We start from the raw sequence: 72089 nt of genomic DNA on the forward strand, positions 1-72089 counted from the left end.
AGGGTGACTTGGATGAGACTAATATTTGAATTGGTACACAGAGTAGATTTTTCTCCCTAATTATAAGTAAACAGAAATTTACAGGAATTTGATAAGTGATCTATTATTTATTGAATCTAAGAAGACATAATTCTTAGCAGGTGAAATAATTGGGCTTCTTAGCATTTTCTACTTCCTAATAGGTCTGTCATCAAATAAAATATATAAAATTTTAGAATTCCTCAGTAGTCATTATTAAGAGTTCACAGACTCCATAAGAAGGTCCGCAGACCTTGATATTATCTTAGACAATACAAAATAATAAGGCTAAGTAAATTTTACACAATTATACTTTAATTTAGGAAATAAAATAAAAATTTAAATAACATAATGAATTCATAAGACTTTTACCAGAAGTGAAAGAGTTTTATTTATGTTTCAAATTATTCTGTTTCAAGTTATTCAAATTAATCACACTTCTTTCAGGAAATTAATGGTGCTGAAGTTTTCTGTGGATTGTGGTACATAAAATAATTTTCTTGAATAGTTATGTGACATCATATTTTCTAATAAAACTTTTTCATGTGAAATTGACAGACCTGTAAAGTAATAATGTAAATTATCAAAATACTCCAAAGTAGACATTCACTGGGATCAGAATTAAATTTATGTGTAAAGGAAACCACAAAATGACTTACATTTTACCATACATCTTGAAGTATTCATTAGAATACATTTTCATACCTTTAATATTTGTTCCACATTATAGACACAATCATTTTGAAAATTGCCACTTTGAGTAGTTTTTCATAATATGTATTTTATTAAATGTTAATATAATTGCCAAGTAAATGAACTAAACAAATTGTTCAGAGAAAAGAAGACATATTTGAGATTTTGTGGATACATTTCATTAAATTTTAAAGAAAGATGAAAATGTGCACATTTCTATGTTATTATAGGATTGAAAAATATGGATATGCATATCTTCTATTGCTAAAGGCTTTATTATGTATGCGCACTCCTATTTAGAAATGAAAATTATAGAATGAAATAAATTAAAAAAACTCATATCTCTTCCACACAGATTGTAAGAGGCATGGTTGGGAGCAAATAAAGTATATGTATACACACACAAACACATAAATTACTCTAAGAATCAGAAATTTTATTAATTATTTATTTTCTACCTAAGACTAGAAGAGCAATTGCCATTTTTTAAAATTTAACAATAAGTCAGTATTTAAATAGTCAGAGATGATACCCCGTAAAGATTATTCTCCTTTTTTTTTTCATGCACTTAAAACAAAATTATAACCAGAGTAAGCAACATTAATCTCTCTGGAAAGGCAATTCTCAGTATAGATTGAACAATATCATATGTTTAACATATGTATTCTGGGTATTCTAACGTAAATAATATTGATAAAATACTTTCAAGGAGGAAAGGGGAACATGAACAAGTTTAAGGGGATGTATAAAAATTATCTTTAAATAGTCTTATTGTTAAATGTGATGACTACTATGCATGTGTTCAATAAAATAAGATAAAAATATGCATTTTAATTAAGTACAAATTTCTAGAACTTTATAATACCTAAAACACGGAATAAAAGAGGCAATAGTGTCTAGGCATCTTTGTCTTGTTACAATCACGAAGGAAATTTTTCAACTTTTCACCATTTAAGATAATGTTATCTGTTAGTTTTCCATAAATGCCCTTCAGCAGGTTGGTTAAGTTCCCTTTTACTCCTAGTTTAATGGATTTTTTTTTATGAAAGAGTGTTAGATTTTGTAAAGTGCTTTTTCTGCATTAAGGTGCTTCATTTTCCCTCTGAATAATATTTAGGTAATATATTTTACTGAATTGTCTCTGTGCCTGGCACAGTGGCACACACCTGTAATCCCAGCAGCTCAGGAGACTGAGGCAAGAGGATTGCAAGTTCAAATCCAGCCTCAGAAATTTAGTGAGATCTTAAGCAACTTAGCAAGAATTTGACCCTGTGTCAAAAATTTAAAAATTTAAAAAAGCAGGTGGGGAGCTGGGGATGAGGCTCAGTGGTTAAATTCTCCTGGGTTCAATCCTGGACTTGGTGGTAAATGCCTATAATCCCAGAAGCTCAATAGGATTTTGAGTTCAAAGCCAGCCTCAGCAAAAGTGAGGATCTAAGCAACTCAGTGAGACCCTGCCTCTAGGAAAAAAAAAAAAAAAAAAAAAAAAAAAAAAAAAAAAAAAAAAAAAAACAACAAAAACAAAAACAAAAAACAAATACAAACTAGGGCTGGCAATGTGGCACAATGGTCAAATGCCCCTGAGTTTAATCCCTGGTACTCCCTCCCCCCCCAAAAAAAGAACAAAGAATGAAACAATGAAGGAAGAAGGAAAAAAAGAAATTTCCTCTGTTCAGTTAGCTTAATGGTGATCTAATGATTGAATAGAGTCCTTAAATGCCTAGAACCAATAAGTGCCTTCAACTTTTCCAAGGAGCTTGTTTGTACCTGTTGGAGCATGCCCTTAACACTCAGCCAGGCAGTTTTCAAGTCTGCCTTAGCCTTTGCTTCCTTTTTGTGCCATCTCAAGTTTCTCATATGTGAAAGTTTAGGGACTTCTCTGTCTTTCTAGAGTATACTCACAGTCCTCAATATTTTATAGTCCTCCATAAGTGTGTGGCCTTCTGGAGAGGATAATGTTAAAGCTTTTCAAAGCCCCCTTTTCCTCTTTAAGCCTTGTAACCTACTGATTCTTGCAAATTTACCCACATTTAAAAAAATCTTTAAATTGTTTTGATATATGCTCTTAGGGTAAATGGTATTTGCACTGGTGAGCTCAGAGCAAGGTCAACTAAAATAGCCTTGCAAAGTGAAGTTTTCCAAGGAAACACTGGTTAACTCAAGTGATGATGTTTTTTGGTTCCAGGACTTTTAAAGTTTTCTTCCTTTTTCTGTTTCATTCAATGATTGGCAGAATACTATTCTTACAACAATTATGGGCTGTTGGTCTTCAAGACTATTGTAGAGCTTGGTAGTTTGTCCATGGATTAGGACATATTAAGATAACAGCAGAGATCTTTGTTCTTATGTAGGTTATTAAGTTTTTTGTTTGTTTCGTTTTCTTGAGTAGTGCTCCTTGGGTAGCTGAAAATCTTTGATTAATCTCTAGATAGCTTATAAAGGGAATTTTTGACAATACTTGGTAGTGTTCTCTTTGCTTCTTTGGAGAAGTTTCAAAGATTTTTTAAAAATGTGCTAACATCAATAATACACAGTAATCCTAAATGAAGGATACAGTGCATAAATAAATCTTCTAAAGCTATGTTTACCTATCATCTGTCAAGTATTACTGTGCATTTGGATCTAATGACTGACTGAGATCATTTCACTTATGTTCTATGAGCTGTTTACTTGTCCATATATAATAAGTAAAAGTGAATGAATAGATAAATTAGTTTCATTAACAAAATAATCCTAAACAAATAAATGATGCAGATTATTCATAAATTTCATCTCATGACAAATAATAGATTCTGTTCAGATAATTTCATTGCATATATGATTTTTTCATTAATTTCCTGGAGTCAATTGAAAGTTTTAGAAATTCATTTTCTTTATTTTTTCCTTTGAAGGGTAAAAATTTTATTTTTGAGGAATTCATATGCACATTTTCAAAGAGAGTGACATAAGAAAGCAAAAATGTTATCCTCCCCTCATCCTAGAAATAAATAAGAAGGGCATAAACTTTCTTTTTAAATCATGACACTTGTAAGTTTAGCACCAGCATCCAAAATGAACAAAAAAGGAAAAGAAAAAAAAAAGCATTTACTATATATTTAAGATTTCTTTGGTTGGGGTTCTCCCCATGTGGTATTAATATTTTTTCTTTCAATTCATATTACCAAAACAGTAAAAACCAGGAAAAAAAATATAAACCTAGTGGTTGCTGAAACTGGGGAGGTTGCTCTCTCGTACTCTGTGCAGACATTCCCGGAATGGCAGCTTGCTGGAAAAATATGCTGACATTTTCATTTCGCAGTTGTTAGTTTCTCAAAGAATAACAGTAAACATTCTAATGTCCAAATCTTGGTTAGTCTTCCACTTTATTGCTTAGATGTTTCTTTGGTGTTGGTAAGGTCGTGGGTGTGCTTTTTGCTTTACTTTTGAATGGTCATTAATTCTTTAGGTCACCCTGCTGATGGTGAAGGTGCCTGGGGAGCTGGGTGTCACTCAGCACTGCTCTGCTCGGTGGCTGGAGCAGGATTCTCAGTTGGTGCTTCACCTGCCTTGGTCTCTTTGCCGTCTTGTGAAGGAGCATTTGGAGGACGGGGGCGACACCGATAGTTATAGCGACGCCGGTATCCACGGCGAGCAGATGGCTGGTTTGGACCATTGGCTGCTTGTTGATTCTCTTTATCTTCAGCCTCTCCAACAGCTGGGGCAGGTCGTGGGCGAGGAGGTCCCCTACAGCACCTTGGGCGATAAGTTGGATTTCTATGAACTGGTCCCGGAAGCTGTGCTCCCTCGGGGACTCCATCCTTCATCTCTCCAATCTCACCAGCCTGCATTCTGTTGGGACGGTCAAAGGTCTGTCCCACGTAGTAAGGCGGGAACCGCCGCTGCCAGTACTGAGGGTGATACTGGGGGCGGTGCAGCTGACTCCGGGCCCCAGAGAACTGCCCGTCAGTGGCAGGGGGGTCAAATCCTTCACTGCTGCCGCTCCCTTTCTCCTCCTCCTCCCCAGCGTAATTACGGGGAGGTCCACGGCGTCTGCCTTAGTAGCCACGTCTATAACGGCGGCGATCAGCAGCACATAGACTCCCTTCCACAGGAACTCCATCTGGGCCAGTCACATTGGCTGCTTCAGCACCCTTTTCTCCTTCAACCACATCAAACTCTACAGTTTCTCCATCTCCTACACTACGCAGATATTTCCGTGGGTTATTCTTCTTGATGGCAGTCTGATGTACAAATACATCTTCTTTGGTGTCATTTCGATTTATAAATCCATATCCATTTCTGACGTTGAACCATTTGACAGTGCCAAGGACTTTGGTGGCGAGAACTTTTTTCTCTGCGTCTTCGCTGCCAGCGGTGGCTGAAGGGGCGGGGGCCGCGGTGCCCGTGGCTGCCGGGGCCGCGTCCCCACCGGGGTTTCCTGCGACGAGGGGGGCGGGCGCGGGAGCCACGGCCTGGGGCGCACCGCTGTCCACAGGGCTCTTGGGCGCGAGGTCCTGGGGCGCCGCGGCGGCTGCCTCCGCTGGAGCCTGCGGGAGGGTGGTGGTGGTGGTGCTGGTGGCCTCGCCCGCCTCGCTCATGCCGCCTCCTCTGCTCTCACTCGGGCACCTCGGTGGCGATTGGTCGGCGGTTGGCGCGGCTAGTGGTCGCGACGGCCGGGCTCGCTCTCAGGGAGGCCGGTGCGGATCTCGCGGCGCAGGAGGCTGTGGCCGAGGGGACGTCTCGCAGCGGAGGCGGCTCGAGCTCTCCGGCTGCGCGCTCGCGCTTGGGCTCCTCGCTGGATCTTACTCTAGAAATTTATTTTCTAGAAGGTAACATAGTGGACATATGATCAATTTGTGAGTTCAATTCAATGGTTTAAAATTTAAAATGTTTGCAGAAATAATCAGAAACAACTTTGATATATTTCAGCACAATGGTGAAAATAGGTTCTTACTAAATTAATATATTTTGAATTGATTATGATACAGATATAACTTATTGCATCCAAATTATGATTCTCCACCTGTATAAAGTGAATTTGTTATGAAGATGTAAAATATATATTGTGTATATACAGACACAGAATGAGTGAATACCAGTTGTTTTGTGACAAAAGTACTATGAAAGATATGTGTGTATTCTTTTTTCTTTATTTGTATATTTATTTTCATAACTGTCATAATATTATACAGATTGAACATATTCAGACTGGCTCAGTGGTAGAGTACTTCCCTAGCATGTGTGAGGCGCTGAATTTAGTCTCAAAATACTGAAATAAAAATTGTACATATTAATGGAGTTCCAAAATAATGCTTTAGACTCACATTTAAATAAAGAAAATTTAAAATTCTAAACATTCTGTTTAGAACTAAAATAAAATGGTTGTCTCTTACTTATTATCTTATCATGCCACTGTACCACACAATATTCTTCCTATGACAAAAAAGTAGTAGCTAAAAATTAAATAAGAATCTTTATAAGTAAATAACTTCACTTCAATATTGTGTGACTTATTTTGGCTTCAATCTCAGCAGAAAAAAAATATTTTCTTCAATCAACAATTAAACAACTATTTATTTAAATACTATCTGTCAAGCATATTCTGGGAACAAGATGGTAAAAACAGACAAAAATTACTGTCCCTGCGGAGGTTGTATTCATTCTATAGAAATAAACAATTAGCACAGTAAGTAAATATTGTAGAATATCAAAAGTGAAACAGGGAAATTAGGAGTGTTAGCTTATGTATAATACCTTGGCAATTAAAATAGAGTAAAGCTTGAAAAAATAGAGTGAGAGTACCAGGAGCTATGAAAGAGTGGGTTGACTAATGACTAGAGAACAGAAGAAAGAATAAATAAGGTGTTTTCAAAGAAAATAAGGAGAAAAGTATAGCAGTCTTAGAGTGACCAAATGCAGTAAGAGATGAAGTTTGACATAGCATAATGAAGAAACCAGTTGTAAAGCCAATGCCAAAAAGCAGGCGAAAGACAGTGACAGTTTGAACCAAGATGGTGGAAATTGAGATATAAAAAGTGGATCAATTTGGTGTAAGTTTCCATTATTTATCTACATAAATATATCAATGATGTCAGAGTCTAGCAGTCAGAAGGGAGTACTAATTTTAGATATATCTTTGGAATTTAGGAGTATTTAAGTAGTATGTAAAATCATGAGAGTGGATGAGATCACCTAGGGCAGACAGAGAAAATTTAGAAGCTATAAAAGAAAATTTGAAAGGCAAATGAGACGAGGCCAGTGGTAGAGAAGAAAAACAAAGATCATGACTCTTGGCATCCAAGTAAAGAAAGCATTTCCAGAGAGGAGGGACTCTATGCATCAATTATTGTGAAGATCTATAGTACAACAGTATCACAGTGACCATCTGTCTCCTAAGTACACAAGTGAGGTATCTATAGTTACTCTTCTATTGAAAGATGTGACATGTACTAGCCCTTTGATAGCGATGTGTTTAAATAAAACTTTGTTAAAAATTTGTTAAGAGTTAAAAAAAACTTATTATTGTAAAAAAAAGATGATTATTTTCACCAGCATCATTATGAATGCATGTTAATTATCTTTTAAAATAGTTACTAATATGATGATCCAATAGATAGATAGATAGATAAGAAAGATAACATTTAGTACCTGATTTATTTTGGTATCTGTTGAATAAGTTGAATCCAAAAGTTTGAATCTCTGTAAAAGATAATAAACCATAGTAGATTCTGAGTTCTTCCAAGGGAAATAAACTGATGAAGAATATAAAATAATGTCACTACATTTACCTTTAAGCATTGCACAGTGAAGAACTATGCTAACAACTACTAAGAGAGAAAAAAATCTGTTCTGAAAAGGACTGCAAAATTATTTCCTTCTGGTCAAGAAAATTGCCAGTTATGCAGTTTGACACAGTTCATAAAGATTTGCAGCAGAATGGTTTGCTTTCTCTCCTTTTGTTTATGCCATTTGAATTGGCCTTTGAGAAAATCAGGATGTAGTGAATTGAAGACAGCTTTCCTTATCTCCAAGTTTTCCTTAAAAAAGACAGAGCTCAATTAACATTTTATAACACTGGAATGTCTTTTTACTCCATAGAATGTTTAGTGTGTCTACAATATGAGATAATAATCTACTGCATAGTACTTTTTGCTTTTTTGTTTGGGGGGGGGAAACAATTAAGAAAGGATTTTTTTGAAATTTTCACTTTGTGACATTATAAGGCATAAAGGATTATTAGCAAGAGAAGAACCATGATGAATTTAGATTTATAATTTTAACCCAGAAAATAATGTAGGAGCCCCCCTAAAACTGGTGTTAATTGTGACAGCTGAAAATTGTCATCTAAATTCAGTTCAGGCTGAGGTTGTAGCTCAATGGTAGAGCACTTGCCTCACATGTGAGGCAATGGGTTTAATTGTCAGAACCACATATAAATAAATTAATAAATAAAATAAATTTCCATCAACAATTCAAAAACTATTTAAAAATAAATAAATTTAAGTTTACAAGTAAACTAACTCCCTTCCTTCTCTCCCTTTCTTACCCCTTTCTTACCTCCTTCTTTCCTTCCATGTTTCTTTATTAAAAATAAGAGTGCAAATACAAAATCCTTCTTCCCTTTCTTACAAAGATAGTATATTTTATTCATTGTATACAATTTTTAACAAACAATGCATTGTGAATCTTTACACTCAGTACATAGATTGTTTCCTGACATTTACGTTATATTTTTAATTCAAATGTATTATAATAATTACAAAACTACACAAGTGAAAATATATAAGTGATTGCTTAATGATGACCAAGTTATATAACAAGCATCAGATCAAGAAACAGGAACTTTCAGCTTCTCATAGTCCTTCCCACCATTCCAGTGAAGATAATGCCCACAGTAGACTAAGTACTATTCTGACCTCTGCCACTGTCAATTAATCTTCCTCGTTTTCATCTCTGTACAGAAGAGATTATATATTTTCTGTATTCTTATTTTCTCAAAAAAATTTGGAGCATTCATCCATTTCATTTTTTGGTTCATGCACATCTATCACTGTTATTAATGTATGAATAGTTCATAACATATTGGTCCAAACTAATTTGGCTAATGTACAGTGTTTAGCTATTATGAAAAATGTCTTTAAAGTCCCTGCATGCTTGTTAGTGAATATAGACAAATACTTCTGTTGGCTATATAACTAGAGGTGATATGGCTAGATTATAGGGTATGTATATGCTTGATTGTAATAAATATTGCCAATTATTTATATTGATTTATATTCTCATTTATATTATATGAGAATTACAGTCACACCTTTATCTTCAACAACACTTGGTGTTATCTGTTTTGAAAAATATTTATTCTTTTGGATGAATAGTGGTGTAGCATTGTGAGTTAACTTTGTGACAAATAAGATTTCAATTATTTTTATAATCCACTTGTTCATTTCCTTTGTGAAGTGTCTACTTAAGTCCTTTGCCACTTTCTATAGAGCAGTTTTCTATTTCTTATTGACTTTTTGGAGTTAATTACATAGTCTGGATATAAGACTTTGGTTGGATATGTGTATTGTAAATTTTGGCTCTAAACCTTAAGAGTTATATTTCTGCTCTTTTAATGTTATCTCTTTTTTTGACACAATACCTTTATTTTATTAATTTTTATGCAGTGCAGAGGATCAAACCAGTGCCTCACATGTGCTAGGCGAGAGCTCTACCAATGAGCCACAATCCCAGCCCCACAGTCCCTTTTTTGATGGATTTTCTCTTTTTATTGGTTGCTCAAACATTACAATGATCTTGACATATCATATTTCATACATGTGATTCAAGTGGGTTATGAATTCTTATTTTTACCACATGAACAGGTTGCAGGATCACGTTGGTTATACATCCACATTTATACATCCTTCCATACTAGTGTCTATAGTATTCTGCTGCCTTTCCTATCCCCTTCTCTCTACCCCATCAACTGTAATTCATTTCTCTCTCTTTTTTTTCCTTTCCCCTAACATCCTCTTGTATGTAATTTTGTATAACAGTGAGGGTCTCCTTCCATTTCCATGCAATTCCTCTTCTCTCTCCCATTCCCTCCCACCTCTCATCCCTGCTTAATGGTAATCTTCTTCTCATGCTCTTCCTCTCTGCTCTGTTTTGAGTCACTCTCCTTATATCAAAGAAGACATTTTGCATTTGTTTTTTAGGGATTGGCTAACTTCACTTAGCATAATCTGCTCTAATGCCATCCATTTCCCTGAAAATGCTATGATTTTGTTATTTTTTAGTGCTGAGTAATATTACATTGTGTACAAATGCCACATTCTTTTTATCCATTCATCTATTGAGAGGCATCTAGGTTGGTTCCACAATCTAGCTATTGTGAATGGTGCTGCTATGAACAGTGATGTAGCTGTATCCCTATAGTATGCTCTTTTTAGGTCTTTGGGGAACAGTCCAAGAAATGGAATAGCTGCGTCAAATGGTGGTTCCATTCACAGCTTTCCAAGGAATCTCCATACTGCTTTCCAAATTGGCTGCATCAATTTTCAGTCCCACCAGCAATGTACAAGAGTACCCTTTTCCCCACATCCTCACCATCACTTGTTGTTGTTTGACTTCATAATGGCTGCCATTCTTACTGGAGTGAGATGGCATCTTAGAGTGGTTTTAATTTGCATTTCTCTGACTGCTAGAGATGGTGAGCATTTTTTCGTGTATTTGTTGATTAATTGTATATCCTTCTCTGAGAAGTGTCTGTTCAGGTCCTTGGCCCATTTGTTGATTGGGTTATTTGTTTTCTTATTGTTTAATTTTTTGAGTTCTTTGTATACTCTGTATATTAGGGCTCTATCTGAAGTGTGAGGAGTAAAAATTGTTCCTATGAAGTAGGCTCCCTATTTACCTCTCTTATTGTTTCTCTTGCTGAGAAAAAACTTTTTAGTTTAAGTAAGTCTCATTTGTTGATTCTTGATTTTAACTCTTGTGCTATAGGTGTCCTATTAAGTAATTTGGAGCCCGACCCCACAAGATGGAGGTTAGATCCAACTTTTTCTTCTATCAGATGCAGAGTTTCTGGTTTGATCCCTAGCTCCTTGATGCATTTTGAGTTAACTTTTGTACATGGCGAGAGAAAGGGATTCAGTTTCATTTTGTTGCATATAGATTTCCAGTTTTCCCAGCACCATTTGTTGAAGATGCTATACTTTCTCCATTGCATGCTTTTAGCACCTTTGCCTAATATAAGGTAGTTGTAATTTTGTGGATTGGTCTCTGTGTCCTCTATTCTGTACCATTGGTCCACCCGCCTGTTTTGGTACCAGTACCATGCTGTTTTTGTTACTATTGCTCTGTAATATAGTTTGAAATCTGATATCCCTATGGCGCCTAATTCACACTTCCTGCTTAGAATTGCTTTTGCTATTCTGGGTCTTTTATTTTTCCATATGAATTTCATGATTGCTTTATCTATTGCTACAAGAAATGCCATTGGGATTTTGATTGGCATTGCATTAAACCTATAGAGAACTTTGGGTAATATCGCCATTTTGATCATGTTAGTTCTGCCTATTCATGAACAGGGTATATTTTTCCATCTTCTAAGATCTTCTTCAATTTCTCTTTAGGGTTCTGTAGTTTTCATTGAATAAGTCTTTCACCTCTTTTGTTAGGTTGATTCCCAAGTATTTTATTTTTTTGAGGATATTGTGAATGGGGTGTTTTTCCTCATTTTCATTTCAGAAGTTTTGTCGCTGATATACAGAAATGTCTTTGATTTATGCGTGTTGATTTTATATCCTGCCACTTTGCTGAATTCATTTATTAGTTCTGGTAGTTTCTTTGTAGACCCTTTTGGGTCTTCTAGGTATAGAATCATGTCGTCCACAAATAGTGATAATTTAAGTTCTTCTTTTCCTATTTTTATGGATTAAATTTTTACATTAAATTACAGAATTCTAGAACTTTCCAATCAGTTCTAGAATTATTATATACCACTATGATCTCCACCAAACTAGTCAACTCAAGTAACCTCAGGGTAAAGATACATATACCACTATTTTAAGAGTGTATAGGAACAAATAGTAAAACCTAAAATCATATATGATTATGTCTTATTTAAATGGGACTTTCTTAAACTGAAAAGTTTTTTCTCAGCAAGAGAAACAATAAGAGAGGTAAATAGGGGGCCTACATCATGGGAACAAATTTTTACTCCTCACACTTCAGATAGAGCCCTAATATACAGAGTATACAAAGAACTCAAAAAATTAGACAATAAGATAACAAATAACCCAATCAACAAATGGGCCAAAGACCTGAACAGACACTTCTCAGAGGAGGACATACAATCAATCAACAAGTACTTGAAAAAATGCTCACCATCTCTAACAGTCAGAGAAATGCAAATCAAAACCACCCTAAGATACCATCTCACTCCAGTAAGAATGGCAGCCATTATGAAGTCAAACAACAATAAGTGATGGTGAGGATGTGGGGAAAAGGGTACTCTTGTACATTGCTGGTGGGACTGTAAATTGATGCAATCAATTTGGAAAACAGTATGGAGATTCCTGGGAAAGCTGAGAATGAAACCACCATTTGAGCCAGCTATTGCCATTCTTGGACTATTCCCTGAAGACCTTAAAAGAGCTTGCTACAGGGATACTGCCACATCGATGTTCATAGCAGCACAATTTACAATAGCTAGATTGTGGAACCAACCCAGATGCCCTTCAATAGATGAATGGATAAAAAAAATGTGGCATTTATACACAATGGAGTATTACACAGCACTAAAAATGACAAAATCATGGAATTTTCAGGGAAATTCATGGCATTAGAGCAGATTATGCTAGCCAATCCGTAAATTAAATGCCAAATGTCTTCTTTGATATGATGAGAGCGACTAAGAACCGAGCAGGGAGGAAGAGCAAGAGGAAAAGATTAACATTAAACAGAGACATGAGGTGGGAGGGAAAGGGAGAGAAAAGGGAAATTGCATGGAAATGGAAGGAGACCCTCATTGTTATACAAAATTACATATAAGAGGTTGTAAGGGGAATGGGAAAAAAACAAGGAGAGAAATAGAGAAATGAATTGCAGTTGATGGGGTAGAGAGAGAAGATGGGAGGGTAGGGGAGGGGGAATAGTAGAGGATAAGAAAGGCAGAAGAATACAACAGTTACTAATATGGCATTATGTAAAAATGTGGATGTCTAACTGATGTGATTCTGCAATCTGTGTTTGGGGTAAAAATGGGAGTTCATAATCCACTTGAATCTAATGTATGAAATATGATATGTGAAAAGCTTTGTAATGTTTTGAACAACCAATAAAAAATAAAAATTAAAATTAAAAAAAGAGAACATAGTCCTTTTTTTTTAGCTCAGCAGTTGGAGCTCTATAAAAAGCAAGTTAAAATATTTGCAAATACCTTCCCTTATTCAATAATAGCAAGGGATGGACATTTCTAATCATTAAAATATAACAAGAAAAAAATCAGAGAGATACAGGAGTGAGGGAGGGAGGGTGCTAGGAAAAGAGTGTGTACTGTGTGTGGAATTTCTTCCACCTGATGTGAACAGGTTTTGCATTTACTGACTGACTTTCTGTTGATATGAAAAAGGACCCTGCAAAGTCACATGGGCTAGCCATGCTGGGAGACCCTGAGCCATGAACCATGTCTGTACACCCCAGGAGCTTGGAGGAGGCAGACCAGCAATGCTGAGAGGTTCCAGGAACACCCAGGCCCCTTTTCTGCGTTTTATGTGCTGATTATGGCAAAGGTCTTGCATAGGTGCAGGAGTAAAAGATTTTGCAAGGCCATCTTTGATTTTTTGTTTCAAACTGACTCAACTTAGAAAAACCATAGAACTAAGTGTTAAACAAATGCAGAACACATACATTTTCTCTGTGACAATGGTCATTTAAAAATATGTGAAAACACAAAGGCCAAAAAGTTGGGTGGGAATGAAGCAAAATCTCAGCACCTAAGAGCTGTGATTTGCTTTTTTTTTTTTTTTTTTTTTTTAGTTCTCGGTATTGAACTCAGGCCTTACACATGCTAGGCAAGCTACATCCACAGAAATAAGAAAAACGCTAGATGTCTGGATTCTGGATTGGCAACAGCAGAGGACACTGGGGCACTTGCTGGTGTACCAACCTCCTATTTTTACAGGAGGCAGCCCACACCACATAGGAGCCTGCACAGGGGGGATGCACCAGCTGTTCTACTTACACATCCTGATAGATGTCCACAAGGTGCATCAGCATTTTGAAAATGTTCCCAACATGCTAGGGAAGGAAAGAGAAAAAGAAATATGAAAGGCTCAACCAGGAAACAGCTGCCGAGCCAAGAAGGGAGAAGGGCACAGAGACTCATCCTATTCTCCCTGTACAAAAGCCTCAAGGGCTTAAGGGCCAATTTTCATTTTACACCAGTTAAATGCATGCTGTAAATTTAAACCATTTTCTTTCTCTTTTTTCCTTTTTTATTTTTTGGTTGGGGTTCTTTTCTTTTTTGAAACTGGGGATTAAACTCAGGGCTTTGCTTATGCAAGTTAAGTGCTCTGCCACTGAGCTACATCCTAGCCCTTACACTATTTTCTTTTTTTAAAAAAATTAATAATTAATTAATTAATTATAATTAGGTATATATGACAACAGAATGCATTTTGATTCATTGTATACAATTGCAGCACAACTTTTCATTTCTCTGGTTATACCTGATGTAGCATTGCACCATGTGCAGTCATACATGTACCTAAAGTAATGATGTCTATCTCATTCCACCATCTTTCCTACCCCCAGACCTCCTCCCCTCCCCCCTTTTGCCCAATCAAAATTCTTCCATTTTTCTTATGCCCCCCCACATTATAAATAAAGATTGCTTTGGCTATTCTGGGTCTCTTATTTTTCCAAACGAATTTCATGATTGCTTTTTTTATTTCTATGAGGAATGACTTAGGGATTTTAATGAGCATCTACTAATCAGAGAGAACATTCAGCCTTTGGTTTTGGGGGATTAGCTTACTTTGCTTATCATTATATACTCCAACTCCATCCATTTACCTGCAAAGCCATATTTTTACTCTTTTTTAATGCTGAGTAATATTCCATTGTATATATATATATATATACCATAGTTTATTTATACATTTATTTATTGAAGGCCATCTAACTTGAGCTATTGTGAACTGAGCTGCTATAAACATTGATGTGGCTGTGTCACTATAGAATGCTGATTTTAAGTCATTTGGATTCAGACTGAGAAGGGGGATACTTGGGTCAAATGGTGGTTCCATTCCAAGTTTCCTAAGAAATCCATACTGCTTTCCAGATTGGTTACACCAATTTGTAGTACCACCAGCAATGTATGAGTGCACCTTTCCCCCACATTCTCGCCAACACTTATTGTTGTTTGTATTCTTGATAACTGCCATTCTGACTGAAGTGAGATGAAATCTTAGTTTTGATTTGCATTTCTCTACTTACTGTAGATGTTGAACATTTTTTTCATATATTTGTTGATTCAGTGTAGATCTCCTGAGGAGTGTCTGTTCAGCTCTTAAGCCCATTTATTGATTGGGCTGTTAGTTTTTTTGGTGTTTTTTTGAGTTCTTTATAGATCCTGGAAATTAGTGCTCTATCTGACATGTATGTGGCAAAAATTTGCTCCCAAAATGTAGGCTCTCTCTTCATCTCATTGTTTCTTTTGCTGAGAAGAAGCTTTTTAGTTTGAATCCATCCCATTTATTAATTCTTGATTTTATTTCTTGTACTTTAGGAGTCTTGTTAAGGAAGTAAGGGCCTAATTTGACATGATAAAGATTTGGGCCTACTTTTTCCTCTATTAGGTGCAGGGTCTTTGGTCTAATTCCTAGGTCCTTGTTCCACTTTAAGTTGAATTTTGTGCGTGGTGAGAGATAGTAGGGTTTAGTTTCATTTTGCTGCAAATGGATTTCCAGTTTTCTTAGCACCATTTATTGAAGAGGCTATCTTTTCTCCAATGTATGTTTTTGGTACTTGTGTAGTATGAGATAACTGTATTTACATGGATTTGTCTCTGTTTCTTGTATTCTGTACCATTGGTATATATGTCTATTTCAGTGCCAATATCATGCTGTTTTTATTACTTTGTCTTTGTAATATAGTTTAAGGTCTGGTATTGTAATGCATTCTGCTTCACTCTTCTTACTAAAGATTGCTTTGGCTATTCTGGGTCTCTTATTTTTCCAAACGAATTTCATGATTGCTTTTTTTATTTCTATGAGGAATGACTTAGGGATTTTAATTGGAATTGCACTGAATCTGTATAGCACTTTTGACAATATTAATTCTGCCTATCCAGGAACATGAAGATCTTTCCATCTTCTAAGGAAGGTCTTCTTCAATTATTTTCTTTAGAGTTCTGTAATTTTCATTGTAGAGATCTTTTACCTCTTTTGTTAAATTGACTCCCAAGTCCTTATACCATTTTCTTTACCTCAAAAAGCATAATAAGGAAAGATAGCAACTATGAAATGTGTGACGTTCATAGCACCATCTAACAGTCATAAATAACAAACAGCTACTGTTCTTGTAAGCTCTATTTACTAAACCAGAATCAACTCTGGGAAGTCAAACTTCAATCCTAAGAAATAATGACTTCTTATTTCAGCAATTCCCTTATTATTTCTTAGCATTTTCCCCAACCTGCCCTTCAAGACAGAAGACCCACAAGCATTCAATGTTCAGCTTGTAACTTGCTTTTGCTAAGCAAGAACCTGACACCCAACCCCCAACCAAAACCTCCAAGAGATCTTCTGAGATCTTCTGAAGCTGTTGCAGCCTGTAGTGAGTCTCTAGAAAACAGTCCAGGATTGGAGCAGGCATGAGACTCAAGTACTCAGTGGAGTTTTCTGTATAGGGAACCAGGCTTACCAGAGGCAGCAAACTCAACCAGGATCAAAAGAAATACTCATCCACACACAGCAACTTCTTCCTGCTCTCCATGAAGTTAAGAAACTGGCTCTGAATGAAGAGATCAAGACAGAGACTAGGGCAGCAGTGAGAGCACTGAGCAGACTCAAGACAAGGAAAAGCAAGGTCCAGAATGCTCAGATTTTAATGGTGATAGCAATACATTGTGAAAACAGACACACAGAGCAAATCAAATGAAAACTGAACAAAATAGCCAAGTGTATGGCACACCTGTTATCCCAGCAACTCAGGAGGATGATGAAGAAGGAATGCAAGTTCAAAGCTACCCTCAGCAATTTAGTGAGGCCCTGTCTCAAAATTTAAAAAATTAAAAAGGGGCTAGAGATGTGACTCAGTGGTTGAGCACCCCTGGTTTCAATCCCTGGCATCAAATAAATATTTTTTTTTACAATTTTTAAACCATTTATTTTTGTGTGTGAGGTGTTATTGGTATTAACAAGTCTTTATAAGCTTAAGATTCTAACTAAAGTTTTTATTTGAAAGCCTTTGGGGCTCAGTTGTATGTCATGTAGCGAGGAGTAGCACTGAATTTGGCATAAGACTTAATGACTTATTTACAGCTTCCAAGAAATCCTTCTCAGTAGCAATTTTTTGCCATGCTCGGATTGCAAACATACCAGCTTTTGTGCAGACACTTCTAATCTCAGCACCAGTGATATTTGGACATTGTCGTGCTAACAATTCAAATCTGATATCTCTTTCAACACTAATTGAAGGAGAATGAATCTTAAAGATGTGAGTCTGAACCTCTGAATCAGGTAAACTAAATTCAATCCTGTATCCAATATCCCTGGCCTCATCAGTGTTGGGTCTAGAGTATAAGATCTGTTGGTGGCCATAAGCACTTTAATGTTGCCTCAAGGATCAAAAACATGCAGCTGATTAATCAGTTTCAACATTGTTCTCTGTACTTCATTGTCACCTCCAGCACCAACATCAAACCGAGCCCCCAACGGCATCGATTTCATCAAAGAAGATAAGGCAGGCTTTTTTTTTTGTGCTGGCCATTTCAAAAAGCTCATGAACCATTCGAGCCCCCTCTGCAACATATTTCTGTACAAGTTCAGATCCAGTAACTCGAATGAAGCAAGCAACAGTCCTATTAGCAACTGCCTTGGAACAGAGTGTCTTGCCTATGCCTGGGGGACCAAACAGCAGCACACTCTTGGGAGGCTCAATGCCAAGGTTAACAAACCTCTCTGTTCCTTACTACCACCAACATCACTGTAAGTGACATCAGGTTTTTTCTCCATTTGCATCATGGTAACTGTTGTGTCAATTTTAGGAAGCAGTGGAATGTGGATTTGATACTTATTTCTGTCCACACCAACTCTCATTCCTTCTTCAATGTGAGTAGGTGCCACCTGATTGCTGAGGTCTACCATGAACTTGGCAAACTGTTTCATATTGATAATGAATTTTGGGTCATCTGAATCAGCATTAATTATCTTTGAACACCTTGCAACCTGTAAAGGCTGTTCGCTCTGGAGAGTTTGCTTATCTGCAGCCAAGTTCCAGAGTGCTGGTGGGGCCAGGCCAGTGTCAGATTCTTTAATACTAGTGAGCTCATTAATTTTCTTGAGAAGTTGTTGAATGTCATCCTCAACCTGCTTAATCTTCCATGAGTAAGTAGTCTGACTGTAAGTTTTCAGCAAGGCAATATCCCCCCTTATCTAGAGCTCAGATGGCTTGTCATCCTTCTCATCCTCTTTGATTTCCCACTGATCAGCACTGAGGTAATTCAGCATTTTTAGAAAATGCAAGTGTCTTCCTTACTTTCTCAGTGATTACACAGCATCTCTAAAATAAATTTTTACAAAAATCATTTCTATTAGGCTTTCATGTCAAAATATTCCAAAACTAGAGAAGAGATGAGAACAACTGAGCTCACTGCCTTTATCCGTAATGATAGCAGCTGGCTCCCAGTGGACAGGGAGGGTAAGGGTACAGGAAACTCCACACATGACAGTTATCTGTGTGTGGAAATGAGTGCAAAGTTGTTTTCACATTTAATTCAGATTTATTTTAATTTTTTACTTAAATTTGATTTTAAAAATCTTTTTTTTGTGTGTGATGTTGGGGAGGCAACCTAGGGCCTCACCCATTCTAGGCACACCTCTGCCACCAAGTGCAGCCCAGCCCCCTACAATTTTTTTGTGTAGGTTTTGCTTTCTATGTCTTCTTTGAACAATCTTTCCTCACTCCAAGATGATCTTATTTAGAAGCATGCTGTTAACAGATCCAGGCATGTAAGGATTTTCCAGAGAGCCACCTGCTAAGCGTGGTTTTTAACCTGTGCCCTTGGACTGCAGCACCTTCAGGTTACTGAGAGTGGTCCAGTTCAGAATGCAGCCGTCTTGCTACATGTGCCCATGGACACACCTGAGAAGGGTGTGTGTCCTGCCATATGGGGTGCTGAATTTCCTGGGTGACACCTGGGACTGGCTGGTCTGTAGCTTTCTCCACAACATCTGTACCATATTCATTCTCCTGCCTTTTGTTCCATCAGTCACTGAAGAGGAGGCATAGAGCTCCACAGAGCTATGGATCTGCCCACTCCTCCTATCAGGATTTTGGTTTGGGGGTGGATTTTATTCTCCATCCTGGGGTTTAGTCCTACTTGGTACCTTTGTTCTCTATTCCTCTGTGACTCCTACTTTGACTTTTTTTTTCCTTTTTGTTGTGCTGGGGATGGAACCTATGGTCCCAGCCAAGCTAGACAAGTGCTCTGTAGCTATGCCCCAACCCCAGCCCTGGCCCTTTTGTGGCTTTTGCATATTGCTTAGTATTCCAGTTCATCATTTATTTAGCTTAGATTTTTGCATCTCTGGGTCCCCTTTCTCCTTCTGTAGTACAGTTCTCAATGGGGACAGGGGTATTTAAGCCCCCCTTCTACCCAAAGGGGCCTTGCAATACCCAGAGACACATATGCCTTTAAAAACTGGGGTGGAAGCAAGACCAGCAGCACCTTCCAGGTGGGGGCCTGGCACACTGCTCAACATCCTACAGTGCACAGGATGACCTCCACTATACAGAATGGCCTTATCCCCAAAATACAACAGTGCTAACTTCAGGAAATTATGCCAGAATTACATTAGACATAATTATTATTACAATGATTTTTTTTTGTATTGGGGAGTGAACCTAGGTGCACTCAACCACTGAGTTTAAAAGTTATTTTAACTGGTTTAAAAGTTATTTTTTTTAATGGTAGTAAACTCAACCTGAATTTTACCATTTCAACAATTTTCCAGAATATACAATATGTCAATGACATCACATTGTCACACAACCAAATTTTAGGACTCTTTTCATCTTGCAAAACTGAAACTCTGTCCTATTAAAGACTAACTCCCCTTCCCCCAACCCTGGCAAGCCACACTACTCTTTTTCTGAGTGTGAAGATGCTAGGGACCTCTTGGGTGGAGTCACATGGTAATTGCCATTTTGAGGTCTGCTTTGGTTCATTAGCTCAACGTCCTTAGCATGCATCTGCAGCATGTGACTGAGCCTACCTCCATGGCAAGGCTTAGCACCCTATACAAATGCCATCTCTCCCTCCTCCATTAACCTTTCCACAGTCCCCTGGATTCAGTGAGTCTTTTTCTCCAACTGCCTTCAAGACTATCTTTCTTTGGTGCCCAGAAGTCATGATTGTGCTGGATGTGAGTGACCTGCCCCTCTCCTTCCTGGAGTCTGCAGGATCTATGGCGTGCTGCTCTCCATGCTGGAAAACTCAAGCATGATCCTTCTTTTTTCCTTTGGCCTCTTTCTCCTCTTTACTCACCTTGTTTTCACTCACAGGCCTCAGAAGCTCTGTTCTGCTCTTTTCCCCTCTGCAACTTCTCTATGTGAGCATGACATTTCTATTTCCTAGTTCTCCAGTTTTTGGCCCCTTCCCCCTGCTGTCTCCAGGAGGTTACTGAGCCATAACTAAGAGTCTCCATATCCACTTCAGGTGTCATCTTCCCACTCAGTTCTTTTCTTAATACCCCTTGATTTCCACTGTTCTTCTGAAATCCCCCATCTGTTGGTAACATTGTCCACTTTTTCTGAAGGTCCTCTACAATATTCCTCAAAGTTGTTCTTTTAAAAAATTGCTTTTTAGTTGTAGTTGGATACAATACCTTTATTTAATTTATTTATTTTTATGTTGTGCTGAGGATGAAATCCAGGGCCTCGCATGTGCACGTGAACGTGCTAGATAACTCTAATGCTGAGCCAAAACCCTAACCCCCTCACAATTGTTCTTAACACCCTTTCTGAATCCCCCCATTTAGGCCATTTATAGGTTTTACCCCCTATTTTCTCCCTGGCCATACATCAGCTTCTTCTCAGTACAGGGGTTATGATGGAGAGGAGCCAGGGCTTTGCTGTAGCTTTAGTGAGACTCAGGTCGTAGAAACTTTCCATCCTTTGATGGTAGGGCCACAGTACCCCTAGCAGAAGCCAGAATATGAGTGTCCACAGTAACTGGCTCCCATCTCCTGCTTCACCCTTCAGCAAGCTCTGTGCATTCAAATCTCAAAAACAGTGAATTTTCCAGTTCTTAGTCTCTCTCTCCACTGAATGGCCTGTGTCTTGTCCACACTGCAGGTCCCAGTGAACTCATGGTAATTTTCTCTGTACTCTTGCCTACCAACACAACCACACCCCAGGAGGACTGAGCCTCCCACACTCGGGACAGTGCACCATTCTCACAATCAGTGAGCAGAGAGTGTGGAAGTCTTCTGCTTCCTCCAGCCAGTTCTCTGGCCTGAGCGTTATGGTCAGCAAAAGAAAGATCTTGCTTTGAGCCCTACAAAAAACTCACTCACCACTCCCCACTTCAGCTAAAAGGCAAAGTCAGAAGCCATGAACTAGAATTTGCAGTACTCAGAGTTGTTTCCTGGTACACACAGAGGTGCTAAGTGTTTGTCACATAAGTGAGTGAACACACATTAACACAGTTATAAGAGAATGAATGCCCAGTGCAGTGGCCAAGCCTGCAATTCCCATTGATCCAGAGACAGGAGGATCACAAGTTCAGGCCAGGCCAGACAACTTAGCAAGACTCGTGTCAAAAATTAAAAATTTAAGAAACGACTGAGGATTTAGCTCAGTGGCAAAATGATAAAGAATCATTATTCCAAGATGTGCTTATATAAATGCAGCTTTACAACTTACTCATTTAGGCATTTTTCCTGAAACTGAGAGAAGGGAATTCCCTTGAGGGCATCCCAGATGTTCTCAGGCTGGCTCACAAAATTCTTTCTAGGAGGAACCAGATGCATACAGTAGTGCAGGACAGAGATGATGCCCAGCCAGTCAACAACCCTTACAGCCATACACCTTTGGCACAAGTTGACCAAGTACTCTTGGAAGGGAACGAAGACCTACTGTGAGCTGTGGTTGGCTGCGTCCAACCTACCCTGCAGTCTGATGTCCTAGGAGAGAAGGGAAATCCACTTATACCCTGCAGAAGTAACATATGGCACACCTGGACCAAATCCCAGACCAGGAGTCACAGGGTGGCAAGTGGGACAAGTTCCCTGAAACTGAACTTGGATGGGTCCCAGTGCAACAAGACATTACATATTCCTACAGACTCCCACTGGAGTCATATCCACCTACATTACACAGCTGAGGGATTGAGGCCCTCAGTTTCCAGCAAAGGAATTCACACAGGGCCTAGGATTTGAACCAGACAATCTGGCGAAGGTGGAACTAAACACAAAGAAAACTTAAAAAAAAAAAAAACTGGGATTGAACCCAGTGACACTCTACCACTAAGCTACATACTCAATCTTTTTTATTTTGAGATATAGCCTCCCTAAGTTTCCAAGATTGTCCTTGAACTGTGATCCTCCTGCCTCAACATCCTGAGTCTCTGGTATTATACGCATGTGCCACCATGCTCAGCTGCAAAGCCACTTTTTAAAAGGAACAACACTTGGTGTATATCCCACAGGCACAGAAATAAATGCTTCTTTCTTTTCTCAAACCCATGTACAGCTGTTTGTAGATTTCCTTATCACCATCCTTCTTTCACAGAGGGCACGGAAACTGCCTGGGTGTTTAAAACTTAGGAAACCCACAGCTGCTAAGAGCTCAGGAAAGGCCACCTGATGTTACCCAAGCTCAACCCAAACAGAAGCAGAAGAGACCCTGATCCTCCAATCACAGCAGCTCAGAAGAGGTCTCCCCTACCACATTAAAGGCCATGGATAACCCAGCAGGGGCAGTGTGCTTCAAGAGCTACCAGCACAGGTGAGACAACAGGGATAGCATTCCTGTGGGTTCTGCAGCTTTCCTAGGTGATACCTGCGGCAGGCCTTGGCACCAATGCTAAGGCATGTTGAGCTTGAAGAGGAAGGTCCTCCCAGGAGAACATATATTTTATATTATTCATTTATTTTTCCAGATGTGGTTCCACTAAGTTATCCAGGCTAGCCTTAAGCTCTTGGGTAAAAGCAACCTTCCTGCCTCAGCCCTTTCTGTAGACACTGGCTGTCCTGGCCTGCCTGGGCACCCAGCCCTCTCCTGAGCTCTCCCCAGGGCCTAGGATTTAAAAATGTGTTTTCTGGGATGACCTGAAGCACCTGGGCTCCAGATGTTCTCCTGCCTCATCCTCTTGAGTGGCTGTATGTGCACCATGATACCTGGCAGTACATGTAATTTTCATAAATTTAGTGTACTCTGAGGACTTCAGCTTTGAGGCAAAACTGGACTTCATCATATATTTCCACATGCAAAGATGGAGTTTCTGCTCTGACAAGTGCCACAGAGGGAGGGGCTGGAGTGGAGTCAGGAGAAGCTCCAGAGGATGCTATGCCCAAATCAGCATATGAACCCTGGCTAACTGTCACCTGGCGGGGATAGGGTAGAACTAGGGTGGCAGGGCCAACCAATGTGACAGCAGTGTGCACAGCACCTGCATTGAGCCTCGGGAGTCCAGCACCTCGGGAGTCTTACTGCTACTTTTTTTGTCTCTCTATACATAGGGCTTTTTTTGGTATCAGGGATTGAACCCAGGGGTGCTTTACTACTGAGCCATGTCCCCAACCCCTTTTACTTTTTTATGTTAAGAAGGAGGGGCTGGAGATGTGGCTCAAGCGGTAGCGTGCTCGCCTGGCATGCGTGCGGCCCGGGTTCGATCCTCAGCACCACATACCAACAAAGATGTTGTGTCTGCTGAGAACTAAAGATAAATATTAAAAATTCTCTCTCTCTCTCTCTCTCTCTCTCTCTCTCTCTCTCTCTCTCTCCTCTCTCACTCTCTCTTTGAAAAAAAAAAGAAGAAAGATCTCCCTAAACAGTTTAGGGCCTCTTAAATTGCTGAGACTGGCCTCAAACTTGCAGTCTTCCTGCTTCATTCTCTGGAGTTGATAGGATAACAAGCAATTGTGCTCAGCTGTCTTTGTCCACCTTATATGTCTTTCTTTCTCTCTTTCTTTCTTTCTTTCTTTCTTTCTTTCTTTCTTTCTTTCTTTCTTTCTTTCTTCCTTTCTCTCTCTTTTTCTTTCTTTCTTTCTCTCTTTCTTTCTTTCTTTGACAGTGCTGGTGATGGAACCCAGGGCCTTTTGCATACTAGGCAAGTGCTCTACCCCTGAGCTATATCCCCAACTCTTTCATTCATTTTTACATTTTGAATTAGATTTTGCTAAGTTGCCCAGGCTGCCCTCAAACTTTTGATCCTCCCGCTTCAGCCTCCTAAATTACCTGGAGTTCAGCCATGCATCATGGTGCTTGGCTAACCACTTTTGTTTTCTAATTATTTACAGTTAACATTACTGGATTTTCTAGGTCTATAATTGTGTCTTTGGCAGCTGGCCCTCAGAGAAGACTTGAATTCAGCCCTTGCCCTGTACTGGGCACCTGCTAATAGCTCATGTCTGCCGAGTAATCTACACCATCCTATTTGGGGTGGGTGTTGCTGTTCCCAGTATGTACTCTGAAGTCATTTACCAGAACAGAACTCAGTTGTTAGTGAGAGATGTAGTTTTGGTATAAATATTTAACCTGGGTTTGATCATGTTTAAAGCTTTACCAGGCTTGCTAAACTGCATGACTAAGCAGAGACTTGGTTTTAAGCTCATCATTTTGGGTTGTCTGGGATTATTCTCTGCAGGGGTGTGCCCTGCCCATGGTAGCTGATGGAGTGAGTTCTGATCACCTCAGTTTACCAGAGTCCTCTTGTTTTTTTTTTCCTTTCATTATCTGACTGAACTCCCCTGTTGCTGTTTATTTTTTAGACAGAGTCTCTAAGTTGCTAAGGCTGACCTCCAACCTGTGGTTCTCCTGCCTCAGCCTCACATGTGCCACTGTGTCTGGCTGCTCCCCTGTGTTTCTGTCTTCTGGGATGGTGACTTGGGCTGGTGGGTTTTGAGATCTTAAGTGTGGCATTTTTCTTGCTATCACCCATAGACTGGCATCAATATGATGGCATAATTTGCATGAAACCTCCTGGAACACTGGAGAAATTCTAGAACCTCTTTACTAATAAGATGAAGAAGAAAGTGGTGAAGGGGAAGATGATAGCAGCTGAAATCATGCTGGGCTGAATATTCAGCGCCCTCCAGACCTGGAACTCCATCAGCCTCCAAAACTTCTTTACCTAGTTCCAGCAGCTTTATTCTGTTGTCCGAGTGCCTATGATTTACAAAGGCTAAGAAGAGCCCTGGAACAGCCTGGGCCTCAGAGACTAAGAAGTATCAGGCTTCCCCTAATCACCAGCAGTTCAGGTGTTAGTGGGCAGGGTCCCCTGACCTACTAGAGGTAAGGAGACCCTGTGACTACTGGGGCAGGTGCAGAGGAGGCAGGGGATCTTTCCATCCCTTCTTTTTTTGTACTACCTCTTGAAAATTCCCACCCACCCACCATGTTCCTCCTCCTGATTGCACCCCTGAGCCCACTCACAGCACTGATCTTGAGTTCTTTCCAGGGCTAGGCAGAGTTGAATAAAATGGATGGAGCCCATCATTGCCCCTTCAGCCACACTGTGTCTTGGAGGTAGAGCTGGTGTTCTCTCTTTGAGCTTTCATGAGCATCCAGGGACTCCTGGACCCACCTCACTGCAGGATTTGGGACTGAGCATCAATGTGTCTCTGCTGCCCCAGAACCTCAACATGCCTGGAAGGAGGGAAGGTGAGGGAGATGGGACCCTCCCCTGAGCTCCCCTGCATAGGGCCTTGATCGCCTACCCAAGGGTTCTTTAGCCTCCAAGGAATTCAGTCTGTAGCTCATGCCTCTTCTTTACCCCCTGATTTAGGTGAAGAAACACCTATGGGAGTGTTTGAAAAAGCAGATGGGATTATTTTTGGAAAGAAGTGGAAATGCCCTGATTGAAAGCTGCCCTGTGAGAAGCAGACTGAGAAGAGATCTTGTCCTCCTTTTCCTGGTGGAAGATGCCAGACTCTGCTTGTTGGAAGGACTCATCTCACTGTGCTCCATCCTCTGCCCCACTTACTGCTTCTAAGATGCTCTACACAGCAACCTCTGCCATATTCTGGGCACATCTGAGAGGTATTCTAGGGTTTTTTGTTTGTATGTTTGAAACCTGTACCTGGCAGTGTTCCTTGGAAGCAGGGGGACTTACTGGCAGCTCATTTGCTGACTGAGCCTTATGTTTCATTTCTTTCCCAGTTCTGTTAACTGGATTATCTGGCCCAGATATAGCATCAAATCCCTGAAGGGAATAAAGACCCCAGACTCATGGGGTCTGAGCCACAGAGACAAATGGAAGGCCTGCTCTGCCCCAAAGGCTTAAGATCAGCATTGGCCTTAATGCTGAGTGTGGGATCAACAGTCCCTTCCTATCCTTTCAGGGAGCAAGCCCCAGCTGCCTTCTTAGACAGGGAAGCAATGTCTCACCCACACAATACACCAAAGGTGCTAAGGCCAATCCCGTGCCAACCGCCACCATTCCCTGATACCCCAGAGGCTGGGACCCCCATGTGCTGCCTGGCCCTCTGTACTTCTTTCTGAGACTCAGAGTCTTCTTTGGACTGAGGCAGCGGAAGCCCCTAGGCAGAATCTTCAAGCTTAGGGTGGGTTTCACAGGTAGAGTTTGATAACCCAGACACCTCCTAGGAGGCCTCTGTCCCCAAAGGGTGTGGAGATGTGGAGATCCTTTTCTTTCAAGTAGTCCTGGGGTGTTTGGCCTTCTCTGAGCCACATCTCCCGTGGCTTCACCCCTGCACTGGCCAGCTGAACCAGTCTGCTGGACTTGGCCTTGGGCCACAGCTGTGTCCTGGGACCAAGTACATGAAGGCAAATTCTGACTCTGGGAAATGGAAGGTGATGGAGCCAAGAAACCCAGCTCTGAGAAAGCAGCAGTGTCCTGATTCTTTCTCCTTTTGCTCTAAACAGGAGAGATATCAATCTTACTTCTTAGGTTTACTACAGCCTTCCCCACATTTCCCTCCCAATTTCCCCCCAATTTCTTGAGTTCAGAAAACTTAGCTCTACTGCACCACTTACATCTGTCACCCCTGCAACTTATTTATCAGGGGTGGAATTGAATTAAGAAACCAAGAATGGCAGGTGAGGGAGCCAAGGAGCAAGAAGCCAGACAGAGAGCCTTGTGTGGAGTGGCTGGGAATGTCACTGCGAGTTCACTTTTGGATACAACAACATTCACGGGCTATCCATGTGACACTCTGCAGCATATGTGTCACAAGGAAGAAAACCGGCATACAGGCAAGAAGGTGAATAAAGAGTGCACAGGATTAGAGAGGCTGCTCCTGTGCCCTGGAAGGCTCAGGCAGCTCCCAGGCAAAGCTTCCACCTTGAAAACCAGGAATGCAGGCTTTGAGGAGTAGGCCACTGGGACACTGGCCCCAAGGGCTGTGATGCTCCAGAGGAGATGTCAATGAGCCACTGAAGGCAACTGGTTTATAAATCCTGAGCCCTGGCTGTATGTGGTGAGGCCCTGATACCTAGAAAAGCTGGGGGTAGATACATACCTGCCCCAGGGTCCCCACTCCTGGGGTTAAACTGTCAGGAAAAGGGAAGAACTTGAGTACACCTGTACCTGGGGTATGCCTTATGAGTAGAACCCAGGGGTGGCCTGAGGATGTCAAAGGGCAGATTTTCACAAGAAATAAAAGCTGGGAGTCAGCGTGGGCAGGTAGGATGTGCAGCACAGAACAGAAAGCTGGCACCCCCAAATTACTTGCCACAAAGACCAAAACCTAAGTGGGTGCAGCCACCTCACAAGTGGCTCAGTTCCCAGCTCCACCCTCTCAGTGGAGGTATGAGGGAGACTGGCTGGCAGGGGCTGGCAGGAGGCTCTGCAGGCAGAAACACAGACTGCCTGCTCTTCGTCTGCTGTGAATATGTCCAAGACCTTGCACAGAGCAGCCCCCTGCATTCTCCTCTTGCTGGGAAGGCACTGGGCAGTGACCTGCTCACCAGGTACATCCTCTGTGGCATCTACAGAAGGTCCTTAGGCCACTCCCTGTTGAGACATGACTCCTTCAGACAGCACAGGGTCACCCACAAACCCTGGAGCCCCGCCTCATCCAGCCCCAGTCAGGGAAACCTCATGGAGCAGGGTAACCAGCAACCCAGAGCTCAAGATGGCTGAGGCCAACAAGCAGGAGTGTGCAGGTGGGCAGGGCAGAAGTGTCTCCCAGGAGGGCAAATCAGGTCCTGGTCCCCTGGAGCCTCTACCTGAACACCTGGGCCCCTGCTTCCAATAAATGCAGCTGCAGAAGCACCAAAGGGAGCAGTTCAGTCCAGACACCCAAGGTTCAGCCAGGCACAGCCGCCAGAGCCTCCAGAGGCCAGGTGTGCCTCCACCAGGCAGCCTCAGGCAGTGTCTGTCAAATTACGCCAGCAAACTCTGAGGAAGGAAAGCCACTGTAGGCCTAGGGCCACTTGGAACCTCCCTCCCCACCAGCTCAGGCCCCGGCTAGGTCTTTTCCCTTACTGCCAGAAGCACAAAACCCTGAGCCTCTGGAAGAACGCAGAGCCAGAAAGCAGGAACCCACAATTCAGCATCCAGTGGCCACTGAAGAAAGGGCCAGGAGGAGGCTGGCCACCTCCCCATGGCCCTGTGAACCACAGCACTCTCTTGGGCCAGTGGAAGGATGTGTTCAGCTCTGCTAGGAAGGGCAGTATGTCCCCAAGGAAGGCAAATCAAGTCCTGGTCCCCTGAAGCCTCCACCTGAACACCTGAACACCTGGGCCCCTGCTTCCAACAAATGCAGCTACAGAGGTACCAAAGGGAGCAGGTCAGTACAGGCACCCAGAGCAGCTGCAATTACAATTGGGCACCACCACACCTGGGATGCCTAAGCTTTTCTCCAAAGAAGATGAACAAGTGTCCAAAAAGCCTGTGAAAGGTATCAGCATGCATAGGTGATTCAGGGCAATGCAAAACCTCTTGACATACCACCTAACACACACTAGGATGGCTGTTATAAAAAGTGTAAAATCACAAGTGTTGGCGAGTGGCCACAAGCAACTCAAACATGGTGAGTGGTTTGTGGCTCCATCCTGGCTTCTGAGGTCCAGGCCACCCCCTGGGAACATCAAGTCTTAGCTCAGAGACTTTCTCCCAGACAGCAACACCAGCTCAGGTGAAGTGTGATGAAGGCTTACTGTGGGACTAAGAAGCTGTTGCCCAGAGACACCTATGGTGTTCACTTGTGCACTTTGCTCCGAGTTTCTTTCAGGTGCAGCTTCTGCACCTTCAAAAACATGTTTTAAATAAATCTCCTGTGACAATACCACACACAGTGTGAAAATCATACAAAAATGGACATTTTGGAGTGACTCTGCTAGTGTTTTGAGGTGTTGGGGCTAGAACTCAGGGACTCACACATACTGGCAAATGCTCCACACCTAGGCACAACTCTGCCCCAAACAAACATTTGAAACTTAACAACTCAGAGGCCTTTAGGCCACTCACAATGTCATCAGTCACCACCTTTTCTAGGCTCCCACTTCATCACCCCAAAAGCAATGCTGTCTCTGCCTCACAGTCACCCCACAATTCTGAGCTACTGATCACTCTCTCCAGATGAGCTTGTTTTAATGTTTCCTATAACAGGCATCACACAGTTGGTGCCTTTTACCTCGAATTCCTTCTCTTAGCACTGCATGTCTGAGGTCCACCCTCCTTGCAGTTTGGACATGTACACTTCCTTCTTTATTGTGGCTGACTGATATTCCATGAGTGTACATAGCCTAACTAGTTCATTTTTGTTTATCCACCAAGGGATACCTGGGTTGCTCTGCCACTGGATTGCTGTGGCTCTGCTGCTCCAAATGTGCAGACAGGCATTTGTTTGAACACCCATTCTTATTTCTCTTAGGCACATACTTACTGGAACTGCTGGGTCATATGGCCATTCTGAATTTAACTTTCTGATAAGCTGCCACACTGCTTTTCACAGTGGCTGCAGGACTTCATATTCCCTCCAGCATGAAACCACAGCTCCAAATTCTTCACCTCACCAACACTTGTGACACTTTTTATCACAACAATCCTAGTGTGTGTTAGGTGGTGTGTCAAGAGGTTTTGCATTGCCCTCAATCACTAATGCGTGCTGATACCTTTCACAGGCTTGTTGGACACTTGTTCATCTTCTTTGGAGAAAAGCTTAGGCAACCCAGGTGTGGTAGTGCACAACTGTAATTGCAGCTGTTCTGGAGGCTGAAGCAAGAGGATCACAAGTTGAAGGTCAGCTTGGGTGACTTAGTGAGACCATCTCAAAATAAAATAATAAGGCCTGGAATGCTGCTCAGAGGCAGTGTTGAAGTAGCATGTGGGAAGCCCTAGGTCCAATCCCCAGTATGAAGAAGGAAGGAAGGGGAAGGAAGGCTGCTTCAGGCAAATCTTTTGTTCAGAATTAAGTTGGACTTTTTGTTGTTGAGTCATGAGTTCTTTATATATCATGGATACTAAACTTAAGTTGGACTTTTGTTGTTGAGTCATGAGTTCTTTATATATCATGGATACTAAACTTATCTGTTACATGACTTGCAAATACTTCTCCATTCCATTGGCTGCCTTTTCAGTTTTTCTTGTCCTCTAAATGAAAAAAGTCTTCATTTTGATGAAGTTCATTTTTTTTCTAATTTTCCTTTTTTTCTAGTGCTTTTGGTGACCAAATACCAACCCTATGACATTACCTCTAATTGAGTTTTATTTGTGTAAAGTCATCAGTAATGTCTCCACCTTCATTTCTATAGTTTCTTTATATATATATATATATATATATATATATATATATATATACATTTATTTATTTATATATTTATTTATTTATTTTTATGTGGTGCTGAGGATGGAACCCATGTGCTAGGCAAGGGCTCCACCACTGAGCTACAACCCCAGTCCTGCACCTTTTCTCACTGATGTTTTACAATTGCACACACTGATGGTGGATGGTGTTTGTTGTTACATATTGATACATGGAATACACAATGTAATAATATCATTTGGCCAGTATTTCTCCCCAGAAGTTCCTCTCCCCCCTCATCACCTCCCCCACCTCCTTTTCTTCCACTGATCTCCCTTCAATTGTCATGAGGTCCACCCCCATCTTCCTTTCAGCTTTTCCTCTCTAGCTTCCATATAAGAGATAGAACAGGACCCTAAATCTGTTGAGTTCTTTTCATATTACATCTTTTCTTTTTTAATTAGTCTAAAAGTTTATGGATTTTGTTGGTTTTTTCAAAGAATCAACTTTTTGGTTCATTGGTTTTTCTCTATTGCTTTTCTATTCTCTCCTTTGTTTATTTCTATTCTACTATTAATATTTTCTTCCTTTTTTGCCTTTGGGTTTAGTTGCCTCACCTTTTCCTAGTTTCTTAAAAAGTGAAGTTGGGATCACACACAGGACTCATCTTCCCTGTCCTTTCTTTATGCTTTTTTTTTTTTTTTGAGACAGGTTCTCACTAAGCTGCTGAGGCTGATCTTGAACTTTGGATCCTCCTGCCTTGGACTCCTGGTCACTGGGATTACAGGCATGCACCATTGTGCACAGCTATGTTTTCTTGGCTATTGCTCATTTTTTTTCTTACACAAAGATTCTTCAACTTACTCTATGAAGGTTTAAAAAGACCCTCATCCTGCTGAGCACTGCAGCATTTTTAATCACCATGCCCTGAATGTCTCAGTGGTGATTCTCACTTGAAGATTCACCAAAGCCTTCAGTATCCCCCAAGGTCCAGGTTTGGGTAGCCTTCCCTGCTGACTCCAAGGGAAGGACACAACTGTATACCACACATACACACCTTATTCCCCACCACAGGCCCTGCATCCTGACACACATGCACAAATCAACATTCACTTCACGCACACCATATACACCAGCAAACACATATGTACACCCACACACCCACCCCAGGCACCACGCATAGCACCCACACACATTCATGCATGGACCAGAGTGCTCCAGCATGTTATGTCACATTCTGGACCACAGAGCACACCTTGAAAAGAACCTCACAAACCAGCCCCAGTGCAGGCACAGAAAGCCAAGATCCCCTCCATGCCAAGGAGGAAGCCTGGGAGCAAGTGCTGCACTCTGGGTTTCTGTGAGCTAGAGCTGAGCTAGGGAGCACCCTCAGTGCTCCTGAACACCTGCAGGGAGATCCCTCCCAGAAGCCTGGGGGCTCCAACGAGGTCCTTACCAAGCAACAATTCCTGGTGTCTAATGCTTCCCAGAGGTCAATGGGGCCTCACCTCTGGGGAAGAGCATTTGTCATATGTACCCACATATGTGCCTTGCAGCACAGCAGAGGAGCACCCAGCCCCGCACCTCAATAAGGAGACCCAGAGAGAACAGGACCCACACCTGGCCCAGCCATATCTCCTGAAACACACACATATGTGGTCTAGGGCTGGGAAAGTAAAGTGGATACCCAGGGCCTGGAGCCCGTAGACTTCTGTTGAGATGGGCCAGACACTGGGGGCAGCCAGACCACTGCCAATGTAGTGGTACTTCTTGGGCTAACTAGACTGCTATGCAGTAAGTTTTCAGGGGGAAAGTCAGAGGGTGAGGCACCATGGCGGCAGTGAGGGTGACTCAGCCAGCCCAGCTTAGCCACCCGGGAAACACAGAGCAGGGGCAGCAACAGGTTGAGGGGGCATGGCTCACTCACTCTTTGGATGGTCCAGGACTCATCTTCAGACCTGGGCTCAGCTGCATTTTCCTGTCAATCACTGGAGCCTGGTGAGAAGCACAGGTCTCTGTCTTCCTTCAGCACTTGCCAGCATTCCCTCTCTTCCTCCAGAGATGGGGTCACCCAGGAGTTATTGTTCTCAGAATCTATACAGGCAGATAAAGGACAGGTCAAATAAGGAAAAAGCGGGGAGCACAAGAAGGCCACACTGGTATGACCACTGCAGAGGTTAGCCCTGACCTCCCTCAAGGCCTTGGTATGGTTTCTGCTACCAGCCAGGCAGGATGTGACCAGGGAATCAGCCCCAGCTTCAAAGGGACAGAAAATCAGAAAGAAAGAGATAGGCTTCTAGGTGCATGTGCCTGTAATCCAAGCAATAAAGGAGGCTGAGGCAGGAGGATTCCAAGTATGAGGCCAGACTCAGCCACTTAGTGAGGTCCTGTCTCAAAAAAATTTAAAGTGGTGGGGATATATCTTAATAATAGAGCACCTCTGGGTTCAATCACCAGTATCAAGTAAGAAAGAAAGAGAAAGGGGTGGTGCAGGAGATGAGAAGAGGAGAGGAAAAGAAAAGAAAGGGGCAGGGCAGGGGAAATGTCCACAGGACCCCAAACTCTGCAGCTCTAATCTGCCTTTTTTTTCCCTACCAGAAGAGTCCTTCTTCTTCCTCAGGGGCAGGAAGCCCCAATTGAGGCACCTCCCAGTGGAGGCCTGCCTCCCTTGACATAATACTACCACATCTGTGGACCCATTCTGGTCTACGGAGAACCTTGTGTGGCCAGATATGTCACCCACATAGCATGCACATAGTCACTCAAGATTGCACACCTTCACCCTTCAAAAAATCTATATTGTCAAATCTGGGTCTCAATGACACAGTGCCATTTCAAGCCTGGTTTTCTACCTAGAACCATCTCTGAGCTGACTGCTCAAGACCCAGGGCTGCTGGGCTCTAGATGTTTTCTCCCTTAACCCCTGATCTCTTCCCTTTCCCAGCCTTTTACTACTGCATCTCCTCCCTGCAAGGCAGGGGCCATCTAGACCTGGGACCCAGAGTGCTGGAGGAAGAAGACCCTCAAGCACATGTGCTGAAGGAGGCCCACATGCAGGACTCAGACCCTATACCAAGACCACTTGCAGGACTTAGACCCGATACCAAGTCCCTGTGGAGAACTCAGACCCTATACCAAGGCCTCTAACTGCCCACACAACACATAGCCAAAAAGTTGGAAAATTTTCTGCCACACACTCTAGTCCCAGACCACTTCCTTTTACACAGCATTTAACAATAAACCCAAGATTTTTATGGGCCTCCCTCCCACTATGCCAGCTGAGCCAGATGGATGGGCAGCTCTAGGAAACCTAATCCAGTCAGAAATGATATCTCCCCTGGCCCCAGAGATAGACTGAGGGAGGGCTTTAGGGCTCGTACTGGAGCTGCACACACACACCTGCTCCTGAGGGGCCCATGATGGAAGGCTGGTTGTTGGACTCTGACCTACTGTTCTACTTCTAGCCTAAGAATAATGCTGCCATATGCAGAAGGGCAGGGCTGCCAGGACCAGAGAAAGGAGCAAGAGCTCTAGGCACACCAAAACCCTCAAGCCAGGTCCTGTCTTCCTGTGTTCTCCAACACAAAAAACCCCCAGGGACTGTAAATCTCAACAGGCAGTCCAAAAAAAAAATACAAGTGGCCAGCTGATTTCCCCAAAGACACCTGGCTTTCCTGATGATGGAGATCATAACTGGAACCATAAGGTCACTTCTGCCCATCCCCCGATACCACCAGTTATCAGTGACGAGCCCTGCTCCCACACATGTAGAAGTTTGCACATTAGAGAAGCACATGGAGGCAAGCATATAAAGCAGGGTTTATTTAAAAAGGACTTAGACTTCTCCCAGGAGGAAGAAGGGAACCCTAGCTGGTATCCTGATATCCCAAAAAGCAAGGCGTTCTGCTTTTTTTTTTTTTAATATGTCCTAGGCTTCCTTTGTTTTTCTGCTCTCTTTCTCTTATACCTTTCTTTTCTGTTTATGTGACTAGGCCCAGGAATAGACCCAGGAATGCTCAGTGGGATGGTCTAAAGGTGGGAAACAGGTGGACTGAAAGGGAAAGGGCAGGATGGAGAAGCCCAGGACACATTATTAACAACCTTGTAGCTCCCTATAGAGAGAGGCAGTTTCTGGGACAGGTTACTTTAGAAACAGATTGCATCAGGGGCAGGTTATTCTTAAAGATGGGAAAAGGACTTTGAAAGAATTAACATTTCAATCCTTCAGGGACAGTCTTCAATTTCCTGGACTCACTCAAGTTGGCCTCCTTGATCTGATTGAAGTGGCAATCCCTTTCTCCAGAGAAAAGACTTTAACTGGGCTTCTCCAGAAATCTTCATCATGCAGGCTTTTAGAACTGTCAGCAAAAGAGCTTCTGGAAAAGAGTTCAATATAGATAAACTTCCTGTATTTGTGTCACCCTGTTTTACTTGGCCACAAGCCAAGAAGATACCGGCAGTCCAGATGCTGGGCACCCCTTACTAGTTTTTCACAAACATATCCAGTATGGTAGTTTGTAGAAATGTGCAAACAAGGCCTCTGGCCTTGAGCTGGGCTTCACAGAGATGTCTACATTTCTAAGATAAGAGAAATTACCAATTGGGCTCCATGGTAACAGCTGGCAGTAGGAGGAAAGAAAGGGGAGAAAAAAGCTCTCCCCTTCTCAGGTGCTGTCCTTGACAGGTTAACTTGCCCAAAACAGTGAAAGAAAAAGCTGCTTTTATGAGAACTTCTGCAGACTGTGAACTTCTGAGCCCCTTCCCTTTTATGCTGGGTATAAAACTCTGAAACTACCTGAACTCAGGGTTCAGAGGATTAATTTATTACAGCAAAAGCTGTGCCCTCTGAACCTGGCTATAGCCAAATAAAACTTTTCTTGATATCTTCTGTGCCTTGCCTCGTCTGTCCCTACAACATGACCTGACTCAATTTACCTGTCTATACTGACTGCCTGTCTAATTCTGGCTTCACCACTGGACTATTAACAAGATGGGGAGGGGGAGGATGGGAGAGGAGATGAAACAGGAGGATCACAGGTTCAAAGTCAGCCTCAGCAACTTAGTGAGGCCCTGTCTCAAAATAAAATATAAAAACGGCTGGGGATTTGGTTCAGTAGTTAAGCGCCCTGGTTCAATCTTTGGGACCAAGAAAGAAATGTGTGGAAGCTCACACCAGCACACTGACACTAGACAAGTGCTCTGTCTCACCAGTGGAATGCTCCACTTTAAAAGATCAAATGTAGCCAGGCATCATGAGGACACCTGTAATAATAGAGGTTGAGGTTTGGGGGGGGGGCTGAGGGAGGAGGAGAGCAAGTTCAAAGCCAGCTTCCACAAGGGCAGGCTATTCAGTCCAGATGCTATGTCTAAATAAAATACAGAATATGGCTGAGGATGTGCCTCAGTGGTGGAGTACTGGAGTTCAATCTCCAATACCAATAAATAAATAAATATATGAGAGAGATATCAAATGCCAAACATATGTTATAATAATAATTCATTAAAATTCAAAAGGAAACACACCAGGGCACAGTATAGGCTCCAAGCAGCACACTCTCATCCTCCCAAGAGCCCTGATGCTCCTGCAACTCTGAACTTACTTCCTCCATTGTTGAAATATACACCCTCCACGCAAACACAGAATAAAAAGGAAACACGCTGCCTGGATCTCAGTGGCTCCTCCAGGAGTCCTGCCTGACTTGATTTACCTGTCTATACTCACTGCCTGTCTAATTCTGGCTCCACCACTGGGCTATGAACAAGATGGGGAGGGGGAGGGGGAGAGAGGAGGATCACAGGTTCAAAGTCAGTCTCAGCAACTTATTGAGGCCCTGTCTCAAAATAAAATATTAAAATTGAGTCAGGCAGGAGTCTTGTCTGGGTCCCTAGGGACCTGGGGCAGAAAGGGTGGCCCACAGCTCTCAAAGCCCTCACTCCACCTCACCCCTGCCTGTTCAGAGAGCCAAGTTCTCCACCTATGTCTTCATCCACAGGACCTCCAGGCCTAGGTACTTGGCAGCGAACCCCATGGCCTCTTTGGACCCAGAAATTCTCGGGATTCCTACTCCAGTTCTGCATCTGTGGAACCACCTGGAGACTCTCCAAGTGGCTAAGAGGAGAGGATTCATTCAGCTGAGGAGCCAAGTCCCTCAGTTTCCTGTTTCAGTTTCTATTCCTGTAAAAAGAGTGTGAGGCAACCAGGGCTGGCACCCCTGCTGGGCTCTGGCTCAGGTGAGTGACAAGCCATCCTGCCCTCTCTCCCTACCTGCAGGGATAAGTACCCCCTGGAAGATAGCCCCTGGTGGTGTAATGGATGACAAACTCAGGCCTGGATATAAAGTAAACTATAAGAACACTGTGATTAGAAGTAGTGCCTAGAAAAGGGAGAGTTCCTGCCCTTTTCTTGTCAACCATCTTGGGGAAACCAGATTTACATAATAGACCCCTACATTTTGCCTTTTGGATTGTAAATAACTACCCTCAGGAATCTAACTACTCCTGTTTGAAGTGTAAATTCTCCTGTGCAGGCTCAGCACCAAGGCTAGAGATTTGCCCTTTGTTGCTTCTAGTCTGATTCCTGAGAAAAATCAGCAGCATTTGGTAATAAAGGCCACATGTCCCTGTTCTCAGGCAGATCCCTTTTCATTCCAGTTCTGTTGGCAAGTGGTTCTGGGCCCATCCCAACCTCTTGCCAAAAATGAAAAAATGGGCAGAGGGCAGTGGCCTTTCAGGGAGGCCCCAAAGTAGGGTGAAGGTGGATTGCCACTTCCCAAAGTGTTGGGGACTAAATGAAGCCTCTCAGGATGCTGTGTCTGTCCCACCTGCTCTTTACTGGCGACTGTCAGGGACTACTTTGTCCCCTGTCTTGTCCATAATTAATTTTAATGCTGGCTCTACAGCAAGCCTGTGAAGACAGGCTGGCACTGCTCATCACTCAGACCAGTACCCCTTTTCTCCCTCAAACCAGGACCAGCAAGACCTCAACTACACTTCAACCTGCACTTGTCTCTTTTTGTCTCTAGCTGTGAAGCTGTCAGCACACTACTTAACCTCTCTGTACTTCACTCTCAGCATCCATCTGACAGGGATTTATGGTAATGTCATGTTTAGCACAATTCTGGGCACATCACTGTTTAGCAGCTTGGCTTTTTTAAATCGCTGGGACTGCAAACCCTCCCCTCCCAAGTTGCTAGCTGGTAGATGTTTTTCCTGGTTCTCAGGGGTGGGGAGCCCTGGCAAGTGGCTCAACCATTCCACAACTTCATATTCACAGAGCAAGGAGTCTACAGCCACTCAGGATGGACAAGTCCCAGATGCTCAGGGCATCTTTGGGCTAGGGGAGAGCAGAGCATTGTGCTCCATGGGCTCTAGGGAAGCAGGACAGGAGCAGGGGAGGCACTTGCTCTATTCTAGCCATCAGCAGGGAAGGCTGATCTGACAGCTTGTCCCCTCCTGTCTTTCCACTAACAGCCTGGGCAAGCTGTGGGGACCCGTCCCAGGGCATTGCAAACCTACAGAGCCCTTCCCCTCCAGAAGCCTCAGACACCTCCCTAGATATTTTCTGGAATGTCCAGGGCTCTTCAGCTCAGCCAGAGGCTTCTCATCCCCAAGGGGGAGTAAACTCAGTTCTCTCAAAGAAAAGAGATGGGAAACTTGAAGCAGGACAAGTGACTCCAGCCAAGAACCTCACAAAACTGCTTGAGGAAAGTGGCCCCTGGGAAGAGTTCTGTGGGAGGAGGGGCCAGGCCCCCCTGAGGCTGCAAGCTGGCCCTGCTCCCATCTGCCTGGAAGGCACAGATGTCCACATTGCCCACTAGACCCTATTGCCCCTTGGGATTTGCCTGGTCCTGAGGCTGCAGGAGGCAGCCTCTCTTCACACTGGTTACAGAAATTGGAGGCCATCTCAAAGGAGATGTATCTCTGGCTGGTGGATCTTCCAGTCCAGTGTCCCTTCCCCTGCAGGTCTGAAAGGAAAAGCAAGAGTTCCCAAGGTAGCAGCTCCTACTGTGCCTCCTGTCATGAGACCACAGCCCCATTTCTATTTTATTTTCTGAGAAAGTGAGATTGTTGTAGCCAGGAGGTTCCCTGGTCAATGGAAACCCAGAAGCAATATGTCTCCTGTGGCTGCTCAAGGCCACTGCCCCATCTCAAGTTTCACTCTTCCCAAGACACCCTCTGTCTCTCCTATCACCCAGGAGGCTAAGACTGAAGCTCAGACCGTAGGCAAGGCCAGCTTCCCACACAACCACTGAGAACTTGGGGGAGGCGGGCAGGGGATTCAGGCAGACCTGCAGCCAGGGCAGAACCTTGGCCTAATACAGGTGACCCACTGGCAGTGCCACTTCCCCCCTGGGTGCCTTAGTATCTCACCCTGCTCCCTGAGAGACAGGGAAGACAGCTGCCCCATAGGTAGTCCTAAGCACAGATGAGAGTTAGGTGAGTCTTACAGGGACAGCTTTATAGCATTAGAGAGGTACTAGTGGCCTTGGTCACCTCTGACTGAGCAGTGCCTCCTGAAGAGGTCAGCCTGTGCTGGGTGGCCCAAGACTGGGGGTCAGGGTTCCCAGTAACTGGGGGCACTGCCATCTATGGAAGCCCACTTCTCTCCTTAACCAGGTAGCATCCACCTAGGGAAAGGGTCACGGCCTCTCCAGGCCATGATCAAGATGGCAGGCCTTGGCTCTGGCCTAACCCATGAATCAGAGGGCACACCTACCCATCCACCGCCCTTTTCTGCTGGTCCTGCATCAAAATGCTGCAGAAGCAGTGGACAAAGCTGTGACCTCTCACTAGCTGGAGGTACCAGATGCATTCAGACTTCTCCTGCTGAAGCCCCTGCCCATCTCTCAAGATCTGCACTGGAGGGCCAGCTCTTCCAGATTGGTTCACCTGCCACAGCCCAGCCCCAGTTCCATTGTACCCCTTTTCCTCCAAACAGCCCCTGAACCAAATACCACCAAAGTCTGACAGTTCCTCAGTCAAACACCTTCAATGATTTCTTCCCTGCTCCCCCAAGCTCCTTACCACTATAGAGGAGCTAAATGTGGTGGCTTCCTTCCACCCTTCTGGTTTCTTTAGCTGAGTTATGAATTAAATTGACATCAGACAGACTAACAGGAGGAAAATTATGCACCTTTGATTATATACCTACACATAAAATATGAAGAAGGGTCAATTGGCCTTTACACAACACCAGAGCTACAGGAAAGGACAGAGCTTGGGGACTCCTGGAGGTGGACACAGTTAAAAGAAGGCTAGGGTGGAACCATGAGATGAATGGAGGTTGTGTCATTATGCAGTTTTCCAGGAAATTGAAGCTATCTGGGAGCAGCCCTTTTTACTAATGCAGATTTCCTTCTCTGACGGCAATTTCTTTTACAGAAAGATAGCTTTCAGAGCTACTCCTGGTCTCCGGATTTCTAAGAATAACCAGAGATATGCCTAAGTGTACTGGGAGGGGGAGCGGGGAGGTATGTCTATCTCCCAGGTCACATTTTGGGGTGGTGTGTCTTGGCTGGTCACCATCTGAGATTGTCTAATGGAGTGCTCCACTAGCCTACAGATAAGAACTTCCAGAGTAGGGCTCGGGACACCTCTCCAAAGCACTCTATTGTTTTAAGTCTGCACCAAGGGCCAAAAGACAGAGGCAGGAGGATCACAAGTTCAAAGAGCCTCATAACTTAGTGAGGCCCAAAGCAACTAAACAAGATCCTGTCTCAAAATAAAAAGTACTGGGGACTGAGGACGTGGCTCAGTAGTAGAGCAACTCTAGGTTCAATTCCTTGTAATAAAAAATAATAATTATTATTCAAAAGATAATTATACCACTCATACATATGTGCATGCACATAAGGTGTATGCCCCTGCACATGACCCCTGACACTCCTAGTTCCTCTTTCCTTCTCTGCTCCAACAGACAGACTTTATCCCACATGTAAGGGGAATTTTTTTGGTGGTACCAGGAATTGATCCCAGGGGCACTGAGCCACTGAGCCACATCCCAGCCCTTTGTATTAATTTTTTGAAATTTTGAGACAAAGTCTGGCTAAGTTTCTGAGGCTGACCTCAAACTTGGATCCTCCTGCCTGGACCTCCCAAGTTTCTGGACAGCAGACCCAGTGTGAATTTTGTAGGCCCAGAACATCTCAGTTTGGACCAGTCATCCTGGAGGATGCTGGTGGTTGAGGCCAGGGACAGCACAGTGGTGGAGTGTTCAAATCCAGGTGATTTCCAAGCAAATGTTTGTGCATGCCTGCATTTTTCCCTTGGACTTCAAGAGAGTGAACTTCTGGGGTGGTAAGTGGAAGGCTGCCAGGGCTGCTCCTGAGGCCAGGGTTCCCAGCTTATCCTCTGACAGGGTGAACTCATCTTTCTGATTGAGGACAACACATTTAATTGGACACATTTTACTTAAGCCAAAACTCTCACATCATTCTTTCTGTTCTCATTCCCCATAGACCTGGCCCCACATTGACCTTGGATTCTGTCCTGGCCAACCAGTGAGTAAATGCAAAATGACCCCATTTTATTCAACAGTGTTGACAAGATACACCAAGGTATCATCATATCCTTTTAGGATGACTGGTGCTGGTGGGGGTGGCCTAATGTAGCGAGATGGGAATCAATGTGTATTTAATCTTCTAGCCATATTGATTTGACTGTAAACATCAGAGTGGCCTCATGGATGAATGAAATCAGTATTTTATCTTCAAGGAGTGACATCGCACTAGTTTTATTTTCTAGGTTATGTCACATGGATTCATAATTCATAACATTCTGCACAACCTCTTTTGATTTTGATTTATGTCTATATATGACTACTAATCATGTACACAACACCATTCATTTTTATCAGGAAATAAACCATTTGACAATTCTCAGAGACACTGGTTGTTCTTGGGCTGTTTACTAACTGACTCATGCATGAGTTCATCTATTGTCACTTGTTGGTGAAAAAAAGCAGAGCTTTTCTAGTCATACCACCTGACCCTCATCCACAGGCCCCATGAGCACCACTGCTACAAATACTATGTGGTCCTAAGACCCTGATGCTCACCAGAGACAACCCAACTCTCCACACCTGCCTATTATGGTTGAGTTATGTGCCCCCAAAATCATATATGGTCTCAACCATCAATTCTTCAGACTTTATTTGGCATTCGACCTTTAAATAAGTAATTACAGTAAAATGAGGTCCTTATGTTTGACTATAATCCATTCTGACTGGTGATTTTTAAAAAGAAGAGAGTAGTCTGGATAAAGGAGTAGAGTGACAAAAAATACAGCTATACACAGAAGTGTTAGTCTTTAAGGAAACAGGAGAGATAAAGATCTTGGCAGAATAAATTAAGGGAATGCATAATCACCCAGCACCATTGAAGATATTTGTTAAGGTTTGGATCCAGAATGTCCCCCAAAAGCTCATACTCTTACAGCTTGACCCTCAATTCAGTAGTGTTCAGAGGAGGGGCTTTTAGGAATGATTCAATCATGAGGACTCGGACTGCCTGAGTGGATTAATCTACTGATGGCTTCAACATATGAATGGATTACTGGTAGGTGATGGAAATTGTAGCAAGTGGGGTCTAGTTAAAGGAAGTGGGTCCTTGGGGACAGACCCTTGGGGAACATATCTTGTTACTAGCTCATTCCTGTCCCTCTCTCTGCTTCCCAAATGCCAGGAGGTGAGTAACATTCCTCTACCAAACCTGTCTGCCATGATGTTCAGCTTCAACTTAGGCAAAAAGGAATGGAGATGGTCAACCACAGAATGAAACACCATAATCATGAGGCAAAATAAATATTTCCTTAAGAGTTTTTCTCAGATATTGTGTCACAGTGATAAAAAGCTTAAATAATACAAAAGGGAATACTATACCCAGAAGAGGAGGGAAGATAAAATCATCAGCAAATGTGGAAAAGTAAATCCCACTACAGGAGTAGCATTCAAAGGAGAAATGGTAAAGAATCATACATTATCAATATAGTAAACTATCAAATTTCTAAGATGAGTAAGACAGGAAGAAAAAAAAAACATGGAATATTCAAAATCACCAGAAGAAAAAACAGCAAATGATAGGAACAAGTACACATTTTAAGAATCATCCTGAATGTAAATATTTTAAATTTTCCATATAAAAGATACAGATTGGCTGAATGAATTAAAAAATAAGACCTAACAATATGTTGCCTACAAGAAATTTACCTCTTGTGCAAAGATATACACAGATAGTGAAAGAATGAAAAATGGTGTTACAAGTAAAGAGAATTGAAAAGTAGCTACTTTTATAATTGATAAAACAGACTTTAAAATAAAATCAAAAGAGAAAAGGAGGTCACTATATATTGATCAAGAGAATAATTAATCCAAATATATAATTATTATAAATGTATAAACAATAAGTCCTGGAGCATCCATTTTTAAAAAACAAACAAACATGATTAGAGATAAATGGAAAGATATGTCACAATAAATACATCCACACCCCCCCAAAAAATCAACAAAGAAACAGATTTAAAACATACTATAGATTGAAGGGACTTAACAAACATCCAAAAACATACTACAGTCAACAGTTGCAAAATACACATTATTTTCTTCATCCCAAAAAATGTTTTCCAAAACAGACCATATATTAGACCATGGGGAAATTCCTACCAAAGTTTTTAAATAAAATAATTTCTTTTATTTTACCTGATTACAATGAAAAGAACTAGAAATAATTGCAAAAATTACACAAACACATGTAGACTGAGCAACACTGTTAAGTGAACAGTTGATTATAGAAGAAGTCAGAAGAGAAATCTTAAACTCCTCGAATCAAATGAAATGAAACCACAACATACCAGAACAGGGAAAGCAGTGCTAATAGGCAAATTTGTAGCAATGAGTGCCTAAATCATAAAAATGTAACTCAAATAAATAATATGTGTCTTACAAAAACACAAAGAAACGAAATCCAATTTCCATGGAAGAAAAGAAAGAGTAAAGATTGCAGAAGAAATAAATGAATTGAAAACTAAAAGAATAACACGAAGCTTCAATAAAAAAAGGAGTTGGTTTTTGAAATAATAACATTTCAAAGAATCCCTTAGTTAAACTATCAAAGAGAAAGAGAATGGCCAAAGAAGTAAAATTATACTGAAAAACAGTCTTAACAATAGTGAAATTCAAAAGATCATTAAGGAAAATTTTGAAAAACTCTATGCCCAATAAATTAGAAAATCCAGAAGAAATGGAAAAATTTTGTATAAATATAATTTACCAAATTCAACAAAGGGGATAAAAAATACCTAACTAGATTGATGGCAAGTAATGAAATTGAAACCATAATACTTTTTTTCTGATTAAAAGGAGGAAAAAGAAATAAGGATCCTAAGACCAGATGGAATCATTGCTGAATTTTACAAAACTTTTAAAGTACTAACACCAATGCTGCTAAAACTAATTCATAAAAAAGGGAAAACAAGTTTTCAAACTCATTCTTTGAAGCCAGTATTAACCTGCTAATAAAACCTGCAAAGGTTGCAAGAGAAAAATAGATCTTAAAACAGACTTTAAAACAAAATCAGGGCTGGAAATGTGGTTCAAGTGGTAGTGTGCTCACCTAGTATGCATGAGGTACTGGTTTCTATTCTCAGCAACACATAAAAATAAAATAAAGATATTGTGTCCAGCTAAAACTAAAAAACTAAATATTAAAAAAACAAAAAAACAAAATCAAAAGAAAAAAGTAGGTCACTATATATTGATCAAGGGAATAATTCAACAAAAAGATATAATTATAATAAATGCATAAGCAATAAATCTTGGAGCACCAATTTTTAAAACCAAACATGATTAGGGATAAACTGAAAGGCCAATATCTCTGATAAACATAGATATAAAAATCTTTAATAAAATTCTCTTGGATTTAATTTAATAACACATTAAAAAGATAATATGCCATCATTGAATTTCTTTCATTCCAAGGATGAAAGAATGGTTCAACAAACACAAGTCAATAAGTGCAATAAATCACATAAATAAAGTCAAAAATAAAAATCACACGATTATCTCAATTGATGCAAATAATCTTTTGAAAAAATTCAGCATTTTCCTTATGATGAAAACCCTGAATAAACTTCATACAGTAGGATCATGTCTAAACACAGTGAATGCTATACATCATACTAAACTGAGAAGAGCTAAAAGCACTTTCTATAAGATCAGAAACAAGATGAAGATGCCCACTGTTACAATCCTTATTCAACATAATATCAGAAGTTTTAGCCACAGAAATTAGGCAACAGAAAGTGAATGGTTTACAAACATTAAAGCAAGAAGTCACATTATCCTCATTTGATAATGCTCTGTTTGTGTAACAAGATAATTAAAAAAAATCCATCAAAAGACTTTTAGAACTGATAAATAAATTCATTGAAGTAGGATTCAATGTCAGTATGCAAAAATCAGTTGCTTTTGTATACACCAATAAAGAATTCTCTGAGAAAATACTCAGGAAAGTAATCTTATTACAGATATGAAGAAGGAAGAGGGGAAAGAGAGAAAAAGAAGAAAAAGAAGAAAAAATACCTAAAAGTAAATCTAACTTAGAATGTGAAAAGATTCTACAATGCAAATTACAAAATATTGAAGAAAGATAATGAAGAACACATTAGAAGTTGGAAACATCGACTATGTTCATGAATCCTGAAAATTAGTATTGTTAAAATGTCCATAATACCCAAAGCAATCTACAATTCACTGCAAGTCCCCCAAAAATCAATGAGATTTTTCAAAGAACTAGAAAAACATCCTAAAATTTATATGTAAGCAAGATCCAGAATAGCTAAAGCAATTTTGAGCAAAAATAGCAATGCAAGAAGCACCACAATACCTTATTTCAAATTAGACCTGAGAGCCATAGTAACAAAAACAGTATAGTAGTGGCATAAAAGAGGCAGGTCCTCAGAAATAAATACAGGTTGTGACTGGTTATCAAAAAATGTGCCAAAATATTGGAGAAAGAACATCCTTCTTCAACAAGCTGGATATTCCCCTGTAGAAGATTAAAATTAGATCCCTAGATATCATGTGGTACAAAAATAAACTCAGTATTAAAGACCTTAATGTAAGGCAGGATCCTTTCAAACTATAGAGAGAACATAGGGGAAACACTTCAAAATCATGACAAAAGCAATTATTTCCAAATAAGGACTCCAACAGCTCACGAAATCAGAATGAGAATAAACAAACAGGATTACATTGAATTAAAAAGCTTCTGCAAAGCTAAGACTACTACAATCAGCAGAGTGAAGAGGAAACAGAATGTCAGCTATCAGTCTGACAGACATACAGGAAAAACACAACACAAACATAACTACTAAAAAGCAAGTCATATAATAAAAATGATCCAATGACTTGAATACACTTCTTCAAAAAAGAAATGCAAATTGTCCATAAATATGCAAATAAATCTACGAGGAGATTACATCTTACCAAGTTGGGTGAGACGTGATTCCAGATGGAAAATTTATTTTATATATATATATATATATATATATATATATATATATATATAAATATCACTGGTGAGGATGTGGAGTAAATAGAACCATATACAATGTTGATAAGAATGTAAATAAGTATGTCATCTATAGAAAACAGTATAGATGGACCTCAGAAAATTAAAATAGAACTACCACATGACCCAGCTATACCACTGCTTGGCATTTATTAAAAGGAAATAAATTCAGCAATTAAAAAAGACACCTGAAAGACCATGTTTACTGTGACACTATTCACAATAGGTAAGATATGGATTCAATTGGGGCTGGGGTTGTGGCTCAGTGGTAGAGTGCTTGCCTAGCACATGTGAGGAGCTAGGTTCGAACCTCGGCACCACATAAAATATAAATAAATAAAATAAAGTTATTGTGTTCAACTACAACAAAATATATTTTAAAAAAAGAAATGGACTCAGTTGAGGTGCCCATCAACCAATGCATGAATAAAGCAAATATAGTATATATACATGATGGGGTATTATTCAGTCAAAGAAAAATGAATTCTGCCATTTTCAAGAAAACAGATCTTGTTAAATGAAATTATTCATCTACAATAAGGAAAGTATTGCATGTTTTCTCTCATATGTGGAAACTAAAATCTAAAAAGATATCCAGATAGAAAGACCATTAGGGACCAGGAAGCAGATAGCAGGGAGAAAGAAGGGTTAGCAAGGGTAGAAAGAATGTAAATTAATGATACATGCATGTATGGAAATGACAATGAAACCCATTAGTTTATTCAATTAACATATGATTATTTTTATATGTACACAGACACACAAAAAATAAGAGATTACGACAAAGACACACAAGAGGGAGGATGATGTGAATACACAGGAAGAAGATGGCATAGGCAATCCAAGGGGAGAATTCTCAGAAGAAAACATCCTAATGACATCTGGATCTCAGCTTTACCACCTCGAGAATTGTGAATAAAATAAATTTCTATTGTTCAAGCGACTGCACTTTGTTATGGCAGCCCAAGCTAACTAGTACACATCCCTTTCTGCAGAGAGAAAGAGAAGGTGGACTCTGCCTTCCCCCATGGCAACCCTTGGCCCTATGACGTGGAAGATGGGGCCTTGCATGAGTTTGTAACAGTGTCCAGCAGCACCTGGCACCATTCTCATTATTTGAATTCTTTTGGTGACATATAACAGGTCTAATGGTTTGAAAACTGAATTCCAGAATGGGTACAGATAAGCCAGTTCCAGATTGAAGAAAATGAAGATGGGTGGAAAACTTAAAGAGATGCCAAAAAGTAGTAGTCAAGATAATGAATGTACAATTTTTCAAAAATCCAAATTAACACAAAACTCCATGATGAAATCCATAAACGTCAAAAATTTTAAAAAGAGCAGGATCCACTAGACGATATCAAAAACTTAACCACAAAAATATCACAGACTGCAGCCAATAAGAATAGATTCCCTGTCCATAGGACTGGAGTTGACCCAGAGGGCTTCAGCTGACAGGAGAAAAGGGAGGTGTAGTTAGTGTCAGAGAAGATGTAGGGACAGGCTGGCAGCAGGGGGCCATTCAGGACTCTTCATCAACCAGTATGGAAGTATTTCAATATTGTAATAATCCACATAGCCACCATGGTTTGAGCCATGGAACACCAGCCTATGAGTAAACGTGGAATTAGTCACTCCAAGAGCACTTTGACACTGACTGTAAGCATTTCTGACATAGTAAATCACCACTTGAATGAAAGAGTCAAAGTCAAATGAATTTTTTGTAAATTTCTAATCCATGTAGGTCATACATTCAGATTATTGCTGTTATCAATATTAATTAAATTACAGAGAATGTTGTAAACTGGCTTTTGGTGATAACTTTCCCTAAAACTCAATGAAAATTAGTACAAGGAATTCTGTATCAGTATAGTATTTTTGCCATATGTTCTTCATTCTTTTCCTTTTTTTTGTAGGGGTACTAATTTGCTCTTCATATATTTAAAACTGTACAATAGCTAATATTTAAATGCAATCTTTAAAAAAGTGATTAAAAAGTTATTTTAAAGTCACTTGATAATTTTTGAAACACCTAGGAATTTGAAAATGTGCACTTGAAAGTGAAACTCCCAGTGTAGTTTTTAATGTCTTCCTCAAAAACAAGAAAGAAAAAAAGTGCTTCAGTTTGGGCTCTCACAAAGGGCCTTGCTCCTTGATGGCTCTATTCCCCTGAAATAAATGTTGAAGGGTTAATGGAGCCTCGGAGGGCACACACCCACTTGCACATCTGCTGAAGGTCAGAGTCACACCAGGTCAAACTTACTAAATGAATATCAATCTCATTATAGGGTCAAAACGTGTAACTCCAGTTACAATCACTCTTCAACAAGCATGTCTGCTGGCAGTACACATTCAAGAGGATTGAAACAATATGAAAACTGAATGATCCAAGGTATAGGCACACTGATGAGGGAAGCAGTTTTCTAGATATACAGGGCTTTAAAACTCTGTGCCAAGCTTATAATTTTTTCCTACTGGAAACCAAAAACACCCCAAAATGCAGCTAGGAGCACTGTTCACAGCAGCAATCTGAAGCATCTATAATAAGAATTTTCCATGTTTGAACTATTTGTTATTAAATTTCCATTCTTACAATTGACACCTGAGATGCAAAACAATTTCTTCTAGTGCTCTACAAGTACTTTGTTTTGGCTATTAGCAATATTAAGCAAAACAATGTGTGTGTGTGTGTGTGGGGGGTGTTACCATGTTCTATTCAATGCAACTTATTGCTCACAATTTCTTGGGTCAGGTTCTCACTCTAGTATAGTAAGTGCACCAGATGGAAAGGAAATCTGCACATCAACTGTTCCACTGGCATAAGAACCATGTCAGGATTTATGTTATCTCTACTGGAAAGTAGGCTCACACTAACCATGGGAAAATGTTCAGTATAATATGCACAGGACATACTTAGTGCTTGCACAAGTTTTCAAGTTCTATGGCTATGAGCAAAGGCAAATGCCTTCCTATATTTACCAAAGGATTTCAACTACTATCATAATTTTTTTATCAATAATTCTGCCTTTTGGGTAATGGCTCAGTGGTAGAGCACTTGCCTAGGACAGGTGAGGTCCTGGGTTTGATCCTCACCACCATTCAAACAAATAAATGAAATAAACGGTAAATTCCCTTACCCACAAAAAAATAAACCCTCCCCCCAAAACCCTGTTTGTGTTCCATCTCCATGTCCTCAGGGCCAGGTTAACTTTTTAATTCTAAGAAGAAAACTAGGAGAGGTGAGCATCCATTTTGTTCATAGTGACAGCCCAGAAGGGCACACTTCCCCATGACATGGTCCAGACATGGGCCCCAAACATGCCCTGCTAGAGAGCGGTGTAGGTAAAATCAAATCCCTAGTTGTTCCTCCTAGTCCCTGCTGAGCATGGTATTACTCTTGCAAGGAATTCTTCTCCTGTTACCTCAATGCTTAGGTGGGGGCTGAAGGTCCCACTGGGATTCTGGTGGCAAATTGGGCTTTGTCAGTTCTCTTTGGGGGAAGTCTCAAGCTGGAGACTCAGATTGTTTTTTTCTCTTTCAAAGACTAGATTGTTGGGTGTCGCGACCCCTTGCCCGCAAGGAAAACGCAACTCGGGAATCTTCTTTCAGCGGTTTATTCAGGCCCTTGATATTTCTTCTACTACCTCTCAGATGCCCCTCCCAGCCTTAATAAAGCATCTCAAGGCCCAATGCGAAGCTGCCACGTGAAACTTTCTCATAGGGTGATGAAAAACCATGCGCCAACTCTCCCAAATAAGGAGTTGTTTGTCACATACCACAGTGGAGCCAGCGCCATCTTGTAATGGCGACCATAGTCTGCATAAGCGGCAGAAGTGCTCACCACAGTTCCCCCTTTCTGTTTTCTTAAAACAATACAGGCGAGAGTAGAGGTCCTATCCCACTGTGCAGAAGTGGCTGCATAGTATGGCTCAGTCCTAAGGAGGGCCCTTCCCTAGATCTGACTCCATATCAGCTGACGCCTTTTTTTGTGGGGTGGGGCATTGACGCGTCAAACCCGCATGCAATAGGACATGCTCTCCTTGAGGTCCCGGTCCACTGCGGGATCACTCAAGTGCAGTGCCTTGCCTTGCATCCTGTATCATGACGATGGTGAACAAAAGGGGGTAGCTGGGACTACCTCTGTAGGACAACCACAATTAAGTTGGCGACACCCTGAGAGAAAGGCACGGGCTTTAAAGCCATAGCTAAAGACCAGTGTGGAAACCCTTCTGCGTGCAATGGCAACAAGACCTGCAGAGTGCAAGGGCTTTCCAGCACTAGAAGAAAGACAAAAGAAGGACATGTCGAACCCAGTGCAATGTTAGAATAACTTGGGGTGCAACGACCATGTCAAAGGTACTAGTGTGGAAACCCATCTGCGTGCAATGGCAGCAAGGCCTGCAGAGTGCAAGGGCTTTCCATCACTAAGAGAATAATGAGGAAAGACATGTCAATCCCAGTGCAATGTTATAATAACTTGGGGTGCAATGACCATGTCAAAGATTTACTGCTTAAGCTGCGCAAGCCAGACTTGAGGTGAGTTGCCATTTTCTAAAGCTGTAAGAGCTTGTATGATCATAGCCTTATCGTGAGCACTGCGGGCCTTGAGGCAACAGAGAAACCACAAACAAAGAATCACACCAAAGCAACACATAGTACCAAAAATGCCTACTCCCACCCACTCTTTAAAAAAGGAAAAAGCAAAAGATATCCAATTAGTGAATTGACCCAAAGTCACGGGATCAACACGGGTGTTATTCAAGACAGCTATCTGAGTCAGTTGAGACTGGATCATGTCTTCCGCCACCATGGACCAATTCCCGGCCAAATAGTCACCGATGATGCGGGAAGCATTCCTGGAACTATTAAATCATGAACCGGTATTGGCATTGGCCATGCCCGTGCCACTGCCCATCACTGCATTGGTGTCGTCTGTGCCATCGGCACCAGCACCAGAGCCAGAGCACTTAGCAGAATGAAGATCCTCATCACAGGATTGCTGTGGTATCTCTTGTTGCTGGTTGGTTGATGTCAAGACTCTTCTTGTCAGGCGTTCAGGGACCCACAACGGTTCCGTGCGATCCTGGGGAAAAACACATACAGATCCTCGTGCCCATGTCAGCACGGGGTCGGGGCCGTTCCATTGGCCCGTAAGAACATTCTTCCACTTAACATAGCCAATCACAGAGGGCTGAGGGGACACATGTCTATCGGCCGCAGAGCGACCATGAATATCCAAATTCAAAAAATTAATGGTAAAGAGAGCTAAGGACAGGCATTCTTTAGGAGTGTGCTCAGATCCTATTCCCCCTTTTTGTTTTTGTAAAGTTTCCTTTAAGGTGCGATGAGCACGCTCAACCATGCCTTGTCCTTGAGGATTATAAGGTAGACCATGAGTAAGGTGTACTCCCATAGTAGAACAAAAAGATGTAAATTGTCTGCCAGTATAAGCAGGTCCATTATCAGTCTTAAGGGATGCAAGTGCACCCCATGCTGCCCATGCCTCTAGGCAATGAGTAACGGCATTATGTGCCTTTTTTTCCCCATAAAGCAGAAGCATAAGTAATTCCAGAGCACGTATCAACAGAAACATGTACATACTTGAGGTTACCAAAGTCAGGTATGTGTGTCACATCCATTTGCCAGACAACCAATGGCTTTAACCCACGTGGGTTCACTCCATAAGTAGGGGGATGAAAAAACGTGACACAATGGGGACATTGTAATACTATCTGATGAGCATCCACTCTTGAAATGGAAAAACGCCTGCGCAGCATCAATGCATTAATATGGAAATTCTGGTGAAACAATTTAGCCCCCTCTAAGGAGGAAGCCAAGCGTATCAACTGACCTCTAGTGGCTGAGTCCATACAGGCATTACCCTGTGATAATGGACCAGGAAGAGAGGTGTGAGCCCGGATGTGCATTGGATAAAAAGGAGCAATGCGGCTACAGATAAGTTGTTGAAGCTGATTAAAGTAAGCAGATACATTATGGACATCACTAATAGCTCCCACGGCCTCCAGGACTTTTAGTGCTTGTACCACATAGATGGAGTCCGAAATGAGATTAAAAGGAAAAGAACACTGCTTAAAAACCTCAATAACAATTTGTAGTTCTACCCATTGTGGATTTCCAGGAGCAAATTGACGCTGGACAGGGGGAGAATCATTAATTACATAAGCTTCCATTTCAGACTTGGAACCATCAGTAAAAATGTTAACAGCCCCCTCTAGCATAAATGCTCTCCAGCCCAAATATTTGCCTGGAGAAACACAAGCCCGAACAAGGCTAGCCCAATCAGAGGGAGTCATGCAGTATCTAGACAGACTCTCCACCTGAGTTAGTGTGAAGGTGGCATCCACCCCATAAGTGCGCACGGACCCCGCCAGGGTCTTCACAATTTTGAAATCTAAGGGTTCATGGAATCTTTCCCTATTGTCATTCTGAAAAACTGGATAAGCAAGACCCATCACAGCGTTAACAGCCCTCCATATTTGGGCATGGAAAGCTCTCCCCGAAACACCCCCACCGTACGGCGGTGGATCCGGAGGATCATTTTTCCTGAGCCCCTGTTTATTTCTGTTCCCTTCTTCTATATCTACACCCTCTAGCTGACGAGACAGCCTCCCAAGCTCTTCCTCCTCATCCTCTTTTTCCTTTGACCCACTTTCGCATGGGGGTGTACGCAGCGTACTGAGATCTGGATACAATCGTCTCCTCCCCTGTTTCACGTCCCACACACTTTCATCCTCCTGAGATATCTCACTTTTTGTTGTTGCCATTTTTGATTTCTCCTCATGTAACTGCTCTAGAACTTCCTGTCCTTTAGTAAGTGCTTCCTGACATCTGCCATCTGTAAGGCAACTATGGACCATCTTCCAAAGGGGTATCACCCCACCCTCTAATATGCCCTGCTCAGAAGCAAAGTCAAGATTTTTGCCTAATTTATCCCAACTAGGTATAGTAAGGCTGCCCGAAAATGCAAACCACGGTGCAGCAATATCTGCCTTCTGTAAAAATCTCTGTAAAGTACTACGCTTTACTTCTAGTCCCTTGGAACGTAACAGGCCATCTAGGGCCAGGAGAAGCGGACTTGAAGATGCGGCACCCATGACACAACAAAAGAAGCACAAAAAACAAACAAAAGAAGCACAAAAAACAAACAAAAGAAGCACAAAAAACAAAAGCGAAAGTAAAAGCGAAAGTACACAGTGCAGCTGCAATAAAATATAACGCTCTCTCTTTATTTGCAGAGGAGCAAATACCTTTTTCCCGCTCTCTCTTTCTTTACAGAGGAGCTGCCCCACTTTGATCGCGGATCCCACTTACCTGGGACTAACTGGTGCACCACCCCTGACCGCTGAAAGTTTTGGTTCCCGGGTTTCGGCAACACTGTCGCGACCCCTTGCCCGCAAGGAAGACGCAACTCAGGAATCTTCTTTCAGCGGTTTATTCAGGCCCTTGATATTTCTTCTACTACCTCTCAGATGCCCCTCCCAGCCTTAATAAAGCATCTCAAGGCCCAATGCGAAGCTGCCACGTGGAACTTTCTCATAGGGTGCTGAAAAACCATGCGCCAACTCTCCCAAATAAGGAGTTGTTTGTCACATACCACAGCGGAGCCAGCACCATCTTGTAATGGTGACCATAGTCTGCATAAGCGGCAGAAGTGGCTCCCCACAGTTGGGGAAAAATCATGCTCCATGAATGGGCATGTGGCAGTGGCCAGAACTCCTACTCTGTCTACAGGTAGGCAGACTACATGGCATTCATGGTGCTCTTGCCCCAGTGCCTGGACAGTAGCTTCTTGTTCAGCAGCTAAGTAGAGTCTCTCACTTCTTCTGGGTGCTCTCATGTTGCTACAGGAACATGAGGTCATTGTGTGACTGGCTCATTCCAGAATATTTCTGCTGGTGCCACTGGTGGGGAAAAAAAATCCCTCCTTAAATTTCCTCCTTCTTAGCAGTGTCTAGCTCTGAGATGCCCAGGGAGCTCTCAGAAAGCTCATGCTCATCCAGCTCAAGTGGGGCTACTGTTGACAGGGGATCCTTATTCAAGTTTAAGGTGTCTACTACCTTCCCCTGGGGCTTCAGGGAAGCTCATAATTGGGCTGGATCATCTTCCACCAATGGGGCAGGGGCCACAGCTGCCTCTGGGAAGCCAGATAAGACATCCTGTGGGCTCTGTCTAATCCTGCATGAGAGCAGTATTGTCATCCTGAGAGAGCAAGGTATTGGAGATCCCTGAAATGATGATAGTGTTATTCTTCTGTGATGACTTAAGTTTCAGCTTTGAAGATTCAGAAAGCTGCTGAATGGCAACTTCAATGACCTGACTGAAACCATTCAACACCAGCAGTTCCATATCTGAAGAAAAGAATATCTTCCTGACAGTTGCCTCATGGCATGAATGACCTGGATGAAGATGTCCTTCTTAATGACCTTCACCTTGATGGATGTCTTCAGTGGGGATTCAGAACTCAGCCAGGACACCCTCCCCACATCATAGTAAGGCTTGGTCTTCACAGTAGTAAAAGTAGTGAACATGGTACCCCATGGCATCACTGTGTGATCCTTTTCTATCTTGGCAGAAGCAACAGGGTAAGGGATTTTTCAGGATTTCAATTCACTGGGTTCTATGTAAGAAAGCTCTGCAATGACAGAGCCCAGTGCTGAGCTACTGAGGGTGGGCCCACTGATCAGAAAGAAGCTCTACATCCTGGAAGGCTGTTTCTTGAACAGAGGACAGGACAGGGCCAGCAGACCTTCTGAGGATTGCCAGTCCTCTGTAATCTGCAGGTGTAAATCCTTGGACCTGGTGTTCCACTCAAAGGTGAACTCTTCCTCCCAAAGCAAGGTGAGTAGTGTTCTTGGCTAGGGTGCTGATGAACCTCTGGACAGGATCATTCACCTGGGCAATACACAAAGGGTTAATGCTGCCCAGAGTCCCAGGATCATTTAGCAGTAAGGTGCAGAAGTTCTTCACCAGTGGCTTTAGTTCATGAGCCCTTGGAGATTTAGGAGGACAGGATTCCTGAGCAGTAGATGAAGTGCACTGTAGATTCTGAGCTTACTTTATGTCTGTGGGCTTGGTGCTCAGAACCACGACAGAAAGGTGGAACCCACAACGTGGTTTGAAATGTCCTTAAGTGTTTCAGATACTTTATTTGTCTCACCCACCTGGGTCTTCTCTGATGCTCTGAGCTGGATCTTAATTGTCACTTTTGGCACATGGATGCAGGACCACCTAATCTGGATTTCTTCTCTCTTATTTTAAGTGTAGCTCCAGATGTAGATAAACCAGGGAGAGCTGCATGTCATATAGCTGGTGTCCTGAGCCCACAACCCAGGGCCCTACACCCTAAACTGAAGGGTCTTGCCCATCATGTAACAGGCCACCACCTTCTCCTTGGCTGACTGGACCATGCTGGAGAGTTCTCCAACTGCCAGCTCCTGGAGCTTCAACCACTGGTTATGCTAAAAGGAGACCTGCAGGGGGCCTCCCTTTCCTTTTGGCCTCATGGTTCAGGGCAATCACTTAGGCTACCTGCCACTGTTTCTTATAGCTGTTTGGCATCAGGATCTAAGAAAGCAGTGCATAGGACTCCCAGAACTGATCCTCTTTTGGCTCTGCCAACTGCCAGGATGGGGGTCACACCCTGGCCAGCACACACTACATCAGGTGACCAAGGCCACAACAAAGAACAACATCAGCATGCTCTACTGATCATCACTGAGCCAGCAGCCCAGCAGGGCCATGATGTTGGTGCATATCTTACCTACTTGCACTGCTTTCCCAGAGCAGCCCCCTTGCCAGGACAGGGAGCCTATGGGCAGTGAGCTCAGGACATCCACTAGAGGACATCCAGGGGCTGGAGGGAGGACCACAGGCCCATATCTGGCTAGGCCAAGCCTGGCTAGGTGCAGAGCCATGAGGCCTGAGGCCACATGAGGCAAGCAGAGAGAGAATACCTGATTGCAGCCAGGTGGCTGTGGCCAGGGATTGCACCCCAAGCCCAGCATCACCTGAGAAAAGGGTACACAAAAGCAGACCTGACAGAAGAAACACCTAACTAGTGTATATATCTTCATTCTTTTATAAATTGAATTTCTGAAATATTATTGTTATTATCATTACTGAGATTCAATGAAAAGCACGATCAAACTAGCATAATTCTTTACAGAACTACAAAAATAGCCTCAAAGAACACAAGACCCCTGAATCGCAAAAACAATCTTAAGAAAAAAGAGAAATGCTGGAGACTTCAAAATACTGTTTCAAAACATACTGCAGAGTGATAGTAACAAAAATAGCATGGTCAGAGCATAAAAGCAGACATGTAGACTAATGAATTGAAATAGACAGCATAGAAATGAACTCACACAACTACAGCCATCTGATTCTTGACAAAGGTAACAAAACCATGTGCTGGAGAAAAGACAGGCCCTTAACAAACAATTCTTGGAAAACTAAATATACCTATGTAGAAGATTGAAACTAGATCCCTATTTCTCACCTATGTCAACTCAGAATGGATCAAAAACCTTAACGAAATACCTGAAACTTCAAAAGGCATTGATCTTGCCCATTCAGATGGCGATCATCAAGAATACAAAAAAGAAAAAAAAAAAGAAATGAGTGCTGGTGAGGATGTGGGGGAAATGAAACACACACTGTTGGTGAGAATTTAAATTAGTACAGACATAGGGAAGTCAGGATAGAGGTTCCTAAAGATACTAAATATAATACTACTTATGATTCGGATATGCCATTCCTTGAAAGAATTAAAGTCAGCAAGCTATCCTATAGTTTACTGTTTCTTGTGAATTGCAGTATAAGAGTCAAGTTGTGGAATAAGACCAGTTGTGTCTGTCAATGGATGAATGGATAAAGAAAATGTGATAAACACCCCCCCCACACACACACACACTGGAGCATTACCCCCATTGTCCAGTCATAAAGAACAATAAAATTATATCATTCTTAGGAAAATAAATATAATAGAGATCATAATATTAAGTAAAATAAGCCAGACACAGAAAGACAAGTATTACACAATTTCCCTCATATGTGAAATCTAGGGGTAAAAAAAAGCCATGAAAGTAGCAGGGAGACTTATTACAGAAGATGACAGAGAATGGGAGAAATAGAGGGTCATGGGCATGTCTGTCACTCTTGACATACTCAAAATTAGAAGTGCAGTCCCAGCTCCCACAATTTGAGAGCACTCCTTGCTGAATTCTGTACCTGGTGTTACATCCATACTTCAAAGCTTTCCTTTTAGCTCTTTAAGAACATTGGTGCCTGAGGGTATTAGTCAAATTTCCACCACTATAATAATTACCTGACATAACCAATTCTGGTTCACAGTTTTGGAATCCATGATTGATCAGACCTACATTTTTTGCCTCTGGTGTTGGACAAATTATTGCAAAAGGAGTGCATGGCCAAGCAAAACTAATACTCTGAAAGCCAGGAAGAAGAGAGAGAGAGAGAGAGAGAGAGAGAGAGAGAGAGAGAGAGAGAGAGAGAGAGAGTGCAGAGAATGAGTCTTAAAATCCCCTCTAAGAGGACACCCCTGATAACTTAAAGACTTCTCACTGGCTCCAATTTCTAACAGGTTAAATCAGGTCCCTAGAGCACCACTTTGGGAACCAAGCCTTTACATCATGGAATTTTGTACGACATTCCAGATCCCAATTCTAGTATATCCAAAGTGTAACACTACCTTCATAGTGTGCAATTATAGCACATTACTTTAGGATAATGCTGTTGCTGTGTTTAGCAAAGCCTTCTCTTTAACAATGTTTAGGGGCCTGAAAGGATGTGCCAAACTAGTTTGTTTATTTGTCTTTGGTCTCTTTTATGCTGTCCCTTTTTCATATAAGCTTCAGTTCCTATATCTTTATCTGGCAACATCTACTCTAAGATTTCATGAGCACTTGAATTCGTTTTTATGAGAGTCGTGAGCACCGTAAGAAAAAAAAAAGGCTGCCAATTAAAATTCAGGAAAAGAATGTCTTTTAAAAGTATTTCAAGAATTAAAATATTGTAGTGTCTACTTTTTTCCCTAAGCTAGGTATGGCATATAAATATTACCTAGTTGTTGCTTAAATCAATTTTATGATGTATCCAGAAATTCACATTTCTGCACTCACAGCTCACCCAATAATCCATAATGTCAAACGCATTTTTTTCTGAATTATTCAGCTTTTAGTTGCTGTGACAAAATACCTGTGAAAAACTTAGAGGAGGAAAGATTTAGGCTAATGACTTCAGAGGTGTTCATCCATAGTCACAGGGCTTCATTGACTCTGGGCCTCTGGTGAGGCAGAACATCAAGGGCAAAATAATGCTGTTCACCTCATGGCCAGGAAAGGGTGGAGGGCACCATAGACAAAATGAACCTTCAAAGGCATACCCCAAATGACCTACTTCCAAGTGGGCCCAACTTCCTAAAGTGTGCATCACCTCCCCAATAGTGCCACCAACTGGGGACTAAACATCTAACACAAAAGTCTTTGGGGGACATTCCAGATGCAAACTATAACATTTTCCTAAAACAAAATGCTAAAAATAAGACAGATGTAGCTCTCACAAGAGTCTTTTAAAATTGCACACCAATTTTCCATCTTTAAGTATGGCCCCGATTAAGAAAACTGAATGTCCCCAGGTTCCAAAGTGAACACCACATTTTGTAAATTATCAAGCAATGCATCAAAATTAAGTGGCATAATTGTAGAAATAGGTTTAAAATCTTAAACTCTCAGCACTTTTTCTTCTGATTATACTTAGATTAAAAAAAAGTCAATTATCACCAGGTGCAGTGGCATTCACCTTTAATACCAAAAGCTTGGGAGGCTGAGATAGGAGAATTGCAAGTTCGAATCCAGCCTTAGCAACTTAGGAAAGACCTAAGCATTTTAGTGAGAACCTTTCTCAAAATTAAAATAAATAAATAAATAAATAAATAAATAAATAAATAAATAAATAAATAAATGAAAATGGCTGGGAATGTGGATCAGTGGTTAATCCCCCTTGGTTCAATTTCTGGTACAAAAAAAAAAAAACATAATTTGTCAATGCATACCCAAATAATCAGTTTTAGTACTTCACAGCACAGTGAGGGTATTATAGTTCAAAATATACTTTCATATATTTTTATAAAATAGAACAGACCCCACAATCTAGGAAGACCCCCCACACCAGCAAATACAGGGTGAGGGTTTCTCTTTCATCAATCCTGATGTCCAGAAATTACTGGAGATACTAATTACCAAAATAGCAAAACAAAAACTATGAAAGGAAAACACTGAGAATGGGTCCTCTTTTAAACCAATGATCCCAGACCACTACCTGGGTTGTCTAGGAAAAATGCTGAAGTCACTGAGTGAAAAGAGAGAGACCACTGCACAACCCTCTGGAACACAAAAGGGAAACCAGAATCGCTTCCTGGTTCTCAGCATTTTTTTTACCACAGGTCTCAGTGGACTTTTCAGAGCATAAATGTAGCCAGATATTCTGTGTCCTGCCCTCTCTGCACAGTGAGTCCCTGGTGGATACTGCCTGGGTCTCTGAGAGGGCTTTCTCTCCACAATCTAAAAATATTACATTTAACAAAGTCTCTGGCTATTCCCCAGAAATCTTAGGCTGAAGAATATCCACAGCTTTACAAGGACCAGTCCTTGCCCAACTATGTGGCTCAATCTCAATTTTTAACAAAAACACTGTCCCCATCTGTGGCTCAGGTCCAGAACCACACCCACTTTACATCCTCTGACCCCAAACTATCACCTTCTTTTCCACCCCAGAAGAGGACCCAGAGAACAATTTGCCCTATATCCCAAGAGGAAGTATGGCCTCTCAGACAAACTGAAAATGAGCATGTGGAATGGTACTTGCAGAAGCAACAGAAACAGAGGAAGTGTTTTACACTCTTTGCTCCAAAAATCTCAGGGAGCCAATAGCCAATTTACTTTCAACCATCACCAGGGCAGTTGCCCCTCCTTGACTCTCCAAGTCTGCCTCCATACTTCCTAGGGATTCTAACAGAATCAAGCTCCAGGAGCAACCAGAGAAACACAGGCTAGAGAGGTTTATTGCACATGAACACAGGCCTGGCCCTTACTGCAGATTTGAAGCATTTCAGGACTTGACACAGCCTCAGGGCAAATTCCCAAGGAAGTTTTGTGGGTGCCAGGCAAAAGATGAGCATGGCCCCTTCCTGGCCACCCAGCTCTCTGAACTTGCTTGTGAAAGCAGCATAGGTTTGCCGAAGGTCAGGCCCAGCTGTAAAGCTCCCCTAAGGGACCAGAGCAAGACTTAGAGAAGGGCCCAGAAGGTCTACTCTGGAATTCAAGAAGCACCTCAGTAAAGGTTCTGGAAAATGAAAAGGAGGATTCAGAAAGTGACTTGATGAGGCCATGGAAGTGTGACTCAGGAAGTGACATATCTATGGGTTCAAACAAGAAACTTCTGGAAAAACTCCTGCAACACCATCTAAGCAGAAAGTTGGTACAGATCAAGGACATAATCCACACATATATGTGTGGATTCCTGCCTTGATGCCAACACTCACAAAAAAGAAGAAAAAAACCCAGCAATTTAGCATCCTCCAAGGATCATCAATCTCTGGTGAACACCTCTCAGATTCCTTCCTTCCTCAATCCAGGAACTCAATACTATGAACAAATATTATGACATCCTGGGTGTGACACAGGTTGAATCCACACCTCCAAGGCCTTTAATACCATAATCACAACTTTGGTGAGAGACCACCCTTGCCCCTTCCACAGTCAGAGTTTCCCTTGGTCTCCTATGATTCCAGGGCCAACTCCACTGCCAAGGTTGCCAGTTTCCCACAAGGACTTCATTGGAAAAGTCCAGGAGAGAAGGTGATTTAATGTCAGTTCCTACCCTGCAGAGTCTCCTCCCTGATCCCTCACCTGCAGAGATGCACAAGGCCAGGATAAGAATCCCAATGGGTAGCACCCATGAGCCCTCAGTAGTCCCTCCAAATACACAGGAGGACCAGCTGCCTTCCCTGCCTTACACTTATAGTCTCTTGGACAGAACCCAGCACAGAAGGATTATCATGAGAATTGCAAGAGGCAGCCTCAAGCCAAGTCCAGGCTTGGCAAAGGCCAGGCATGAGCTATGAGAGAACTGTGGAGGTATAGCCTCAGGAGACATGTACTGTGGTATGGCAATATTGGAAATTAAAGTACCTCCCAGTCTTCAAGATATGAAGAGACCAGGAAGACAGAGGTGAAGGAGGAACCTCCTGAATGGGAAGTGACAGTCCCACATCTCCCTGCCAGAGAAATGTTAGATCTTCCAGAAACCTATATTGAGAAGAGGAAGAATCACTTTCTGCAGTCGCTATACTCCAATAAAAAAGGCAGTGGGCAGGAAGATTCCTTATCACTGCCCAGATCCAGTGTCAGTCACAGCAGACTATGAATGAATAATGGGATAGCTGAAGCCCAGAACATCATGACAGTTGTTCAATGAATCCTGGTGGACAAGATGAGGCATCAGCATGAAACTGGTCCTCCAGAGTTAAACTGACATGAAGAGGAGCCCAAGACCCTTGTGGTAGGCAATCTTGTCATCAGAGAACTTCTTTCTACACAAAGCGAAGGAGAATTATATGGCCTGTAGTCACTATGCCAGCCCCAAAGGCCACAACCTTCCTATTAAGAATAGATAGATCAGAGATAAGGACAGCAATCAGGCCTTGCAGCTCAGGGAACCTGTACCACCAGCCAGTCCCTGACAGCATTGGCCAAGCAGGGTAGGCATCTCAGGCCACTTCCATCATTACCCAAAATGCTGTCTTCAAAAAGGTTTTATCTGTTCAAATATATCATATTTTTTTTAGTTTACATGGTAAAAAAGAAAAGTTTCTTTCAGAAAAAAAAATCAGTTCATACAGACAGTGACTCTTTTACCTCATGTACATTCTTTGTGTGCTAATGGCTTCTTCCTATGGAGACATATATTGCTTTCTAATTGACTTTTTTTTCTCATTAGAGATAGTGGCTTCTCTCTATGCCATGTTGAGACATAGGGAAGGGGTCAATCCCCTTGTTTCCCCTTCTGGGCAGAACTATTTGTGCAGTAACTGTCCAATGCTTTGGCATCATAAGTTCAGAGTTAAATGTTTGAGAAAAATATTACACATTTTAGCCAAGGAAGAAGGTAGAGTGGCATGGGGTCATCTTAATTGGTGCCATAGACAGAAAGTGTATGCCCTTCCAGTGCCAACCACCAGGTTGGAGGAAAGAGTCACCAGAGGCTGAGTTGTTCACCCTATTGCACCCTAGGCCTGCTTCTGTGCTGGCTCCCAGACCACAGGCCTGGAGAAATAAAAAAAGAAGCAAATCCTTCAAGCAGAGAAGATAGATTTCTGAGGGGTATATTAATAAGCCTATACACCACTGCCTCTTGAATTCCAGAAAGGAAGAGTTGACAATTGGTGGAAAAGCCAGGACTAGTGCACTCTGGTTGTGACTTGTAGTATAGTGACATTTACACATACATACAGCTCTAGTAATGCTCCCTGTAAGAATTTGGGGCTTAAAAGGACAAAGGAGCTAGCTTGGGGTCACAGAGAAAGTCTCCCAACACCATTCCTTGCTTGTCCCATAGATCCAGGGGAAAGGCAATCAGACAGAATCTATACCAACAGAGGAAGTGACCTACTCAAAATTTAGGAGTTTTCCTGGGTAGGGGAATAGGTCAGGACTGGTCCCTTCTGGGTCTTTCTCTGCTTCCAGTTCATATTTCCTATTCTCAGAGCCTATCCACATGGGAAAGCAGAAAATCTTCAAAGCAGGGAGAGGTCCATTTCTCTAGGGTGTTCCATGCTGTGCCCCACACACAGTGAGAAGTGGGCATTTTTCAATGGGCCTCATTAATTTCCTAGTGGGGAGTCCTGCTCCAGGAAGCATCATTGAACCAGAAAACATGGCGTGAGTTCTAACCCCGTGCCTATAAAGATCTTCTCTATTCGTGGAACTGAGCGGCCCACAGGGTGTGGGTATAGCCATCACAGGCCTCTTCTGAGTCTTTCACTCTCGTCTCCAGAGTGAAAGCAGAAATAGCCTTGGGCTAGGCACTGCTGGGTCCTCATGGACCCAAGTGGCAAATTCTGAGTGGGAGGGAGTTGGACAGGCACAACAAGGCTCCTGAGGGGACAAGTGCCATGAACAGCAATGCCAATGGACCAGGCAAAAGCAGGAGGGGGCAAGTTTCTGTCTCTTCTCTTGCCACCAGTCTGGTCCAAAGATACATTCTACAATGTTATCTCTAAGAACAACTCACCTTCATAGACTACAATGCTGTTCACAATGTCAAGCACTTTGACTTCTAAAGAATTCCTACAGGAAGAAATTCCTCCAGCTTTCCTAGACACAGCTATACATTCTTTCCTTCTCATCACCTTAACAGTATGACACACACAGCACCAGACAGTCCCAAAGACTTCCCCCTGTATGCTCTAAAGTCATTCACATTCATAACTATTCTTGTAACACAATCAATTGCAATTATTTCTAGGGCTGATGTGGATTGCTGCATTTTCCAAACAGGTACAGGTCTCTGTGGTTACTCCGAGGTTTGCTAGGGTTCCACTCCCTGGGCTGAGTTGTCCTGACTAGAACACATATCTTCCCATAAACATGTGGCCCATGTTTATGGTAACCACAGTTATACAAACCACACAGGTGAATCTAACATCCAAAAAGTTGTTTTTGCATGCTTCATCTTAGGGCTACTTCAACAAGAAAGAAAAAATGAGAATGCATACTGAGATCTTATGGAGTGTGTGAAGTTTCAAGCAGCAAACACAAACCCTGTTCGATTTCCAGCTCCATTTCCATTCACCTGTATAGGTCAAAATACAGTGAGACCTGGAAATATGCATTGTTCCTGCGAGCAAGCACTTGCACCTAGAATGCCCACACTTGCAACCATAGTTACACTAGGTAAAAGATGAATCTTGCTGAGTATGAAAGAAACTAGACACAAACTATCTCGAACCATAACACAAGCTGTCACTCTAGCCCTAAAACTAACCCTAAAACTAACACAAACCCTCACACTAACTCTAACCTGTTTAGAGAACCATTGATTCTTGGAGTTCCAAACTTAGTGAGTCTAGTGGGCTAGCAAAAAGATGAATTCCTGTAGATTATCAAAGAAATCTGAGCAAAGAATTGGGGGAGGAATTTTAGTAATTGGGTATTTTTCTGTTTTCTTATAGAGTGCTATGAATAAACTTATTTTTGTGCACTACAGCTTTGGGCTTCTTCTACAAGAAACAAACCAGACAAAGCTCATGGAAAATTGACTTAGTGTGTGAAGTTTCAAGCAGTTGTCCAAATCTTGTTTGATTTGAGGCTGTATTCTCATTCACCTGTACAGTTCCAAATGCAGTGAAACCTGGAAATAAAAACTGGTCCTGACAGCCAACTGTTGCACCTAGAGGCCCCAAACTTGATGAGAATAATTAGGCTAGTTAAAACATGAATCCTGCCCAGTATCAAAGAGCTTAGCCCAAAACTAACTCTAAACCTAACACTAGTTCTAACACTAGCTCTACCCCTAGCCCTACCCCTAATCCTAACCCTAACACTATTCCTAAAAGGTTTAGAGAACCAGAACCATTGATCCCAGTATTCCCAAAAGTGTGGAGCATAGTGGGCCTAGGAAGTAGATAAATCCAGTGCATTATCAAAGAAATCTCACTAAATAATTTGGTTAGGTATTTCAGTAAATGGGTATTTTCTTGGTTTTTTTCATAGAATGCTTTTGGATAAAGTTGTTTTTTGCATGCTTCATTTTAGGCCTATTTAAACAAGAAAGAAACAGGATAATGCATACTGTGATCTGATTGAGTGTGTGAAGTTTCAAGCAGCAAGCACAAACCCTTTTCAATTTCAATCTCTATTTCCATTCACCTGTATATGTCAAAATGCAGTGTAACCTGAAAATACAAACTGTTCCTGAGAGCAAACACTTGCACCTAGAATTCCCAAACTTGGCGAGCATAGTAGGATAGGGAAAAGATGAATCCTGCACAGTATCAAAGAAACTACACAAAAACTAACTCGCACCCTAACACAAGGTATCACTGTAGCCCCAAAACTAACACAAACCCTGACACTAACCCTAACCTGTTTAGAGAACCATTGATCCTTGGAGTCCCAAACTTAGAGAGCCTAGTGGGCTAGCAAAAATATGAATTCCTGCGAATTATGAAAGAAATCAGACCAAATAATTTGGGGGAGGAATTTTAGTAATTGGGTTTTTCCCTGTTTTTTTTTTTTTTTAATAGCGTGTTCTTGGATAAAATTGTTTTTGTGTGCTTCAGCTTTGGGATTCTTCTTCTTCTTCTTCTTCTTCTTCTTCTTCTTCTTCTTCTTCTTCTTCTTCTTCTTCTTCTTCTTGAGAGAGAGATAGAGAGAGAGAGAGAGAGAGAGAGAGAGAGAGAGAGAGAGAGAGAGAAAGAATTTTAATATTAATTTTTAGTTTTTGGCAGACACAACATCTTTGTTTGTATGTGGTGCTGAGGATCGAACCCAGGCTGTACGCATGCCAGGTGAGCGCGCTACTGCTTGAGCGACATCCCCAGCCATTTGGGCTTCTTCTATAAGAAACAAACCTGACAATGCTCATGGAGAACTGATTGAGTGTCTGAGGTTTCAACTAGCTAGCACAAACCCTGTATGATTTCAGGTTGGATTCCCATTCACCCATATATTTCTAAAAGCAGTTAACCTTGAAAATACAAACTGGGTAATTTCCTGTTTTCTTATATAGTGTTCTTCAATAAACTGTGCTTCAGCTTTGGGCTTCTTCTACAAGATGAATACTGCTCAGTATCAAAGAAACAATGCTCCAGAGTACAGATTGAGTGTGTGAAGTTTCAAGCAGCTAGCAGAAACCCTCTTTGATTTCTAGTTGGATATCCATTCACCCATATAAGTCAAAATGCAGTGATATTTTATAATAGAACTGTTGCTGACAGTGAACATTTGGACAATATAGACCCAAACTTGGCTAGCATAGTTAGGCTAGGTAAAAGATAAAACCTGCCCCTTATCAAAGAAATTAACCTAAAACTAACTCTAACCCTAAGACAAGCACTAACCCTAGCCCTAACCCTAACATTAACCCTAACACTATCCCTGAACTGTTTAGAGAACCGTTGATCCTAGGGCTTCCAAAAGTGTGGAGCATAGTGGGTCCAGCAAACAGATGAATGCTGTGCAGTATCACAGATATCTGACTAAATAATTTGGATAGATATTTCAGGAAATGGGTATTTTTGTGTTTTTTTCATACAGTTTAAGTTAATTTTGCATTTTTCAGCTAGGGCTACTTCAACAAAAAAGGAACAAGACAATGCATTCTGAGACCTGATTGAATGTGTGAAGTTTCAGGCAGCAAGCACAAACATCATTGGATTTCCAGCTCGATTTCCGTGCACCCATATTGGTCAAAATGCAGTGAAACCTGAAAGTAAAAACTGTTTCTGTCAGTGAGCACTTGCACCTAAGAGGCCAACACTTGCCAATCATAGTTAGGCTAGGTAAAAGATGAATACTACTCAGTATCAAGGAAACTAGACAAAAACTAACTCTAACCATAAAACAAGCTCTCACCCTAGCTCAAAAATTAATGAAAACCCTGAAATAACCCTAATCTATTTAGAGAACCATTGGTCCAGGAAGTCCCAAAGTTGGGGAACATAATGGGCTAGCAAAGAGGTGAATTCCTGTGAATTTTTAAAGAAATTTGAAAAACGAATTGGGAGAGGTATTTCAGTAACTGAATATTTATCTGTTTTCTTATAGAGTTCTCTTGGTTAAACTTGTTATTGTGTGCTTCAGCTTTGGATTTTTCTACAAGAGAAAAGCCAGACAATGCTCATGGAGAACTTAATGAGTGTGTGAAGTTAAAAGCAGCTAGCACAAACAATTTTTGATTTCCAGCTGTATTTACATTAACACTTATAGGTCAAAATGCAGTGATACCTGAAACTACCAACTGTTTCTGACAGCAAACATATGGACCTTGAAGACCCAAACTAGGTGAGCATAGTTAGGCAAGGTAAAAGATGAATTCTGTCCAGTATCAAAGAAATTAGCCCAAAACGAACTCTAACCTTAATACTATATCTAACCCTAGCCCTAACCCTAACCCAAACCCTAAACCTATTCTAAACTGTTAGAGAATCATTGATACTAGGAGTACCAAAGTGTGGAGCATAGTGGGGCTATCAAACAGATGAATGTTGTGCAGTATCAAAGACATCTGACTAAATAATTTGGTTAGTAATTTTAGTAATTGGGTATTTTCCTTTTTTTTTCATAGAGTACTCTTGGATTTTACATGCTTAACCTCAGGGCAACTTCAAAAAAAAGAAACAAGACAATGCATACTGAGATCTGACTGAGTGTGTGAACTTTCAAGGAGGACGCACAAACACGCTTTTATTTCCAGCGTGATTTCTTTTCACCCATATAGGTCAAAATGCAGTGAAACCTGAAAGTACAAACTGTTTCTGACAGCAAACACTTGCACCTAGAAAGACCAAACGTGGTGAGCATAATTAGGCTAAGTAAAAGATGAAAACTTCCCAGTATCAAAGAAACTAGACAAAAACAAACTCTGACCATAACGCAAGCTTTCACTCTAGCACTAAAACTAACACAAACCCTGACACTAACCCTAACCTGCTTACAGAACCATTGATACTAGGAGACCCAAACTTGGGGGGCCTAGTGGGGTAGCAAAGAAGTGAATTACAGCAAATTATTAAAGAAATATGATCAAATAAATGTGGGAAGTGTTTCAGTAACTGGGAATTTTCCTGTTTTCTTACAGAGTGCCCTTGGATAAACTTGTTATTCTGTGCTTCAGCTTTTGGCTTCTTATTCAAGAAATAAGCAGACAATGCTCATGGACAACTGATCGAGTGTGTGAAGTTACAAGCAGCTAGCACAAACCCTGTTTGATTTCCAACTGGATTTCCATCCACTCAACAAGGTCAAAATGCAGTGATACCTGAAACTACAATCTGTTCCTGATAGCAAAAAATTGCATTATGTAGGCCTGAACCTGTCAAGCATAGTAGGCTAGGTAATACATGAATCTTGCCCAGTATCAAAGAAATTATCCCAAAACTAAGTATAATCCTAACACTAGCTCTAAACCTAACCCTAACACTATCCCTAAACTTTTAGAGTACCATTGATCCTAGGACTCCAAAAAGTGTGAAACGTAGTGGGTCCAGCAAACAGATGAATCCTGTGCAGAATATATCTGACCAAATAATTTCGATAGGTGTTTCAGTAAATGAGTATTTTCCTGTTTTTTTTATTTAAGAGTTTTCTCAGATTGTTCATTTTACTTGCTTCCCCTTAGGGCTACCTCACCAAGAAAGAAATATCACAATGCATATGAGACATAATTGAGTGTGTGAAGTTTTGAGCAGCAAGCAAAAACCCTCTTGGATTTCCAGTTGGATTTCCATTCACCCATAAAGGTCAAAATGCAGTGATACCTAAAACTACAATCTTTTCCTGATAGGGAACAATTGCATTATGTAGGCCCAAACTTAGTGAGCATAATTAGGCTAGGTAAAACATGAATCCTGCCCAGTACCAAAGAAATTATTCCTAAACTAACTGTAACTCTAACACTAGCTCTAAACCTAGCCCTTACCCTAACCCTAACCCTAACACTATGCCTAAACTTTTAGAGTACCATTGATGCTCAAACTCCCAAAAGTGTGATAATTAGTGGGTCCAGCAAACAGATGAATTTTCTTCAGTATATAAGACATCTGACTAAATAATTCTGATAGGTATTTCAGTTTATTTTTCACAGAGTTCTCATGGATTGTTTATTTTGCATGTTTCACCTTAAGGCTACTTCAACAAGAAAGAAACAAGACAATGCATATGAGATTTGATTGAGTGTGTGAAGTTTCAAGCAGCAAGCACAAACACACTTGGATTTCCAGCTTGATTTTCATTCACTGATATAGGTCAAAATGCAGTGAACCAGCAAGTACAAACTTTTCCTGACATTGAACACTTGAACCTAGAACCTCCAACTTGGTGAGTATAGTTAGGGAAGGTAAAAAATGAATTCTGCCCAGTATCAAAGAACTTAGCCCCAAACTAACTCTAACACTAACCCTAGCTCTAACCCTATTCCAAACCCTAACCCTAAACCTAACTGTATCCATAAACTATGTAGAGAACTGTGAATTCTAGGATGCCAAAAGTTTTGGAGCATAGTGGAACCAGAAAACAGATGAATCCTGTGCAGCTAAAAGACATCTGACTGAATAATTTTGTTAGGTATTTCTGTAAATGTTTATTTTCCTGTGTTTTCATAGAGTGCTCTTGGATTAAGTTGATTTTGCATCTTCATCTTAGGACTACTCCAATAAGAAAGAAAAAAGACAAAGCATACTGAGACCTGATTGAATGTGTAAGTTTCAAGCAGGAAGCACAAACATTCTTGGATTTCCAGCTTGATTTCTATTTACCCATAGGTCAAAATGCAGTGAAACCTGAAAGTACAACTGTTTCTGACAGCAAACACTTGCACCTAGAAGGCCCAAACTTGGTGAACATAGTTAGGCTAAGTAAAAGATGAAAAATTCCCAGTATCAAAGAAACTAGACAATAACTAACTCTAACCATAATACAAGCTGTCACTCTAGCACTGAAATTAACACAAACCCTGACACTAACCCTAACCTCTTTATAGGACCATTGATCCTTGTATTCCCAAACTTCGGGTGCCTAAAAGGCTAGCAAAGAAGTTAATTCCTGCAAATTATTAAAGAAATCTGACCAAAGAAATGGGGGAAATGTTTCAGTAACTGGGAATTTTTCTGTTTTCTTATAGAATGTTCCTAGATAAACCTGTTATTCTGTGCTTCAGCTTTGGGCTTCTTTTAAGAGAAATAAGCAAACAATGCTCATGGAGAACTGATTGAGTGTGTGAAGTTTCAAGCAGCTAGCACAAACATGTTTGATATCCAGCTGGATTTCCATTCACCCATAAAGGTCAAATTGTAGTGAACCTAAAACTACAATCTGTTCCTGATAGTGAACAATTGCATTATGTAGACCCGAACTTGGCAAGGTAGCTTGAAACCGAGACCTAACCCTAACTCTAATCATAACACTATCTCAAAACTTTTAGAGTACCATTGATCCTAGGACTCCCCAAAGTGTGGAATATAGAGGGTCCAGCAAACATATGAATCCTGTGCAGTATATAACACATCTGAATAAATAATTCTGATAGGTATTTTGGTAAATGAGTATTTTCCTGTTTTTTTTAGAGAGTGCTCTCAGATTGTTGATTTTGTATGCTTAACCTTAGGGGGCTACTTCAATAAGAAAGAAACAAGAAATTGAATACTGACACCTAATTGAATGTGTGAAGCTTCAAGCAGCAAGCACAAAGTCTTTAGGATTTCCTGCTCAATTTCCATTGACCCATATAGGTCAAACTGCAGTGAACCCTGAAAGTACAGACTTTTTCTCACATTGAACACTTAAACCTAGAAGCCCCAAACTTGGTGAGCATAGTTAGGCAAGGCAAAAGATGAATCCTGCCCAGTATCAAAGAAATTAGCCCCCCCAAAACTCTCACCCTAAAGCTAGATATAACCCTAGCCTTAACCCTAACCCTAACCCTAAACCTATCCTAAACTGTTAAGAGAACCGTTGATACTAGGAATCCCCAAAGTGGGGAACATAGTGGAGCTATCAAACTGATGAATATTGTTCAGTACCAAAGATATCTGACTAAAAAAATTGGTTAGTGATTTCAGTAAATGGATATTTTCCTGATTTTTTATAAAGTGCTCTTGGATTAAGTTGATTTTGCATGCTTCAGCTTAGGGATACCTCCTTAAGAAAGAAACAAGAAAATGCATACTGAGACTTCAATGAGTGTGAAATCTGAGACTACAAACTTTTCCTTACAGGGAACACTTGCACCTAGAAGGCCCAAACTAGGTGAGCAGAGTTTGGCAAGGTAAAAGATGAATATTGCACAGTATCAAAGAAACTACACAAAAACTAACTCTAACCATAACTCAAGATTTCTTCCTAGCCCTAAAAATAGCAGAAACCCTGACATTAACACAAACCTAATAACAGAATCATTGATCCTTTGAGCCCCAAACTTGGGGAGCCTAGTGGTCTAGCAAACAGATAAATTCCTGCACATTATTAAAGAAATCTGACCTAAGAATTGGGGGAGGTATTTCACTAATTTTGCATTTCCCTGTTTTTTTATAGAGGGCTCTTTTATAAACTTGGATTTGTTTGCTTCAGCTTTGGGCTTCTTCTACAAGAAACAAACAGACAAAGGTCATAAAAACTGTTTTAGTGTGTGAAGTTTCAAGAAGTTAGCACAAACCCTGTATGATATCCAGCTGGATTTTCATACACCCACAAAGGTCAAAATGCAGTGATATCTAAAATTATAATCTGTTCCTGATAGCAAACAATTGCATTATGTAGGCCCCAAACTTGATGATCATAGTTAGGCTAGGTAAAACATGAATCCTGCCCAGTATCAAAGAAATTATCCCTAAACTAACTGTAACTCTAACACTAGCTCTAAACCTAGC

At 41.5% G+C, this 72089-nt stretch overlaps 3 pseudogenes; all 3 read right to left on the bottom strand.

Annotated features, from left to right (window-relative positions):
* Window positions 1-4001: 4001 nt before the first annotated feature.
* Window positions 4002-5346, bottom strand: LOC101958383 (Y-box-binding protein 3 pseudogene; annotated as a pseudogene).
* Window positions 5347-17158: 11812 nt separating this feature from the next.
* On the bottom strand, window positions 17159-18413 carry LOC101958663 (26S proteasome regulatory subunit 7 pseudogene; annotated as a pseudogene).
* Window positions 18414-54595: 36182 nt separating this feature from the next.
* LOC144373132 (C2 domain-containing protein 2 pseudogene) lies at window positions 54596-55999 on the bottom strand (annotated as a pseudogene).
* Window positions 56000-72089: the final 16090 nt, after the last annotated feature.

Source organism: Ictidomys tridecemlineatus, unplaced genomic scaffold, assembly GCF_052094955.1.
Source record: "Ictidomys tridecemlineatus isolate mIctTri1 unplaced genomic scaffold, mIctTri1.hap1 Scaffold_252, whole genome shotgun sequence".
Classification (NCBI taxonomy): Eukaryota; Metazoa; Chordata; class Mammalia; order Rodentia; family Sciuridae; genus Ictidomys; species Ictidomys tridecemlineatus.